At 35.8% G+C, this 72089-nt stretch overlaps 3 protein-coding genes and 1 pseudogene across 12 annotated transcripts; 3 read left to right on the top strand and 1 right to left on the bottom strand.

Moving 5' to 3' along the window:
- The first annotated feature begins 5940 nt into the window (after positions 1 to 5940).
- Positions 5941 to 32200, top strand: LOC103491708 (uncharacterized). 3 transcript variants are annotated; one of them, XM_051085646.1, is made up of 17 exons: positions 5941 to 6071; positions 6223 to 6246; positions 6363 to 6522; positions 6988 to 7082; positions 7172 to 7285; positions 17482 to 17586; positions 17751 to 17822; positions 24932 to 25044; positions 25353 to 25484; positions 25736 to 25804; positions 26224 to 26311; positions 26400 to 26471; positions 26564 to 26664; positions 29644 to 29761; positions 30957 to 31016; positions 31132 to 31242; positions 31604 to 32200. In XM_051085646.1, exons 3-17 carry the CDS (start codon positions 6429 to 6431, stop codon positions 31709 to 31711), a joined length of 1452 nt encoding a protein of 483 aa, XP_050941603.1. In that variant the 5' UTR covers positions 5941 to 6071; positions 6223 to 6246; positions 6363 to 6428; the 3' UTR covers positions 31712 to 32200. The 3 variants fall into 3 exon arrangements, with proteins under 3 accessions (XP_050941603.1, XP_008449987.2, XP_050941604.1); XM_008451765.3 differs by having other exon boundaries at positions 6009 to 6246; XM_051085647.1 differs by lacking the exons at positions 5941 to 6071; positions 17482 to 17586; positions 17751 to 17822 and having other exon boundaries at positions 6078 to 6246.
- A 4509-nt stretch (positions 32201 to 36709) lies between these two features.
- On the top strand, positions 36710 to 39665 carry LOC127149727 (uncharacterized; annotated as a pseudogene).
- Positions 39666 to 39912: 247 nt separating this feature from the next.
- LOC103491707 (UPF0496 protein At3g19330) lies at positions 39913 to 41378 on the bottom strand. 2 transcript variants are annotated; one of them, XM_008451764.3, is made up of 2 exons: positions 41210 to 41378; positions 39913 to 41113 (listed from the first exon to the last, which is right to left on the bottom strand). In XM_008451764.3, the coding sequence occupies exon 2, from the start codon at positions 41101 to 41103 to the stop codon at positions 40096 to 40098; it is 1008 nt and encodes a 335-aa protein (XP_008449986.1). In that variant the 5' UTR covers positions 41104 to 41113; positions 41210 to 41378; the 3' UTR covers positions 39913 to 40095. The 2 variants fall into 2 exon arrangements, with proteins under 2 accessions (XP_008449986.1, XP_008449985.1); XM_008451763.3 differs by having other exon boundaries at positions 39913 to 41108; positions 41210 to 41376.
- A 2179-nt stretch (positions 41379 to 43557) lies between these two features.
- LOC103491861 (probable protein phosphatase 2C 1) lies at positions 43558 to 46745 on the top strand. 7 transcript variants are annotated; one of them, XR_007821446.1, is made up of 7 exons: positions 43558 to 44006; positions 44423 to 44527; positions 44633 to 44747; positions 44845 to 44942; positions 45659 to 45727; positions 45892 to 46152; positions 46332 to 46745. XR_007821446.1 is itself a non-coding variant. In XM_017045323.2 (6 exons), the coding sequence occupies exons 3-6, from the start codon at positions 44696 to 44698 to the stop codon at positions 45955 to 45957; spliced, it is 285 nt and encodes a 94-aa protein (XP_016900812.2). In that variant the 5' UTR covers positions 43561 to 44006; positions 44423 to 44527; positions 44633 to 44695; the 3' UTR covers positions 45958 to 45980. The 7 variants fall into 7 exon arrangements, 3 of the variants coding, with proteins under 3 accessions (XP_050941606.1, XP_050941605.1, XP_016900812.2); XR_007821448.1 differs by having other exon boundaries at positions 43559 to 44006; positions 45892 to 45965; XR_007821447.1 differs by having other exon boundaries at positions 43559 to 44006; positions 45892 to 45979; positions 46332 to 46744.
- Positions 46746 to 72089: the final 25344 nt, after the last annotated feature.

Consider the following 72089-nt stretch of genomic DNA (forward strand, 5'->3'; position numbering starts at 1 on the left):
GAAGAACGAACAGAAGGGTACAAACGAACGAAGACCAGTAGAAATAGATCTTAAAAGGAACGGTGGAGCGATCCTAAAAGTCACCACAACTGAAAGAACAGAGATGGCCGCGCGTATTAAGTGACAGTGGAAAGCGTTTCAAAAACGAAGGGAGAAAGCGATCTTATTTTTCGAAGGAAAAGAGAAGGTTCAGAAAAATTCTAGCGATCTTATTTGGAGAAGTGAAATGGTTGCATGCAGAAGATGTGATGTTTTTCAAAAGATAGTTTATTTTTTGGGGGGGAAATTAAAATATTCAAGAGTGTGTATAGTTTGTATTAATTATAGGGTATTTGTGGTTTTTGTTACCATTTTATTTAGAAATCTAATTTGTCAATTAGGAGGGGCATTTAATGCATAGTTGTCCCATTTATTATCTAAAATTAATTGTTTTGCTATTTTGTCAATTTAAAAATAAAATTGTTATTTATTTAAAATAAACCTTATATTTTGCTATTATTCCTGTCACCCCTAAAACCAAACTCATTAAGAGATAGTGCATTGTTGCATAATTCCACTAACTCATTAGTGGGCTAAGTGAAAGCTTATGGTGATGACACCAGGCCCACTATGAGTTAATGTGTAACGACCCAACTCTTTATACTAAGCTGAGGTCATTACTAAAAAAAAAACAATAACAAGAGACACTTTTTTGAAATGAGGGAAGCTACATTTTCATTAAAATCAGAATGCTGAAGCACTGATACATATATGTGGAAGCAAAACTGAGTCCCCATATGGCATGTCACGGATCCTTCTCTGTCACTCGCCAGCTTTCCTCTACCTTTACCTTTGCCTGAAATATTAAACATAGAAAGAGTGAGTATAAACAAATACTCAGTAAGAGACCTACTACTAGTCCCGCTAGGTGTCTGTTAACTTTCCATTAGAGTCCTGTAAAGAAGTACCTCTGAACTGGCACGTTCTCGAACACGTGCAATCTATGATCTCGTAAGAACAAATCTGATCTTCGGTGATCACGAATCAAATCTATGATCTGGATCGTTCTCGAACACGTGCAATCTATCAGTCAACAAATATTTAATTAATTTCAATTCCCACAAAAATCAAATAATTCTCTTTAAATGAATTCAAAATAACGCCTAATAAATTAAATCTAGTTAAACAAAATTGAGATAATTAACTCCAAAATTATCTTAATTTTTGGGGCGTTACATAATGGAATATGAGGTATTAGGCTTTAGTGAATTTAGGCATACAATAGTTGCATGTAATTTGTCTATTCAAAGAGTTGTTTTTCAAAGAGAAAACTGTATAAATAGCAAAATAATAGATAATAAAATGAAAAATAGCAAATCCCGGAAATAATTTGATTTATAACAAAATTGCCTACTAAAGATTATACCCCGTTATAGGACAATTCTTCTCATACAGATACAGTGTATCTGTATAAGTCGAAAAATCAGGCAGAATATCACAGATCACGAATACAATATATTTACAAACAACATTCATTTTTTGCAAATCTTAATTAAACATGATATTTTCTTGCTAGAGAAGGTTGCACCAACATCCCCTAAAAATATGTCTCTAGTTTCAACTAGATTTACGAACTATTAGGACTTAAATCAATTAATTAACACTTTTTTTATATTTTTATAATTCATAATACAGATTTAATAACGATTTGGATTCAAAATTTAGAAAATACCCCTAAAATAAGGGAAATTTTCATAAATATAACGAACTACAAAAATATTTACCACCTCTGTAACAAAACCCATGAAATTAGCCATTTTTTAAATATTCCAGGTTTGTCCTTCCATTTTTCTTCTCCTCTCTACAATTTTTTTTATCGTCTTTCTTCCGCTATTCTTTTTCTTTTTTCGCTGCGATTTATTTCCATTTTTCTTCTTTTCTTTTCCTTTTTTTACATCATTTAGATTTGGATAACCTGATTTCTTTATATCGTCTTTCTTAATTTTTTTCTTTTTTTTTTGTTGTGTGCATCGTCTTTCTTCTTTTCCTCTTTTTTTTATTTTTTATGTTGTTTAGATTTGGGTAACCAAATCTGATTTCTTTCTATCGTCTTTCTTCTTTTTCTCTCTTTTTTTTTTGTTCACTACGTGCATCGTCTTTCTTCTTTTCTTGCTCTTTTTTTACGTTGTTTAGATTAGGGTAATCAAATCTAAAAAATCGTGTATAAAGAATCTTGAAAAAAATCGTTTAACCAAATCTAACAATTGTGTACTAAATTTTGAAGAAGAAAAATCGTTTAGATTTGGTACCCCAAATCTAAATGATCGTGTAGCTAAATGTAAACGGCCAAATTTAAACGATTGTGTAACCAAATCTAAACGAACTTGTAACCCAATTAATTAAGCGATCGTGTAATCAAATTAAACGATAGAATTGAAAAAATAAATCATTTAGATTTGAAATGATCGTGTACTAAACAATAGCCAAATCTAAACGATTGTGTACCAAATATATTATGCGCGTTACCAAATATATCACGCTTGTTGTTGACAGAGCATTTTTGGTATTTTCCATGGTGGGCCTGTGGACTTTTTCCATTTTTAAAATTGTTCTATACAGTGTAAATATTTTGTCATTTTGTTATATTTTTTAAAAGACCTCCTAAAATAATGTCAAATACAAATTCAATACCTCGGATTCTTTATATTTCATAGTATTTATCAAAACTTTATTAAATAATACATAATACATAATACATATTTTTAATATAAAATTAAAATTTAGATTTTATATCATCTTCTAAAATCGTCAATTTGAATTCAAATTTTACATCATATCCCTAAAATAATAGCAAAGATAAATTCAATTGTTTTGCATTTTTTATTCTTCACACTATTTATAAAAAAAATAGACATAAATAATTGAGATTTATTAACAATTTGAGTTTAGATTTTATATATATCATCTCCTAAAATCGTTATTTTGAATTCAAATTTATATCTTATCCCTAAAATGATACTAAAGATAACAATTTAAATTTATGGCATCTTCATTCTCCTAACATTATGCTGATTTAATAATAATTTCATAAATAATACGTAATACATATTTGTGATTTATTAACCCTAAAGCATCTTCATTCTCCTAAAATTGTACTGATTTAACAATAATTTTCATAAATAATGCATAATACATATTTGAGATTTTTACCCCTAAAATGACGCTAAACTCAAATCGTTTTTTAAATAAAAAATCTATAATTGTTATCCCCTAAAATAATATATATAATACATATCCCTAAAATGACGCTAAACTCAAATCGTTATTTTGAATTCAAATGTTATACCTTATGCCTAAAATGATGCTAAAGATAAACAATTTCAATTTTTGGCTCATTAATTCCCCTAAAATCGTGTTGATTTAATAATAATTTAGTATAACAGTTTTCACTTTATTCTTCTCATACGTTTTAAATTTATTTTTATTTTGCTTCCCAAAATCAACTTGAATTTAAATTTTTTATCATTCCCCTAAAATTTTGCTAATTTAATAATATTTTAGGATAATAGTTTCTAGTTAATTATTTTCTGACGTTTTGAATTAATTTTCAGTCGCTTCCCAAAACCAACTATATTCCCTTCAGTTGCATTATACAGTAAACGTTTTCTATTTTTGAAGATTTTGAAGATTCGGGTGCAGATTTTGGTGGAAGTAACGAAACGCTGAAGCAATGGAACACTGAAAGGACGAAGGAACGCATAAGGGACGAAATCGCCTCAAGAGAACGTAAGGTACGAAGGCTTTCAGAGAATGAACGAAAGATTAGGGTTCAAAATGGTGTGAAATCCTTTCAAAATCTCCCAGTGTTTCCAAACGTGAAATAAGTGGGAATATGTAACAGTGGAATGCCTGCACAAATTGAAGGAGATGTGAAAAGCTTCTAGAGCTTAAGAGGAGATTTGATGTGTTATCTTTTGGTTTCGGGGGGAAAGTAGAATCTTCATAGATTTTAATTGTGGGTAGAGAGGTTTATTTAATTATAGAGTATTTGGGGTTTATTGAACAACTATATTTAGGAATCAAGTTTATCACTGAAGTAGGGTCTTTAAGCCATTGTTTCCCAATTTTTTTTATGTATTGCTATTTTGTCAATTTAAAAATAAATTTGTCACTTATCTAGAGTAAACCTCATATTTTTCCATTCTTCTTGGTCAACCCTTTTTCAAATATTAAAAAACTTTTGGCCCATTTTTATTACTTGAAAAAAATATTCACCGAAAGTATTATTTCCCAAAATCTCTACACATTCCTCCAAATTTCCTTCTCTCTCTTTGTCTCTTAAATCCTTAATCCTTCGGGTCCCACAACTCAATTCTAAGTCCAAAGATAGCTGATCAATACTGGTAGTGGTGGTCTGAGTTCGTGTCTGGGTAGAGAATCGAGCAATTACGGAGCTACGAAGGTGAGTTCCCTCAAAAACCCTAATTTAATTAAATAGGGCTTTGCATGTTAATTTAATACAATCAGAATAAAATTTGATCCGTACATTCAGCTGTGTATGCCTATATTTTCCATCACACATAGGCAAGGTATTTAATTCATAGGTCACAATTCGATAATTTGAGTTGTATGGAATGATCACATTCCACTATCTCAATTAATCATACCTCTATCTCTACATTTCCACACTTTAATTTCATGTCATTTAATTTTCTGTCCATTAAATCAAAACCCTCGTTTTTACTACTTTCTAGAGGCTGATTTAATATCCATATATTCATCTTAGGCTTCCTATGATTCAACTCCGCTCTTGCCACTCATACTAGTTGTTAGCTAAAGTTCTTGATCAACGAATGTAAATTTTATTTGACTAGTAGAGGTATGTAGGCGACAATAAAATCTTTTTGTTCATGAAAAATTAGCTCTAATGTGGTGTTTAGGCATTGACATTTTGACAAATCAAGTGAGTAATAATTTAGAGATCTAAAAGATTGGGAGTGTATACCTAAAATGTCTCAAGCCTTTTTAAATGTTTAGAAAAATTATTCTACAAAAGTCACTTGATTATTAATCTCTTAGATAATTAATTTGGTTGATATTAGTTTAACTTAACAATATGAATAGACAAATCCAAAACACATCAGATTTCATTTAATCAATTAGACATAATTTGTTCCTTTGAGTGAGATCATATGCACCGACGGATTTAGCAAAGGCCCAAGGGCCCCCTCAACTTTATTGTCTTTATATAATATACATAAAGAAAACTATTTAATTATTAATATTTATCATTAGTTTAGTGATTATCCTAACTGTCAACTCCCTTCCCACCTTAGTTCGAATTCTACCTATATAGTTTAGTCCTGTCAATATATTTTCTAAATCCGCCACTGTCATATGGATTGTCGTAATAAGGCATGTGGCAAACCTTATAGGTCAACCTTCATAATAATAAACTATCTTTACAATCCTATTTTACAAACTAACTCTAACAACTCATCATTTTTTTCTCTTGAAATTACCTATTAGATCATTCTCTTTAAGAATGGATTCTTAACTTGGGCATATGTCCCAATATTTCTCACTTTTCCGACCGTTGGTAGAAAATTTTGGCGTAAAATTTCACGTTATTTTGGCATAAAATTTTACTAGTCAAAGCGACAATAAAACTAAAAGGAGGGAGAGGACATATAAGTCATTTCATGATAAATATTAACACCTAATTAATTAAAAATCGGAAAATTGGGGAATTTTATTCGCCTCCCGACCTCGATTTTGTCGGTCGGCATGTCAGCCTGACCCACTAATCCACTCATAAAAAGAATTGCATTATTCCGATTTATGGCTAAGCAAAATCCACATATTTCTTACTCTGAAAGCAATACAAAGAAACAAAAAGGAAAAAAAGAAAAAAAATATATAGAAAACCGAAAATGAAAAGGGGCGTAGAGAGCGTACCACCTGGCGCGTGGCGGTAAATTTATAAATTAATAAAAAAATTAAGAAATTGTTCGACAGGTGTGAACAAAACAAAACAGCATTTCCCTCCGGAGCCAGCGGGGATCGTTCAGTTTCATGAGAATTCTTTTCTGGTTGAGACGAGAGACAATTCTTTTTTTAGATTCAAAACCTAAATTGCTTTATATATTGTCTTTATTGATAAGATAATTGCGTCTATTCATCCTAATAATGATTTGATTTTGTTTTGGAATCGACTTGGGACTGTTCTTGACACTGTTTCAGACGTTACAGTTTGCTGATTTGGAGGTTTCTTCTTTCCTTTTTCTGCTGCCTTGTTTTTGAAGGCATAAATTCAATATTCTCATCTCAAAAACTTCTGTTCTATACCAAAGAACCTTACTGTATTTTGGCCGTTCCCTCAGGTACTATTCTTGTCTCGCCTCTCTCTTTCTTGGGCCAGTGGCATATACTCTTTCAGCTTCTGAACAATGGGGAAGAACAAGGAAGTAATTCGGCTGGAGCGTGAATCTGTCATTCCGGTGTTGAAGCCGAAGCTGATAATGACCTTGGCCAATCTAATTGGTTCGACCACTTCTCGCTTTGTGATTTATGAGTTTTGGGTTCTTTCTTTTTACGAATTTCAGTGGTTCTATGAGTTTCTAGGATTTCAATATGCATAATGGTTATCCATGTAAATAATTATGTCAGATATTCTGCCGTGCTGTAGTGTGATTCACTGCCTGCGTTTCTCCGCTCTCCAAACTACCTCTTTTTGTCAGTTTTGTAACATCCATTTCGGATGGCCTGGTGCTAATGTTCTATTTGTACTGCTATTATTATATTCTACACTGCTTTTGATGATAACCTCTTTTCCTTGGTCCATGACTTTTCGTGTTGTATTATAAGAGTATCCGCTAGTAGAGGTATTAAGAAAAGGTCGCTATTCATGAGCTTTTTTCCTTACCTGCTTGCTAAACTGAGATGATAATCCTAGAGAATTATGTTCCCTTTGTAATTGGGGTTGCTGATTATTTCATTGTCTTCTAGAACATAGTTCTGATCGGGCAGAGTTCTTAAAACTTTGCAAGAGAATTGAGTACACAATTCGAGCTTGGTATCTTCTTCAATTTGAGGATTTGATGGTACTATTCTTCATGAATAAAAGGTCTTCATTTCACTGTTACTATTCCGCTTGTGAACTTGAATTGAGACAGATCTGTTTTGATTTCAGCAACTCTACTCTCTCTTTGATCCTGTTCATGGAGCCCAGAAGCTGGAGCAGCAGAATCTATCCTCCGATGAAATTGATGTGCTTGAACAAAATTTCCTTTCTTACCTATTTCAGGTTTGTACAGTTCTCTGCTTCTTTCACTATGTTCATGGTGTTAGTTATTTTCTAAAGTAACTTCCCAATCATCATGGATTGACTTATTGACCATAGAACATAAAAAGAAAAAAGATTCTGGGGGAATAAGTTTAAACCTTGTGATGGCCACCTACATAGGATATTGAATTCCTAGGAGTTCTATGACAACTGAAATTCGGAAGATCAAATTTTGGCCGGATTGAAACAAATAATATGAGGAAAGGGAAATGCATGTTTTGCAAATATTGTGAAGGCGAATAAAAATAAGAGAGAGAGAGAGAGAGAGAGAGAGAGAGAGAGAGAGAGAGAGAGTTTTTATTGAAAGTTATGTACCAAACCAACAAGTGGGGATTTCTTGGATAGTTAATTGGGACAATAACAAATATGGAATTTTGACTAATGGTTGAAGTTGGACAAAAATACATTGTTTTTGTTAAGAAGCACATTGACCAGTTACTTTGGTTCTTGCTTCACTCAATTGATATCTTTGGCATCAGCTTTCGGTATAAATTGCACCAACATTTAACTTAAAATAATGGGTTCCTTCAGAACACTACTTCTAAATGTTCATATTAACAGCTTTTTAACAATTGACTTATTTTTTCTTGATTCATCCAGGAGGATTTATGTAATTCTTATTCTGAACATTTACCCTTTGCTGTTTTCAAACTTGTACCTGTTATGTTCTTCATGACTTTGGCAAAGTACAGGGCCTCATAGTTTGCTCGTTTACCAATGAGATATCTTTTGCAAAAGTGATGGAGAAGTATTTCTCCTCACCATTAGATTGAAATTTAAAACCAAACAACAGTTTCAAACAAACACATCACCCAACCAATTTGAGAGGGTTAGTAATTTCTTCGTACAAAAGTAGTGTAACACTGACAAAATAAAATCTAAACCTTCCTTACAAATCAACGTACTCTTGGTACACCTGTTTGCTCCCTAGCTCTGATATACTTGCAACGTTTCCCACTAAAAAGCACGCTAACTACCATATTGTCTTTTCCCTTATTCTCCTCCTTGCCTACGTATCCATAGTAGGAGACCTAACAAAATTATGAGTAATTTGTTTTTCTAATTTAATTGTGCTTGATTGATTTGGTTTAAGATTCTGGGAAGCTTGAAAGTTCAGGCTTCAAGAGGTCTTAGACAAAGAGACTCTTTATCCCCTTTTCTCTTCTTGCTTCTCGTGAGCGCCCTAAGCAGACTTTTTACTGAAGAGTGTCGGTGGTAAGATCACTGAGTCCTTTGAGGTTGATAAGGAGAATGTGGCTCTTTCCCACCTTCAGTTTGATGATGACACGATTTTCTTTTGCTCTGGGGATGATGTTAAATTCTTAATCTTGAACCATATCTTAGCTTTCTTTGAAAATGCTTAAGATTAGCAAGGGGTTAGTACCAGATTATGGGTCTTAATTGTGAAAGAGATGCTTAGGAGATGTGCAGAAGTGGTGGCCTGTGATTTATGAAATTGGCTCTTCCCCTCTTATTACCTAGACTCCATCCTTGGAAGTCATTCCAGTCCACTTCCATTTGGAATTTGGTGGTGGAGAGAGTTGGGAAAAGTCTGGCCTCTTAGAAGAAGGGTTTTTTCTCCAAAGTTGGAAGGCTAACTTCGGTTTGCTCGGTTTTAGTTTTATCCTCACATATTATGTCCTTTTTAGAGCCTTATGTGCAGTTTGTAAGGATATTGAGAAGCTAATGGACAATTTCCTCTGGAAAGGAGGGGAAGAACTAAGAAGGAGAATGGTTGCACTTGGTTAGAATGGGAAGTTGTTGAGAGGTCAGTTCCTTTGGAGCATTATAAATTGAGACTTTAAGGGCTCAGTAATAAAGCTTTGTTCGCCAAATGGTTTTGGTGCTTGAGCCCAATGCTCTTTAGCCCAAGATCATTACTAGCAAGTTTGGTCTTCATCCTTTTGAGTGTTTGTTAGGTGTGGCTAGAAACACTTCTCAAAACATATGGAAGGATATTTCTGACGTGGTCTCTTTTGTCTCACTCAATCCATTGCGCGGTGAGGTAAGGGAAAGATCTATATGTTCATGCAAAAATAATTGTTACGGCTAGTTGGGGTGTGTAGTGTGGGATCTTTAAGGTGAGTGGAACAATGGGGTGTTTAGAGGTTGAAGTGGGATATGGTGATGTTTGGTCTCGTGAATTTTCATGTTCCTTTATGGGCTTTTACTTTGAAGATCTTTTATAATTATTTTGTAGACACCATGTTGTATATTTGTAGCCCTTTGTCTAGTTGAGCTGCCTTTGTTGTGCACTTGGTTTTTTGTATGTCCTTGTATTCTTAGATTTTTCCTTACATTTTTTCTCAATGAAAGGTGGTGTCTATAAAAAATTATATAAATGAATTTTGTTTCTTATCCAAAAAAAAGAAAAAATGCATTATTTATTTATTATTATTATTTTACAAATATTATGATAATAAAAAAATATTTTTGTAGATTTCAAGACTTCCTTGGAAAAAGGTGTGTTAAAGGACAACAAAACCTCCATCTATCTTTACAATGGTTTGATATTGTCTACTTTGGGCTAAACCATAACCTTGGTTTTGGTTTCACCTAAAAGACATTATACAAATTGAGATAATTGTCCTCACTTATGTACCAATTTCTCCCTTCCTTAGCCAATGTGGAACTTTTGTTGCACTCTTAAGAATCCTCTCTCCCGAACAAGTACCACACTTGAGCCTCTCCTCAAACGAAGATCCCTTTCTATTAATCCACTGAACTTGATAGGGTCACACCACTCTTTTCAGACCACGGTCTTGATAGAGCTCTACTTGCTTGTTACGCACAAGCACTTTATGCCCCATCTAGGAACTCATTTACAATGTAAGACTCGTTAATTTGGTTTGTCTCTTGAGTACTTCTCCATAGTACAACTAGGTTTAGAGCATGGTTGTGATACCAATTCTTAAGGATAACCAAACCCTCTCCTATCCTTGCCATGGTTTGAATTATGACATTGTTCACTTTGGGCATATTCTCATGGATTTTTAAGGTTTTACTCAAAAGGCCTCATACGGTCATACCAATGGAGGTCATTGTCCACAGTCCTCACATATATGCCATAGATTTCTCCTTTCCCTAGCCAATATGAGTCTTTATTGGCATTCCTAACACTCTGTGGCATCATTATGAATTAGGAGTGTTTGTAACCTTGAGGTTGCAATGTCTCAATTTTTATTTTATTTTATTTTTAATAATGGATGCCTTTCTTACAGCCTCTGCCTTTATTCCATATCTTCCCCCCTTCCCCTTCTCCTACCGGAATCATAGACAGAAGGAAGCCATCATTTTGTTGTCAGACAATGGATTAAGCTTCCCTTGTTTGGTTCCTGTAAGAATGGTTTGCTCTTGTTTAGCCTTGGTAATAGGATGGATTTTGCATGAGTCAGGTACATATACTCTATGGCTCAGGGTTTGAGATCTTAGGTTGTAGTGTGAAATTATTTTTCATGTGCTAACCACCACAGCACATAAGTTGGCATAGTGGCATTGAGACAAGTAAACAAAGTATAGGGGATAGGATACTAAAATCTTATTAGTTTTTTTTATGACGTAATGTTATTGTATCAAACGGTTGTTTTATATGATTTGTCAAGGTTGCATAAGCTATCCTAGATACTTTTTTTTTTTTTTTTTGAAATGGAATCAAGCCTGTTTATTAATGATAATAATGCGACTAATGCTCAAAGTCCATGAGAAATATACTAAGAGCTGAAAAGGACCGAAAAGACTAAAAGACTAAAGGAACAATCAGAACAAAAGAACCAATGAACCGAACAAAAACTTCTTAACCCCAAACAGAAAAGAGAACAAAGTACAACAAAAACTTAATAACTTTCAAAACAAAGCCCAAAGTCAGCTGAGAACTTTCACTCTAAAAGCTTCAAAATGGACGGAGCGGAAACACCAAGAGAAGGCAAGCAAACAAGCTTCTCCAAGTCTGAAGTGACAGAAATGCCCCGAGTCTGGGAAGCCTAGCTGAAAACTTACAACCCAAAAGACTGTAATGCAATAATAATTGTCTGATGAGACAGAATCAAATCTACTTTTAGGAATTGAACCAAATTATTCCACAATTTCCAACGTAAGACTTCAATTGATCTCGAATTTCTCAGTGCTGTGCTTGTGAGGGAATTATAGAGGCCTGCTTTTCAATAATTAGATCCTTCTCGGACTGAAACTGGGAATTTAGATCAGATTCTATGGGGTCCTTTAGCGGCTGGTCCTCCTCCTCAGCTTTGTAAAATAGTCGACTTCCTTGCTGCTTACACTACATATAGAGTGAAAATCTAATTCACAAATCTTTTCGAATGGAGGGACAGGAGATTTGCATGGAGAACCTCTGCAAAACTTTACCTTTCAGGAAGGTAAGGAAAAACAGAATACTTAATACGTGGATGGGTGGCCTAAGAGGGTCTGACTTGGTTGAGAAAGAAGGAGCTTGAATCTAGGAACAACTTACCTCAAAAGAATCAGGATTTCGGTCTAAAATTAAATTTGCCTGTATGGAAGATTTTTTTCTTGTTCATGTGTTGGTATAGGTACTATATGTTCTTCACATATACAAAATGGATGTTCTTTTTTTTTTTCCTTTTTCTGGTTCATGTGTTGGTATATGTATTTTAGACACATTGGTTGCTTGTTTATCAATTATTAAATAGGACCAGAACTTCTAGACTTCTACCCAAGATTATGTGTTAAACTTCAAAGAACTTATTATTAAAAGAGACGAAAAAGAGAGAACACACCAAGATACGTGGAAACCCTAGTATAGAGAGAGACCATGATAGATACTTTTTCTTATTATTTCCTTATGAATCAGAAAAATATGAAGGGGAAGAATAAATAGGTAACATGAGCCTTAATAGAAAAAGGAACAGAATCTAGGGTATAATAATTTACAGAAATACCCTTGGGGTTTTTAACAAACAACAAGCCCCTAAATTCTAACACCCCCTCAAGTTGGGACATAAATGTCAATAAGACCCAACTTGCTAACACAAGAATCAAATCCCTGTTTGAGAAGTCCCCTGGTGAGAATATCAACAATTTGTTGACTTGAGTGAATGTAAAGAAATGCAAATGCTGCTAGTATCCATTTTTTTCTTTAATAAAGTGTGTCAATTTCCACATGTTTAGTTCTATCATGTTGGACTGGGTTATTGGTGATGCTAATAACGTCTTTATTATCACTTAATAATTTCATAGGCACCTCATAGTCCTGATGAAGATGAGACAAAACCTTCTGTAATCTAATCTTCTCATATATTCCCAAACTCATTGTCTTGTATTCAACTTCTGAACTGCTTCTGGCAACAACTCCCCACACAAATGTACAGTAGCCAAAAGTGAATTTTCTATCAACAATAGACCTTGCCCAGTCAAAATCAGTATAAGCCTTAATATACCTTCTATTGGTCTTTTGAAACATCAAATCTTTACCATAAGTCATTTTCAAATATCTTAGAATTCAGTTCACTGCCTTCCTATGTTCCTTGTAGGAGCCTGCATAAACTGACTAACACTACCACCATATAAGAGATATCTGGTCTAGTGTGAGATAAGTAAATCAACATTTCCACCAGGCATCAATATTTTTCTTTACCAACTGGGACTTTATCCACAAAATTTCCCAGTTTAGCATTGAGCTCGATGGGAGTATCAGCGGGTCTGTATCCCGCCATACCTGTTTTCGTCAACAAGTCAAGAGTGTACTTTCTTTGGGATACAAAGATACCTTTTCTTGATCTTGCTACCTCCATTCCAAGGAAGTACTTTAGACTTCCTGAATCTTTAATCTCAAATTCATCCCCCATCCTTTTTTCCAGTTGGACAATCTCAACCTTGACATCTTCAAATAACACGATATCATCAACATAGATGATCTACACAACAATTTTCTCGGACTTAGATACTTCCGTAAATAGAGTGTGATTCGAATGTCCCTATCTGAACCCTTGAGACTTAACTAAGGTGGTAAACCTGGTTCTGTCAAACCATGCTCTCGGCGACTGTCTCAATTAATACAAGGATTTTTAAAGCTTATGCTCCTTGATGGTCAGACTGGGCTTCAAAGCCTGGAGGAGGTCTCATATATACTTCTTCTTTTAAGTCTTTGTTTAAGAATGTGTTCTTAATGTCTAGTTGATACAGAGGCCAATCTCTATTTACTGCAACAGATAAAAGAACCCTAACGGTTTGTACTTTGTAACAGGAGAAAGTGTCTTAGAGTGGTCGTCTCCTTAAGTCTGAGTGAATCCTTTTGCAACTAACCTACCTTGTGTCTATCTAAAATTCCATCATATTTGTACTTTAGGGTAAACACTCATTTACATCCCATAGTTTTATGCCCTTGAGCGCAGAGCTCCTGAGTTTTTTGCTTCTCAAGGACTCTCATCTCTTCCATGATTGTAGCCTAAAAAGCACAAACACTTCATATTAGAAGTAGACAACAAAGGAAAGCAGGCTACTTGTCACACCCCCTCTCTTCCTAGACCCCAAAAGATGGTGGGAGGGCTGGCAAGCGTTGCCATATGTTGACAACATCACCAAAAACTAACTATCACAGCAACCTCTTAACTAACAATGCTTGTTAACTCAAAGAACACAAGCAAAGTGCTCTAGACACTTAAATCTAGTTATCACAAACACACAATCGAGACATAAACCTTACTATCTAAGCCCACGACTTCTAACTTATGCAATACGCATGCACATGCTAACTGTAAAGAAAATAACCTTAGTTCACTAATAGTAGTTGTAGAGCATGCTCGACATGATGATTACTATATGGAAAGTTAAAACATTTTTGAAAGAATGAGTTGAGAAACTTAGTGAGTGACCATTTTATGAAAACGTGCTTTTCTAAATAGTTATGCTCAATGCTTTTAGCTTTGAAACTATGCAAGCAATTAAATACATTTCATAAAGCTTTAATTCAGAACAACAACCCATCCATATCTGTAACTTGGGTGAAAACTCACCACATTGTCATTTGACATAAACTCTCAATATAGCAGGCACAATTTAATTTGTAACCTTTGTCCCTTAGGTACAATAATTGTACCTGGGAACCATAGGTCTTATTGCCTTGTCAGACCTTATAGCCCTCGCATCAAAATGGAACATAAAAGCACGTAACTCGAGTAGGTAGAAAGTATCAATCGGGTATTGATATATGTAAAACATTCTTGAAATATTTACTTTAAAAGCACGCTTTTATAAATACTTGCTTTAGATCAAAATATTGTAAATAGCTTGGAAACATGCTTGCTTAAACATTTAGAACTCAGCTTTACAAATCTGGCTTAGAAAACACGCTACTGTAACTCTTTATTAAACTCATGCTTTGCAAATCATTTACTAAATCAGTCAAGAATATCTTTTAAATATCTCAAAGCATATTTAGAAACTTTTAGCTAGAAACTCATGTTTAGAAATAGTTATTTAAATGCATTTAGTCCCTCACAACTTGTAGCCCAACTCCTTGGCTTAAGAATTTCCCTTTTCCTCTTCTTGGTCTGAAACAAAGGAATTAATATTCCAAATTAATCTTCTCATACTTCAAAATATCAACAAACCACTTAAAATTCACCAAAAATCCAAAAACTCATTTTTAGCATACACCCGCAGCACCTGCCATGACACTGTCATGGGCATGCTACGTGCGCACATAGGCAGGCCATGGCATGGCCCTGGGCAGTGCTGGCTAACTGTATGCCCTAGGCGCTAGCTGCATGCTTTGCCTTGCCGCAACGGCAGTACACAAATGCCTTGCTGTGCGCAATTAAGCTCTCAAAAGGCCGTGACTCAAGCCAGCTCGCCTAGCCTTGCTGCCCAGCTTCAACGCTCAACCTTGACACTCATGGTCTAAGCTTCAAATTACCTTTAAAAGTCTAGACTCAAATTTAAAAATTCACAACTTAAAATCCATAGCTAAAATCAAGAAATTTTCCACTACAAACTTGTTTCTTATCCTCTTAATTACATTACCTCAAAATTCCAGCTCCAAATTCGAATTAATGAGCTCTCTAGCCTCTGGCGAATCAACATTGCTTTAGTTTACCCGATAAATGACTTTAAAGGCTTTCCTTCAATGGATGAATGTCTTCCTCACGTCCCCTTTTTTCAGCAGCCTAACCCATTAAACTAAACTCATTTTGGGAGCTTTTGCAACTGGAATCACAAAACACGCACGAATGAAATGGTAGAACTTCCTCCTCAAAGTTACCTTATATATTGGTCCTTGCATGGTTTCCTTAAGACATTTCGTGCTTGCCATTTTTTACTTCTTTGCATGCCTAGACATTTGGAATACACTCCAACGAACACTACCAGAACGCCTAGAGCTTCATTTGGTCAGATGGCATCCCACATCAACTCGCAAAGCTTTCGACTAAACCTTGCAGCCTAGCCTCTCGTCACACACACACCATGCCGCCTAGCCATAAGCGACTAGCTTGTCTTAACTTGTCCTTTAGAGGTTCTTTGGCCATATCTTGGTCGTATCACACAAACCCTTGGCCGCCTAGCATGCTTTCCTCGCCTAGGGTGTTTTTGCTGCCCAACTCTTTACTGTTAGAGGTTTTCTTGGTTGGCTGTCCAATCATGCTTAATGCCTAACACTCATGTCACTCTTTGGACGCCTAGGACATGGCCTTCAGAGGTTCTTTGCCGCCTAGTGTCACAATCGTAACTTCTCAACACGATTGTGCGGCACTTGTTTAGCTCGATCAACAAGTCAGCCGTTCAAAATTCGGAATCCGCGGACAAACTCGCGGTATGATGTAGCCTCCCTCCTCGTTCTTGAGAAAATGTTTTTATAAAACGGGAAAGAGAAATTAAATAGTTGAAAACATCATAAAGAAAGCATTGAAGACTGTCAATTGCAAAGAAAATAGCTTAACTTGCAAAGAGTGCGACAAGGCTTGGGCGGGGGTCGGACTAGTCATGTACCCCCTATAGTACATATTGAGATTTTTGGCCTTGGCACGCTTGCATATGAAAAAGCCGAAATGTCACACTGTGACTCGGCGACACCTAAACGAAAGAATTAACCTAAACTACTTTCAAGACATAAAGATAAAGTGATTTGGGGGTATTCGGGCATACGGCCATCGGTAAATAATACCTTGGACGATTATGCCCTTGACACCTAGCACACTCAAAACGCCTAGCCTTCCATGTCCAACACTTTGGCCAAAATTTTGAACTTCCCTCCCTTCCTTCCTTTTTCCTTTGGCCGCCCACTATAAATTCTCCCTTCCAACACTTAAAAAAATTTCCTCTCAAACTTCTCTTTCAGAAACCACAAACACAACTTAACCAATATACTAAACCAAAAAATTTCCTCTCAAGCTTCTCTTTCTAAAACCACGAACACAACTTAACCAATATACTAAACAACTCTCTCGGGTATTCTAGGGTTTACACTACTTCCTTAAGGTGACAGTTTTTTCATTCGGCAACCCCACCGGTCAGCATGATCTAAAGCTAGCGGAGAAGCTGGTTCATGGCGGTGGAACTTCAGCATCAACGACAGCTTGAATAGTGGCACTGACCCCGACTGTCGTCTCGCCGGTAGTGGGGTCCTCCATTATTTGCTCCTCTATTCGGGTTCCATTAAGGGTGGTTTCTAGGGTTTCGTTGTCACCTTACTTTGATACCAAAGACGAAAAAGAGAACACACCAAGATACGTGGAAACCCTAGCACAGGGAGAAAAATCATCAGAAAAATACAAAGGGAAAGAATTAATAGGCAGCAGGAGCCTTAGCAGAAAAGGCAAAAAAAAAAAACTAGGGTATAATAATTTACATAAATACCCTTTGAGCTTTTAACAAACAACAAGCCCTTAAATTCTAACGCCCATAGTGTATTTACTAATCATCCAAGTAATTGATCCCTGTTCTCAATCTGTGTTTCTGAACTCGGTAATGTTTCTCTTCTAAATAACTAAATAGGGTTAAGCACAAGGGCTATGGTTTAAAAAGGAGATCAGCAGGTTGAGTGGAGTAATTAGAGATACTATAACAAGTATGCATGTGTGTATGTCGTGGAATATTCTTATAATTATACTTGCAAGTGCATACACGTTGAAAAATGAGATAGTAGTACCTATTGATCATTTTGGGAAGCCTTCAATTTTATACAGGTTATGGAAAAGAGCAATTTCAAAATAGCAAGTGATGAGGAGATCGAAATTGCACTTTCGGGGCAGTATCTCCTAAATCTTCCTATTACAGTTGATGAATCCAAGGTTTGTATTCAGTTATGCATGCTTTAATATCTCAAATGGGAATTGTACGTGTAAAAAATGCAAAAATTTAAAAAGAATATCTTGGTGGATTCATTTAATTCATACGAGAGCAATATTCTTCATATCATCTTCTCTGGTCTCATGTTTATCTTTCTAATTTGTAGCTTGACAAGGTTCTTTTAAAGAAATATTTTGCTACACATCCTCAAGCCAACCTACCAGACTTTGTTGACAAGGTATGTACTCTATTTGTACGTAACTTTGGAAACCTTAATGTTTCTTCAACTAATTAAAAGATCGTTTTTTGACTCTTAGATTGATTTTTAAAGCTCAAGACGCGATAAAGTGCAATACTCTTTTGGAGCTTAAGCGTAAGATGCAAAGAAAAAGCATGGCTTTTTTTTTTTAAGGCGCACTGTATATGAAAGTACTACATTGAAAAGAGAAAGCACAGTTGAAGTGAAAATATGAAAAACCAGACCTCTAAACACAAGAAATTTTGCATTTAGACTTGGTAAATTTGAAATTTTAAAAAATAATAAAAAGGCCCCAAGGCAAGTTGCTTTGAGCCTTTAAGACTTTGCCAAACCTGCACTTATAGTTTTCCACTTATTAAGTTTACTAGTCTTTCAACACGTGCATAACACGTGACTCTTTTAGTTTGTTAAATGAATGTATAAAATTTGAAGTCAATAAAAAAAGATCACACGACGACAAAATTTAACAAAACTAATTTTAAAAAAAACACAAAAGACACATCATTTGAAAAATGGTATAAAAGATACATTATTGTTATCATTAAAATTATTTAATAATGAGTTTATTGAAGAAAAATGTTTGCATAAAAAAATGTATTCTGAAATGAAAGTGGAAAATTGGGAGACGATTAAAAGTCATTTTTATTAATGTTTTAATGTTTAATGTATTCTATAATATAATACATTAAAAAATAATTTTGCAATCGATGTTAAATTCTTGAATTATGACAAAACTTTGCTTTTTAACAAAATATACTACTTTAATTTTAAAAAATATATATATTTCTTTTCAAAGTTTATATTGAAAGCAATTAACAACACGAGGCTTACGTGGAAACTCGAGAACCAGAAGGAAAATCATGATACTTTAGTTTTTATTATTTCTCTTATGAATACAATAGGTACAAAGGGAGAGAATAAATAGAATACAATAGGAGTAAGAAAGGAAAAGATTTAGGAAAGACTTAGGAAATAAAATCTTCTATATTATTCTTTCCAAAAATACTCTAAGGGCAAAGTCCTACTAATTCTAACATTCCCCCTCAAGTTGGGACGTAAATATCAATGAGTCCCAACTTGCTAACACAAAGGTCGAAGTGTGGTCTGAGAAGCCCCTTGGTGAGAACATCAGCAACCTGTTGGCTCGAAGGAATGTACGGAATGCATATGCTTCCACTATCAAGTCTTTCTTTCATGAAATGCCGATTATTCTCAATATATTTAGTTCTATCATGTTGAACTAGGTTGTTAGCAATACTAATAGCAGCTTTATTATCACCAAAAAGCTTCAATGGTGTCTCACATTTCTGATGAAGATCTGACAAGACTTTTTGGAGCCAAATTTCCTCATATATTCCCAAACTCATAGCTCAGCCTCTGCACTATTCCTGGCCGGAACATTTTGCTTCTTACTCCTTCAAGTTACAAGATTGTCCCACACAAAGGTACAATAACCGGAGGTAGACTTTCTGTCAACAACAGATACTGCCCAATCCGAGTCAGTATATGTCTCAATGGTCTTTCTATTTGTTTTTCTAAACATCAACTCTTTATCAGGTGTATTTTTCAAGTATTTCATAATTCTGTTAACAACTTTGATATGTTTTTCATAGGGAGCCTGCATAAACTGGCTGACAACACTCACAGCAAAGGAAATATCATGACGAGTATGGGATAAGTAAATTAATTTACCTATAAGGTACTGATATTGTTCTTTTATCAACTAGAACTTGATCATCAGAGTTTCCTAGTTTACAGTTGAATTCAATAGGAGTATCAGTAGGACGACATCCCAACATACCTGTCTCGGTTAGCAAATCAAGAGTGTATTTTCTCTGAGACATGGAGATACCTTCTTTAGATCTGGCCACCTCCATTCCAAGGAATTATTTCAGATTTCCCAAATCCTTGATTTCAAATTCATCACCTATTCTCTGCTTTAGTTGACTGATTTCTGTTTGATCATCTCCAGTCAAAACAATGTCATCCACATAAACTATTAGAATAGCAATCTTCCCTGTCTTGGAAACCTTTGTAAATAAAGTATGGTCAGAGTGTCCTTGACTGTACCTTTGGGACTTGACTTAGGTAGTGAATTTTTCATACCATGCTCTCGAAGACTGTTTCAGACCATATAAGGATTTCCGGAGTTTACACACCTGCTGACCAAATTGGGCTTCAAATCCTGGCGAGGGCTCATGTAAACTTCCTCCACAAGGGCTCCATTCAAAAAAGCATTCTTAACATCCAGTTAGTATAGAGGTCAATCTTTGTTTACAGCAACAGATAACAGGACTCTAACAGTATTCAACTTAGCAACTAGATAAAAGGTTTCTAAATAGTCAATACCATAGGTCTGAGTAAATCCCTTTGCAACTAACCTTGCCTTGTGTCTATCAAGCGTACCATCTGCTTTGTATTTGAGAGAGAACACTCATTTGCATCCTACAGTTTTATGTCCCTTGGGTAGAGCACAGATCTCCCAAGTTCTATTCTTTTCAAGAGCCTTCATCTCTTCCATAACAGCATTTTTCCATTCAGGACACTCTAGAGCAGTATAGATATTTTTCGGTATTATGGTAGAGTCAAGGCTTGCTGTAAACGCTCTAAACTGTGGAGAGAGATTATCATAGGAAACATAGTTGCAAATGGGATGTTTAGTGCAGAATCTGGTACCTTTCTCAAAGCAATTGGAATGTCAAGAGAGGGATCATACTCATCAAGTTTCCTTGTATGACCCTGTTTAGCTTCATGGTTACTGGTTTCTATTCTAACCTCAGTCTCATCACCTCGGTTCTTTTCTTCCATATTTTCAAGAACAGCAACATCAGACCTATCATTCTCACTCATTGTATTATTAGTACAAGGTTCTGTAGGATTTTTCATACCTTGGTCTCGAGGAGGTTCGAAGTCTTGGATTGGAGCTGGCGGTTGACTAGTAGGGGACCCAACTTCCTTTCTGAGATTCCTTTTGTAATATGCCTTCCAAGGAACTTGGTTTGTGGGTAAGATTATGGAATGAGGATCAACGTCAGATACGGTACTAGGAGTAGGTTTAATAAATTCAAAGGTGCTGTTAGACTCTTCACTCACACTCTCCCCCTGAAGATGGCTAACAGGAAAGTAGGGTTGGTTCTCACAGAAGGTAACATCCATAGCGACAAAGTATTTCCTAGACGACGAGTGAAAACATTTATAACCGCGCTGGTGAAGGGGATACCCAACAAACACACAAGCCTAAGCCTGAGAGGTAAATTTGGTCTGATTAGAGCCAAAATTATGGATATAAGCGGTACACTCAAACACACGAAGAGGAACCTCAGAAACAAGACGAGTAGAGGGGTAAGACTCCTTAAGACAATCTAAGGGAGTATGAAGGTGGAGGATACGAGAAGACATTCTATTGATTAAGTGAGCGGCTGTAAGAATAGCATCTCCCACCAGTTATGATGGAAAGGAAGTGGAAAGCATAAGAGAACGGGCTACTTCCACAAGGTGATGGTTTTTTCGTTCGGCCACTCCATTTTGTTGAGGAGTATAGGCACACGAGGTTTGGTGAACAATCCCTTTGGTGAAATTCACTAAGGTTATGGTTTTGGAATTCCCAACCATTATCACTCCGAAAAATTGCAATTTTTGTATGATATTGTGTTTTAATAGTATGATAGAAGTTTTGGAAAATGGATGAAACCTTGGATTTATCTATGATAAGGTAGACCCAGGTAAGACGGGTATGGTCATCGATGAAAGTTACAAACCACCGCTTTTCCGATGAGGTGGTAACCTTGGAAGAACCCCAAACGTCACTATGGATGAGGGTAAACGGTTGTGTAGGTTTATATGGCTGTGAGAGAAAAGAGACCCAATGTTGTTTAGCCCGGATACACACATCACAAGATAGAGAAGAGACATCAAGTTTAGGAAAAAGGTGGGGAAATAAATATTGCATATATGTAAAGTTTGGGTGACCCAGTCGAAAATGCCACAACATACAATCTTGTTTAGAAGTGCTAAAGTAGGACGACAGTAGATTAACCCTAGAGAAACTACTATAGGAGGTATCTTCATTAAGGATGTAAAGTCCTCTGCTATGCTGGGCAATGTCAATCGTCCTCCCAAGCTCATTCCTGAAAATAAACCGATTCAGGTAAGAATATAGCTTTACAATGCAACTCACGAGTGATCTTGCTTATAGATAACAAATTGTAAGACAGTTTAAGGACATGCAAAACATTTTGTAAAGCAAAACCGTCAAAGGGAGCTATTTGTCCTTTGCCTGCGATCGGAGCTAGAGAGCCGTCGGCTATTCAGATTTTTTCATTACCGGCACATGGGGCATACGAGATAAAGTGTTCCGAAGAACCTGTCCAGTGATCTGTAGCCCCTAAGTCTAAGATCCAGGGATTCTTCCCATCAACGCTAATAAGTCCAAGGGACTGACTTGACTGAGCAATGGCACCCAGAGTCGGAGTCTTGGTCTGGCTTGCAGTAGGACCAGTTGATTGAGAAGTGCTGGTAGGGATAGTCTCACTAGGCATGTCCTGAATTCTGTTTCTCGTTGGAGGACCGTTTCTTACCTCCTGGGGGACGATCGTGGTGTGCCATTGCTTCTTTAATGCTCAGACACATGGATTGACTTCCCATTATTCTTGTCACTATCATGATTTGAGGACCGAGCGCTAAGGGCAGCGGAGTCAATGGTAGGGGTAGTCAGTACACCCATGACATTAGTGCAATCCTCTTCCAGGGAACTTCAAAACACACTTCCATTAGGAAGGGAAGAGGTCTTTGTCCGAGTATACGACCACAAACAGTATCTAATTTGGGATTAAATCCTGCAAGGAAGTCATAAACACGGTCAGCCTCTTCAAGTTTAACATATTGTCTCTCTGCACAAATCCATCTCTTACCAGAGGAGAGAGAGCTTGTTAAAATAGGTAGCCACGTCCAGGGTCCCTGTTTGCAATTATGGATCTGTTTTCGCAGTGTATACAACCGAGAGACATTCTGTCGTTTCGAATAAAGGGTCTGAGTTGTATCCCACAAAAATCTTTTGCTGTGGCTGCATATAGTAGAGGCTTGTTGATATGTGGTTCCATACTATTAATCAGCATGGACCGAATAAGTGAGTCCTCCCCTTTCAAGAGTCGTTCCAAGGTGTCTCCTGGTGGAGGACGTACAGTCTCTCCAGTTAAGAAGCCGAACTGGCGGCGACCTTCGAGGAACATCTTTATTGATTGGGACCAAGAGAAATAATTTTGCCCATTTAATTTTTCACCTGAAAAATTCCTTGTAGACGAACCCAAGGAACCAGTTATATAATCTGACGGTAAATTAGGGAACGAAGTTACTGGGTTCTTGGAATACATCGGCAACTCGGTTGGTTTGGAATGTGTCGAAGACTCGCCCGCTTCAATGTCCGATCTGTTCTGGGGTTGGTCAATCCTGTTACCAGAAAACAACGATTGTTGTAAAGAGTCAACATAAAGCGGATGCTTATTGTACAGATTTGACAGATTTACAGTTGAGGGTTGCTGTCCGGAGTTCATAGGCGGTGCGAGAGGATGCGGATGGCCGGAAGGGTATGACGGTTGGACATCCGACGGTGCGTGGGCCCACGCGCCGGACAGGAGCAGCACGTACGGCTGCGAAACCACTCTCGTTGGATAGATCGGCGGTTTCTGTAGGTTTTGGAGCAATTTCTCCATGGCGGCGGCGATCCTGTGGCGGCGGCAATGACGGGTTTAGTTTCGATCTGGGTTTCTCCTAGGTTATTTTCTAGGGTTTCGTTATTACTTTCCTCTGATACCATATTGAAAGCAATTAACAACAACCCGAGGCTTATGTGGAAATCCGAGAACCGGGAGAAAAACTACGATACTTTAGTTTTTATTATTTCTCTTAGGAATACAATAGGTACAAAGAGAGAGAATAAATAGAATACAATAGGAGTAAGAAAGGAAAAGATTTAGAAAAGATTTAAATCTTTCTATATTATTCTTTCCAAAAATATTCTTAAGGGAAAAGCCATACTGATTCTAACATACGGCTTCTAACAGTTTACATTATTTCTTATCATAGGTAGAAGAAATATTCGTTAAAGAAAACAAGGAAACATCTATTGGAGAGAAGAGATCAGTTTTCTGCTGTGTGCCTTATGAGCATGAATGGAGAAAATAATAAGATATTTATACCCAAAAATTTCAAAGGGGAAATTGAAAGGTTGGGAGATAGAGAAGAGATGATAAGAGAAAAGGGGAGAGGTGAATAGTTGGGAGATAAAAGGTTAAGAGAAAGATGAAAAAAATGGATGAGGAAGAGAGAAGTTTTAATTAATAAGAGAATTAATTAGAGAGAAATGTGAGTCTTTTCTAGAGGTACATCTAGAGAGAGGAGCAGTGGAAGGAGAGTAATAAATGTATAAATTAAACAACATAAAAGTAAACTATAAATCATCACATCACTCAATCTTTTTATTAATAAAACAACTAAAATGAAAATGAATTAATTTAATGATAAAGAATTAATTTAGTTAGCCATTAACTACATTCATTTTGTATTTAAATGATAAAATTGCCGCTAAAATAGTAATGAAGAACTTTATAATGAAAGGACATAATTGGAACAAAAAGTTTCTGCTCATCCATGCTTTTATACATAATATAGATATAGATTTAATATAGATATCGATAAGATATAGATGATTTATGATTCAGGTGCCAAAGTCTGGCTCTATTTCCCGCTTTCAATCCCTTTATTTTCTTAGGTCAAAGTTTTGATGCAGAGATTCATAGACAGAAATAAAGCTAGGATTGTAGTTTTAAACTACTTTGCTGTTCTTTGGTCATGTTCACAAGGCTGGCCACAAAGGTTCTTGTCGTATGTTACACAAGTCTGTCATTGGTACTAAAAATGAATGTTTGTAGGAAAACTAGAGATATTTGGTGGTCGGAAATATTTTTTTCAGTTCTGTGCATGGGAAATTGATGAGTGGTATAATCCTTTTCAACTTCATAACCTTAAACTCACTCTAAATGGACACATGCCTATCCTTGTCTCTCTCATCTGTACCGTGTTTCTTTTGTCAGTATGTTATTTTCAGGCGAGGAACTGGAATTGACCGAACGAGTGATTTCTTTTTCATGGAGAAAGTAGACATGCTTATTGGAAGATTTTGGTCATATCTCTTAAGGTTAACGAGGTAAGTTAGTGCTTGAAATCGGTGAACATTTTATTTCATTTACTATCAGTTGTAGGCCTGTGAACTATTTTACTTTTGCTAGTCAAACATCAAATCAAAGAGTTATGTTGCGTAAACTTGTTATAGACCAAAGATTTTTTGCCATCATTGGCAGTTTCTAGTTGGACATCATGAAAAGGAGATTTCTAAGCACATCACATTTACTTTTACGATAAAACTGCCTCCAAGCAACATTTAGAGTATGAAACTGCATCTGTTTGAGCACCATCAAAACTATGGTTTTCTCCTTTTGATTTGTGTGGTTGCAGGTTAGAAAAGATTCTCTGCAGACGGCCAAGTTCACGATCTATGGAGGATAGGAAGAAGAATGATGAGATTCCCACTGATGCTGAACAAGACCTAGATGTTGAAAGAGTTCGTCTGGAGAATATGGAACTGAGGTTGTGCATATTTTCTTACAATTGATTACCGAATGCAGTTGGATCATGCTTACACAAATTTTATGTTGATGGAATGAATAAAAAAAGAAAAATTAAAGCAAAAGACTAATCATATGTTATTCTGGGGTTTAGTTGGGAACAGGACTAATAAGAAAAATGCAGTTCACTCATTGAATTTCCTAGTTCTTTTCTATACTACTTTAAACAGAAATCGACTTAGAAAAGCAAGATTAACCCCCCTGTTTTCGCAGTGCTAGCAATTTGCTGGGCAAGGTTACCATTCAAGAACCTACCTTTGATAGGATTATTGTAGTTTACAGGTACTGCTCTATTGCTTCGAACTATGCATGCCCCATTATATTTTGAAGCTTCATTTTAGATTATGTAGGATCTGATTACAAAACTTGATTCTTCTTTTGGCTAATTGAATTTGAAGTGTTGGTTTGAGGTCAGACTGAGGGGGATATTTAATTACACTGTGGAGTTTGTAGTCCTTAATGACAGGAAGGTTATATATCGATGATTTTGTCTTACTATTGTAGCTGTGTTGTTCGTTATCGGTGCATATTAGTGGGAATTTCATTTTCATTTTATTACTAATAATCAACCAGCTTTTCAGATTTTCTTGTCAAAGAGTATCTATTGCCATCTGAGCTGATTGTTCATCAGAAATTTTCCTTTTTTCCAATTATTTTAAAGTACAGTTCGTTGATATCTAAAAGGAATGGTAATTCTTCAGGCGAGCAAGTACAAAGTCAAAACCTGAACGAGGAATATATGTCAAGCATTTTAAAAACATTCCAATGGCTGATATGGAAATAGTACTTGTATGTTAATTCTCTATTTTAATCATCATTCTTTTTTGTTTGTTGAAAAGTTTGTGTGAGAAGATCAGTGACGAATTTTTGGTGACAGCCTGAAAAGAAGAATCCAGGACTGACTCCAATGGACTGGGTTAAGTTTATTGTATCTGCTATAGTTGGGCTGGTTAGTATTAAGTATGTTTATTTAGTGCACTATTGTTGTCACTAAATTCTTAATATTTTGTTTACTTGTTTTTACTGTTTGAGTATTTATAGGTTGCCGTTGTGGGTTCAATTGAGATGCCCAAGGCTGACTTTTGGGTCATTTTCGCTGTCCTCTCAACAGTTATTGGTTACTGTGCAAAGACATATTTCACGTTAGTACCATACTCTCTTTGATGCATTTTTCAATTTAATCATTAACTTCTGTTGACCACTTCTGTAAACTATTCAATAATCTCCAAATTTGAAAGATTGGAACGAAAATGTGAAACCCATGACCATGGGCCCAAATCTGAAGTCCACACGTTTACTACAGAAGTAGCTGGGATAGCTGGAGTAGAAGTATGACGGCTGCCTTCAGAGATAAATGTATATTTCCAACTGTCCGATTTAGCATTTCTTCCTAAAGGCAAGCCCAAATAGGTTGATGGTCACAACTCTGTTTACAACCAAAGGTGCCCAGAATCCAAGCAGCTCACTCTTAGATAGATTAACTTTAAGCCTAGATGTATGCTAGGAAATATGAACAGTATTAAAAAGACAATTCAATGCAACATGGTCCACGATGGAGAATACTAAAGTATCATATCAGCAAATTGAAGATGATTCAAAAGATAAATTAGAGACTCCTAGCTGATTGGTTCAAGAGATGACTCAGACAATCAACAACCAGAAAATATGTATCCAAAATCTTTAAGCAACAGAACCAGCTGTTTATCAGAAATGGTGGATGGGAGCACAAGTTTCAAATGATTAGACAAGACACCGGCTACATTTTATAAGCACATAGAATGAGACTAGGAGGCTGATAATCAAAGACAAATTTAGAGTCGACCTTCGGGAAGAGGCAGATGAGAGTTTCATTTAATGATGCATTGATAGAACCATAAGAGTAGAAGTCAATAATCATGTTCTTAATGTCTTGCTTGAGAGAAGGCTAGAAAAATTTTAAAAATTCTTTAGGGAAACCGTTGGGTTATGGGACTTACTAACTCCCAAAGAGGAAACTACAGAAAAAGCCTCTTCCTCAGTGAAAGGGCGTTCTAATTCATATGCGTCCTCAACTCTAATAGGGCACCAACCAATGTTAGTGGGAATAATGCTCTGATAGCCATCCTTAAAGGATAAATTGGAATAAAAATGAAGAATTTCAACTTCGATATCAGATGCTGTCACCAGACTCTCCTCTTCTTTGGAAAGAAGTTTGGTGAATGAACTCTTATACTTACGGGCAACAAAAATACAGTGGAAAAAGTGGTATTTTTATCTCCATTTCATTACAACGTTGCATCCAGTATACATCTTGTGCAATCAACTTTTCAAATATGTTCTCAGAGTAATCATCGATAGGAAATCTGATCTGTATTAAGCTATCCATTATCCTCCAAAGTGTTCAAAGCGGCAAAATGTGAAATCAGGGAAGGGAGGTTCCTGGTCTCAAGGTGACAGTTTTACGCCCAATCACAAAGAAAAAATGTCTGTTCTTTCAGTTTCGTCATCAATCCATGGTCAGGCCAACTAGAAGTGGGATGTTAGTCCACCAATTCTCCACCAAAGCATGAAAGAACGGAATTTGTAACCATGAATTTTCAAAGTGAAAGGGGCATGGACCCCAATCAATACTACTAGAGGATAAAGCCAGAGGAAAATGATGAGACATAACTCGATCTAGATGGTGGAAGGTCACAACAATGAATTTGGAAAGCCAAGCGTTTGCAACAAGGAATTTGTTTGGTAAGGAAAGATAAGAGGTTGGTCCTGAGCAAGACAAGTATAACAGCCATCGTCCAACAGGATATCATACAACTGATAATTGGAGATCCACTGATTAAACACTCGCCTACTAGCAGAGATTGAGTGATCATGTGATTTCTCCCATGACTAGCAGATCAACTAAAACCACCGCCAATAATCAATAGTCACCACCAAGTCAAGCCAGCCACCTCATCAAGCTCCTGCCAACATTCTTGATGGTAACATCGATAGACTGCTGTAAGCCAAAAAGAAAACCCATTAGCCAAAAAGACTTGAATGGAAATCATATTTGTGTTGCCCAGGTTTACCCTTTGTTGTTTCAGTTATAGGCTGTATTTTTCCTATAGTCCTTTTTCCTCCTAGTATAATACTCTTGTACTTTGAGCATCAATCTCTTTTATTATTATTAACAAAAAGGCTCATTTCCATTCAAAAAAAAAAAAAAAAGGAAAAAAAGACTCGAATGGACATAGTAAACAGCCTTGAATGATGTCTTGAATCCTGTAACCAGGTGCGCTCCAAAGTATAAGAATCCCCTCAAAGAGTCAATGGTGTCGAGAGCTGTCCACAACCAAATAAAAGAAGAGCTACAAATAGATTTAACCAAAAAGCCATCCACTTACAGCTTTGTTTCCTGAAGGAGGACAATACTTGGGCACTGTTGTTGAATCACCTTCTTAACCAAAGCTTGCTTCTTCCAGGAACGTAAACCACAGACATTCCATGTGAGAAACTTCATGGGTGAAAAGTGGTACCCTTCTGTATAGCCAACGTGGCTGTTTTGTCATAGTGGATTGATGACTGTAGTCCCTGTAGTTCAAATTGCAACTTTTCTTTTTTCACAGAAGCGGAGTTGTGTTTTTTGGGATTTTAATTTTAGTAGGAGAGGTGGAATGGCCATAATAAAAGGCCATGTTCACGGAGGATATTGGCAATACCTTGAAGGTTAAGAGGGAGGTGAATAGTAATTGAGGGGGGTGGGTTGGGTATAGGCTGCAAACTATCATAATGGTTTATGTTTGGGATGTAGACTAATTTAGTTTGAGCTGGAAATAGTGAACCTACTGTAGCAAAGAGGGAAAGAGAGAATGAGTAGGAAATAATAAACATGTTAACAAAGAGAGATTTGAAATAGTAATCTGTAGTTAATTGTAGGTTTTAATGGTTGGAAACACAAACTACCACAAGTGAAGCCCAAACATGGACTGGGCTATAGTAACCCACTCCAACCACTGGGAGGTAAACAACCTGTCTGTTTTATACTTAAATAATGTGCAACTGGGAGGCTATTCCTAATAGTTTATCTTGCTCTGATTATCAGTTTTGTTGATTTCTCTAATGCATGTATACTCTGGCCATTTTTGTTTTTAAATCTATAGGTTTCAGCAAAACATGGCTACATATCAGAACTTAATTACACAATCCATGTATGACAAACAGCTGGATAGTGGAAGGGGAACACTTCTTCATTTGTGCGACGATGTGATCCAACAGGAAGTAAGTATATTATGAATTTCTTGTCTGTCAAATGTGAATATTGTATCGAGACATAAATTTCCGAGTTTGAGAAAAAGGATTAAAATGCATGCTATGCTCGTAATTGGACTATATCTTTACTTGTCTCTTTCTGAATCTCTGAAAGGAGTCTGAAACTCTAGAATGATAGTGTGGTTCCGTCTTCATTTTCCAGCTGGGACCTTCTGGAAAGCCAATGGGTTCTGTTCATTCTCACAAAATTACCCTCTAGTTTGGGCATTTGTTGGCTAAGAGAAGTCCAATCATTTAATGAATTATTGTTATTGAATCATTGTAGGGTATGTTTCTATAGGGCAGTGCTTTGCTCATTTTTCAAGAAGCTTGGTCTTCTGAGGGATTTTTCCTGTACTGTATGTATCGTTTAGTCCTTCTGCCAGTCTGATTGATAGATAGAAAAATGGAGCAATCCATGGAGAAATGGTGAAAAGTCGAGCAACAAAAGCCAATCTTTTAGTCAACCACTGTTTTGTTTAAGTACAAGCCATGGTAGTTTGTAATTGAATAATTGAAGGGTATGTTTTCTTAGAGGCTAGTGTTTGGTCATGTTGCAAGTAGCTCACGTGAAAAATGTGATAATACATGGGAAAATAGTGAGTACATACTATGACTCGCTGTTTTAGCTTCTGTTTGCATGTGCATCTGTTTTTGGTGACTAGAGGCCTATTGATTTGTTATTACTTTGGTTGTTTTTGCTTTAACCATTTAATAAACTTTGAGCAACAAATAGAGAAAACGATGAATTGCGTATACAACAACTGCTTTTCTGAAATCAATATTTAGATGCCTATTGATTTAGTTTTTTTTGGGTTTGGTTTAACCCACAAATTGTTGGATCCTACGTTTGAGGTAATATAATAAAGTTGAAGATGAAAACCCTCCCTACTGCTGGTAAACGATGGTAATCATCTTCACCTTTTCTTGATTAAGAGCATCATTATGTTAAGAAACATGACAGGATTTCTAAGGCGCTTTAGAAATGCTGACGAAATTAAATATTAGCTCATTGCTCTATTTCTCTAGCTGTTTTTTGGAGATTCATTTTTATATGATATCTGTATGAACTAGGCTGGAGTTTTTCTGAGGTACGCAAGTGGCATACCCTTATGCATATACTGTTAGTCAATACTTATAATGAGTTTTTTCCCTTTGTGTTTAGGTTAAAGAAGTGATCATTTCCTTCTTTATACTGATGGAGCAAGGCAAAGCTACTTTAGAAGTAATTTCTTCAGCCGCTGCTTTGTTTTCTTGCTTTCTTTGATTATGTTTGGAAACATTGATGTGGATTATCTGAAATTTACGGAGAAAAGTAATTTTATGATGATGGCAAATAGGATCTTGATCTACGGTGTGAGGAGTTGATCAAAGAAGAGTTTGGAGAACACTGCAACTTTGAAGTGGACGATGCTGTTCAAAAGTTGGAGAAATTGGGAATCGTTTCTCGGGTTAGTTATAAGCATTTTTCTTACTGATGAAAATTGATCCAAAAAAATTTATAAAAGCAATTTAGAAAAAGTAGTGAAAGCAATTTGAGGAAAAGTAAGAAGAATGTCGTATATTACTCTGTTTCTAAGTGAGGAAGGGATCAACAACAACACTTTGTACGTAAATTGCGTTAATTATATGAATGCATCAGGATTCTTCTGAGTAGATGCTCATTGACTAAATGGAATATTTGATGATTGCCTAGCATGGTTTTAATGGATATTTACACATATAGTATTTGAGGGTAAGTTGATAGTGTGGTGCATATGGAAGGTGTCCATGATCTTCATCTGATTCTTTCTCTGTTGACTTTAAATTTAGGATACAATTGGACGTTATTACTGTGTTGGATTAAAACGCGCCAATGAGATTATAGGACCAACTACAGAGGAGCTTGTCTTGAAAGCAAGGCAGGGTCTCAATCCTTGAGAAATGGAAAGGCCAAACCTATTCCTGCCCTTTCTCGGAGTGTATCTTAGCGCTAGAGCATGAAACATGAAATTCAACTGTAGATAGTGTTGGCAGTGCAAATGAAGAAAAATTGCTGCTCAAGAAAGTTTTCCACTTCAACAGTTTAGTGATGCAAGCTTAGTAGTTTGCTTCATGCATTTACCCCTTCTTCGTAGAAATGCTGCTCTTTGGTGTGTTTCTGAACTTGATTCGAATCTGGAGTGTAGTTATATTTTACTTGCAAGATTTATTGCATCAGTTTTGTTATTTTGGAAATCTCACCGAGGATATGGCTGTTTTTCTTATGCTTATTGTATGGTTGAAATATGTTTTAATATTTTCATTTCAGGTATCTCATGTAGAAAGGGCAATCCTATTATGCCAAATGAACATTTTGTGCCATGTGTCACAAAGAGGGGTTTATAAAGTTCAACTGGGGAGGTCTTGCCATTTTTTACCCTTTTTTCAGCTTTCTGACTTGTGGTCGTGGGTATAAACTTGTTAGGACATTCAAAGACTCTACATATCTTGTAACATTGGTTTTTGTCACTCAAAAAGTCTTATTATTAGAGATAATTTTCTTAACCTGTTGTTGTGTCCTTGGAGAGGTAACACAGAAACAAGAACTCAGGATATTTTTGATTAATGATCTGCTTTAAAAATATTAACAGCCTATGTTTTATACTAAGGTTTTTACAAGACAAGGTGACCTTTTCAAAAAAATTCAGCAGCTAATTAACCAACTAATTATAGCTTAAACCCCCTAGGGAAAACTTGTCATCAAGTTTTAGGCAGAAATGTCTGGTTGGTCAGGTGGAAAATATTCAAAGATATCGGTTACGTGAAGACGAGATTAATATGTATGTTGTCTAGTAAATCGATCTTGTAAGCATTGTCTCTCCGAACTCTTATTATTTTATAGAGTCATCTTCTTTGGTTGTAATTTATTGTATTTTTCAGTTAGAAGTTTCACTTTTCGAAGATATGTTATATTAGATCTTCTCCTTTGAATTTTTTTGAATCTTCTATGTTTATTTGCTTGTTTCTTGTATTCTTCATTCGTTTTCTCAATTTGGTTGCTCAATTCTTCATTCGTTTTTCCAATTCTTTAAACCTTAGCTATTTTTTCCACCATGTTTCTCTTCCAAATGAAGGTCAATGTTAAAAGGAATAATAGCAAGATCAACAGTTAGTTTACGTAATTTAGTGTAAACAATTTCAAACGGTGACTTGTTCGATTCTTCATATGATTGTAGGAGAACTTGACTTGAGTTAATATGAGGTCTCATTGCTTCAGTTTGTATCCACCAACACATCTTATGAGGTTGGCTAAAGTTCTTCTGGTGATGACTTCGATTTGTTTGTCCGTTTGTGGATGACTCGTGGTACTAAATTTGAGTGTTGTGTTGAGTTTTTTCTAAAGAGTTCCAATAGTAGCTTACAAACTTTACGTCTCGTTTGAATACTATGAATGTACAATTTCTTTAAAGAATGGTTAGCTACATGAACGATATTCGAAGTTTTCCTACGAAATAAAAAGTGAGACATCTTGCTAAAATGGTCAACTGGAACAAGAACAGAATCATAACCACTTTGAGTTTTTGGCTTAGGATGAATTCTATGGACAAATGTTCCCAAATACCTTCTGGAATAGGTAATGGGGTTTAAAGGCTCGTATTTGTTGATGTTTCTTGGCAGTTTGAAATGTAAAATAGTGTTTGACGAACTTTATGACATATTTACGTAGTTGAGGCCAATACTATCTTTCACTAAGTAGTTGATAGGCCTTGTCAATGCCAAAATGTTTTGTAAGTTATTGCTATGAAGTTTTTTAATCAAAGCCTCACAAAAGAGATGCTCTAGAAATACAAAGAAGATTATTCTTAGAAAGAAATGCGTTAGTCAAATGGATATCATTATAATTGACATAATCAACACAAAAGACCATACTTTACCAAAATCAGGGTGATCTTGAAAAGAGTAGGTAAGGAGTTAAAAGCTACTAGTTGAGTTTTTAGAATAGTACGTAAGTAGGTTAGCTTTTCTACTAAGAGCATGCTCCACCAAATTGGTACTACTGACTTTATGTATTATTATGAAATGGAAATGTTGGATAAAAGAAAGTCATCTAGCATGGATTCTACTAATAGTTTTTCTGGGTTTGCAAATATTTGAGGGATAAGTGATCAGATATTAAATGAATTCTTGACCTAGAATATAATGTTACAAAATCTTTAAAGCTCTTACTAATAAATAGAGTTCTTGTTTGTGGGTGCTCCACTTTTGTCTTGCTTCCGGTTTCTCACTATAATACTTAATTGGGTGAGTGTGTTGATATCAAACCGCTCCTAACCTATATCCATGAGCATCAGCCGCCACTTCAAACAGTTGAGAGAAATTCGATAGAGTAAAAACGAGTGTGTTAGACGGCCTATCTTTTAAAAGCATAAAACTTTGAGTTTGGGGGTTAGACAATGAAAATTTTTCTTTCTTTGAACATTCCATTAGTGAGGATGTTATAATACTAAATTTCTTATGAATTTTGTGTAGAAAGAAGCAGGTCCAAAAAAACTTTGTAAGTCTTTTACTATTTTATATTGGATCCAGTCTTTTATTGCCTAAATTTTGTTGGGTCTACGAATATTCCAAATTCATTAATTATAAAACCCAAAAAATATATTTCTTTAACTAAGAAAGAACACTTCTTAAATTTTTTTTTTCTGGGAGCGTTTTAAAATGTTTATGCAAGTGAGAAAGATGTTTGTCATAAGTAGTGCCATAAACTAAAATGTCGTCAAAATAGACTAATAAGAATTTATTAAAGCAAGAACGTACAAAGAGGCCCTCAGTAGTCTTGAATGTCGTTTTTCATTCATCTCCTAGTCGGATTCATATTTGGTGGTACCCGCTTTTTAAGTCGATCTTGGAGAAAAATTTTGCCCCTTCAAATTGATCAAATAGGTCAGACATCCTTAGATTGGGGAAGCAGTATTTGACTTTAATTTTTTCGATGGTACGATTGTCTACGCACATCCTCCTTTGTCTTTCTTAGGAGTTAAGAGAATGGGCACGACGCAAGGACTTTAGTTTGGTCTAATATGTCCTTTTGTCTAAAAGTTCATTCCTTATTCTTCCAGAATTTCATATTCTCTTGGACTCATTATGTAGTGAGTAGATTTGGAAGCATTTAATTCAGAATGAGATCAATATTATATTGTGTTGGATATCTCTCAATGGTGGCAAATTAGTGGGAGTTTCTAACATTTGGTGAAATTATTCTAGCAACATTTTGATGTGCTTGTTTTTTGCAAGAACGAAGTTGATACTTGATCTTTTACTATCAGAGCCCAAACTTCCTTGTCTTCCTTGTCAATTATCCTTCCACTTTCTTTGATGAAAACTAGTTGCTTCTTTATTTCTTTTTTGTTCTTGTAACCCACTTTATTTGTTGGGCTCATAGAAGGTAAAAGCTTTACCTTTTGTCCCATCCAAGTGAATTCATAAGTGTTTTCTTTTTCTCGATGTAAATGCTTGTTAGTCATATTGTCAAGGTCGTGCTAATGAAATATGACAAGCATCCATATCAAGAACATCACAAAGGATTTGATCTTTATAGAAATTACTAAGAGAAAGAGGGATCTTGCAAGTTGAACTTATCTGCACTTCACTGCTTTTCTTGATCCAACTAACTTTGTAAAGATGCAGATGTGGATCGAGCTTGAGATTAAGTGCTTGCACAAGCTTTTGAGAAGACAATGTTTTCGCTACTCCCATTATCAATAATTATACATTGTAAACTTTGCCATTGATTGTGCAAAGTATTCAGAATAATGAGTGTCGTGGGTCAGTCTCAGTCTTTAGTGTGAGTAGAATTCATTGAATTACATAAGAAAGTTGCTCCCCCTTGTTCGATGGCAATTTGTTCACATCTTCTTCGAAATTTGGCGCCGTCTCGTCTTCTTGGCTTTCTTTTCTCTCAACATATGCTAGTGTCTTCCGTTGTGAGCATTGATTAGATAAGCGCCCCTTCTAGTTGCACCGATAGCAAAACCTAAGATTTGATCTTTAGTAAGTATTGGGTCCTCCATTCTTGTTCAGAGGTTCTTGGATCCTTGGACTTTGATTGGCTTTGGGAGGTTGAACGTCTTTAATCTTTGAAACTTGACCTTGTTTGTTGTTTTCGAAGTTCTTTCATTGATACGGAGTGAATGGTTTGTCCCACTGACTCATTTTGGTTCCACTGTTTCTTTGCTTTTTACCCTACATTAGTTCACCTTTGTAAGTCATTGAAATGGCAGCTGACAACATGACTATGGATCACGAGTCAAAATTTTCTTGTATGTCGTCCTTGAGGCCATGAACAAGTCGAGCTCGTTGGTAGTTCCCATCTCTTTCGTTCAAGTCCTAGCACTTAAATGATGGAGTTTCTCATGTTTTGTCAAAGACTTGAATACTCAATTCAAGCTTGGTACCTTCTCCAATTTAATGATCTTTAGGTGTTTCCATCAGTTTCAATTATTGTTCCTTATTTTACACAATTATTCGCTATTATACAAGTATTTTTGGTGCGATATGTAAGTTTGATTCATTTATATCCAACATTTATATTCATTACTCAATCTTGTACATGACGCTCGAAAATTGAAGTAGCAAATTCTCTCCCCTGGAGAAATCGATGTTTTGGAACAAAAATTTCTAGGGAAACCGTTTCAAGTACTGTGACCGTAGCATTTGCTAGCTTTTTACCATTCCATGGTTTCTCATTGACCAATCCTTCAAACTTAGTTTTGATCTTTATTTATCGATAAATCGTTGCTTCTAAGTTTTCTTCTATTCATTTCGTGTTCAATTTTACACTTTTTTTTGGTTGAAAATGCCTTATCAACACATTGTGGTGGGTACATTCAATAATTTTTGTGTTGCCACCACTAGCCATATTAGTAGGAATTGTTCTGTTTTGGCTTGATTTTTTATTCCATGGTTCGGTTTTTTTTTCCAATAACTGAATTTCGTCAGGCGATTGCACTATCTACATAGTAGCGTCTAAATCTTCCCATCTCCGTAGATGAGTCAAAGGTGCTATATTGCTTTTCCTTTTTGATAGTGCCAACTGCCAACGTAATATTTTAGAGGAACATAACTAATTAACTATCGATAGTTTTTCTTTTCATTTTGTTTTTTGGAATTAAAATTTCCTGTCCTTTTGTTTTGTTTTGTTTTGCTTATGAAGCTTGAAAAGAAGCTTTTGACGAAATACTTCATGGAGAATATTCCATATTTTGCTGATAAGGTACTCAACCTGGTTAATTGGCATTGATTTAAAACAAAAGGTGACCAGTAAATGCATCAAACAATGGTTAGAGAAAGGAGAGATCCATGTTATATAAAGTGAAGATAATAGTCTTAATATATTGGTATGAAACCTAATGGGTAGTTCTCCAAATGTAAAGTAAAAAAATTTATGTTCAAAGTGGACAACATCATACAATTATGGAGATATATTGTTAGCTTGAGAAAATGATGGGTTTAGCTCACACTCTTCCGCAACCAGTCACACACATTCTTATATTTTAAATTATATTTTCATTGTGGTCTAGATTAGGACAAGGATGCTTGGTGCGAATGTATATCCGTCTAAAATATATGTTTAATTATCTTCCTTTTGTGTCATTCACTTGATGTGCAAACTATTACCTTTCACTCTCTCAAAAGTCAAAAGAGTATCACTTGGGACATTATTTAACACATAGCGAACTGACGTGAATCCATCTATTATACTATTGTAGTACATAATTTTCCGTCGTGGTATTGGGATTGATCAAACACACGATCACTTTTACCGAACAAAAATAAATGCCATCATAATGCGAATATGGATGTTCTTTCTCAAAGTATCAGGGAGAGTACAGACATCCTTATCAGTCTCGTGAACTTCTTTGTTTTCTTTAAAGGCACTAGTTAGTTGCTTTATTTTTTCAGGTTACAGAGCCTTCTATTTCGAGTGTTAAGAAGCCGTTAAAGTCGATTATTTTCAAAACAAATTGAAACCAGTACAGAATCGGAGGTTGATGGCTTGTATGTTGAGCTGTTTCGCGTTGAGAACATGACACTTGGGTTTGAATTTTACCACTCTTAAATTTCTTCATGCATTACTAATGTTTGGGTTAATTTACCTAGAGAAGGCCCTTGCTTTCTGCCTCGCAACCCCAGAGATCGAGCATGGACATGCATTTTGTCTTGTTGATTCCTTGATTACTTGCTTTGATCATCTATTGTTTGTATTCTAGGATCTCTAAGCTGGTGGACAAGATTAACATCCAAGAACCCACATTTGATCGAATAATCGTTGTTTACAGGTTCTTTTTTTTCTTGTTCTTTTTATTTATTTATTTTTCACACATTAACGTGGTTGAAGTGCACCGGTGGAAATGATATTGACTTCTTACGAAGATATAATTGAATAGGCCAGCAAAAACAAAAAAGGAAATGGAACGGGGTATCTTGGTAAGTATTTCAAGAATATACCAATAGCTGATCTTGAGATTGTGCTTGTAGGTTTTGTAATCCATCTAACCTCATTGTTATTTCGTCCCGTTTTTTTGGTATTCAAGTTAGCCAACGTGCGATCTTCGTCGTATGGAACTTCTGAACTTGGTTATTTATGGAAAAACTTCCAACTTTTGACAGCCCGAAAAGAAAAATCTAGGTTTAACTCCAATGGACTCGGTGCGTTCCTCGAGTCTGCTGCAATCTGACTGGTTGATTGTTTCTATCCAAAATTCTGCATGGACTTATGAACACAAATACACCTCTCAACCCCCCCCCCCCCCCGAGTCTCCTTGGACAGGTTATTGTTATTGGCTCACCTAGCGTCCCTAAAAAAAGAAGATATCAAAGTCATTTTAGCTATCCTCTCTGCCGTCGCTGGTTACTGCGTGAAAACATATCTCTTGTAAAGTTACACGACCTCCTCTCTTCCCATTTCTACTTATAGATGTGACTAATGTTACTTATTCTCTAAACTCTAGCTTTATATTGGTTCAAAGAATTAGTAATGCATTTCCCATATACCATGAGCTAGTGCTAACTTATCACCGGTTTCCTATAGGTTTCAGGGCAATTTATCACCGGTTTCCTATAGGTTTCAGGGCAATTTAGTGTCATATAAGAGCATAAACACAAGCTGCGTTTATGACAAACAACTAGACAATGGAAGGGGCACTCTTCTTCACTTATGTGATGAAGTTTTTCAGCAAGAAGTAAGCAACACTCTCTTTCTATAGCCGCGAGATATCTATTTACTCATAGTCAAGTTTAATTAAAACGAAACGTATACTTTATTACTAGAACTTAGAAATAACTATTCAAGTAGCGGTATAAAAAACATAACACAAAATTTAAAACCTTCAAATTTTTTTTGATATTTTATTGCAGATACAACTATAGTACCAAATATAGATAGAGAATTGATTGTAGCATAGATTAGCTTCGTTTGCAGCTTCTAGTTAACTTTCAGGTAAAGGAGGTGATTATTTCCTTCTATATATTGATGAAACAGGAATAGGCGACTAAACAGGTGCTCACTCAACACCTTGTTCCTCTTTAGACTCGCGCTATGATGTGGTGGAACGAGTAGTTGCATTATATTTCATGACTCACAGAAGCGACCATGAATGAATAAAACGTTGCTAATTGATGTTTAACTTATTTTTGTGATTATGTAATTAGGAGCTTGAAATGCGGTGTGAGGATCTGGTTCAACTTTGACGTCGACAATGCAGTTCACAAGTTAGAGAAGTTGGGGATTGTTGTCTGGGTAGAACTTAACGAGTACAAGAGAATTTCTACTCGTGTTGTTCAATGTCTTCTTATGCCTTCTTTAACTTGGAAAAGAACCGAACACAGGATGCGAATGGGGCATACTCCTGTGTAGATTTGGGGAGTGCCAACAAGATCATAGGCATCACCACAGAGGAGATAGTTTCCAAAGCTAAAGAAGGCGATGCTACCACCACTTGATACCATAATTGTACAGAAACTGTATGTACTATTCTGCTTTTCCATTCTCACACAAGGAAATCAATATTCTAAGATTAGTTGATAACTTAAAATATCAATGCATAGCTTGTTTGTAAAAGTTGTGTTTTGAATCTATCAAACACAGCACGTGTATAACTCAATTACCAAATGCTTTCAACTTTCAAAAGGCAGTCTACTGTGAGAGTTTCAGAAGGTATGGATTTATTATCTATTGGTGCAAACAGTAAACTAAACGGGTTAGAGACAAGCTGAATGTTAGTTTAAGAACAACACTAACTTTAGAAACAAAAAATAAGGTGAAACCCAGATTCAGTTAAGTGTTACTATTGTGGATGAGAAGAGTCAGAACTAGTTTGATGAAGTAGAATCTCCTTGAGAAGTTGAGATCTTGAGTGGTTGACAGTAATGAGACAAGTAGTTATCTTCTGCTCAAGAAGATCAAGGTAGTGTCCCAAATTCGGGTGGTTCTTTCCCAAGTGTATGAGCACTTCCTGAACTGTGTGCTCATCATTCCCCATGTTCAAACCCAGCCGAATGAAACGCTTATCATCCTCCACGGTGTTGTGCAAACGGCCGACGAGGCTATCAAGCGTGTCAAGGTCAGTCTTTAGAACATAGGTGTTCCTAGATGCAACTTTAAGCTGAGCTGCATAGGCCAGTTCTCTCCTGGCGAACTTCGGAGGAATGTAGGCCGTAATCGCAGCACCACCCCTGCAGCAGAGGACGGTGTTAGGGTCGGGGTTGGGAGAACGAACAAGGCGAATTCTGGAGCTGGACTTGCGAAGACGGCGCTCAAGTTGGCGATTGAGATCGCAGAAGTGGTCTCGAATTGGGTGGAAGGTCAGTGAGTCAGGGCGGGGAAAAGGGTTAGCGTCATCCTTGAATTTATGGAATTCTTGGACAACGAGTTCGCAATGAGTCTGAGACAGGGAGTCGATGGGAAGATCTTGGAGGAGGGTGTTAATTGGGGAATAGAGTCGACGGGCTTGAGCAACGATGCCACGAAGGGTGAGGCAGAGTCTAGTGGTTCTCTCACTGTAATCGAAGTAAGAAGAAATGAGATTTAAAAGGGAAGTGGATTTGGATCGGTGAAGGGCATTGAGGACGCGATCTCGATTGGGGCTAAGCACTTGGGTGAGCATCCCGGAGAGGTCTTGAAGTTGATCTTGCTCGTGATCGGCGGCGTCGGGGACCACAAGGTCCATGGAGCTGGTGATTCTTACCATCTCCTTGAAGGAGTTAGTTTGAAGAATAGCGGTGGAGTAGATGCGAGAGAGATTAATGGTGGTTGTGGATGTAACAGGCGAGGAGGAGGAGGAGGAGGCATCCATGGGGGCTGTTCTTGATTGAGGCAAATTGACAAACAGTTAGAATTAGAAGGCAGAACAGAAAATTGGGGGTTGAAATTAAGTGCAGAAAGTAGAGATATTGGCAAACCTTGGTGCATCGTGGAGAATGTGGGAGATCCCGCAGGAAGGCACTCCAACATTTTTCTGCTCAGTACTATGAATTGCAATAGGAAGAGAAGAGGAGAAGGAGAATGAAATGGATTGTGGGAAATGGGGGTGAGTCGGGTGACGCCTTTACCCTCCTTATAAGGCTCTTTTTATCTACAATATGGTGTTGACCAATTCATTGGCATGCCATTGAATGTGGCCCAGTCGTCTTACAATTTGTTTGACCACAACACACTTAGCTTTCTAAGGTTCTTGCGGCGAAGCATAATTTCTCGGCAAGCAATTTGTTGTTTAATTCACTTTATTCTTTTTATTTATGGTTAGCCTACGTCATTTGGACTTGTGTGTTCATTTGATTTTGAAGTTTAAATTGGACATTTGCAGGTTTTCTTTTCTAATTTTAAAAATGGGTTTTTTTTTTTAAATATAACAAATAGATAAAATATAGTTATAACAATTATGAAAACAGAAAAGGAACACATGTTTGCAATGGAAAATACAAAAAATATATCAGTCAACTTGCTATTAATCAACCACACTTGAGCGGGAGAAATCTTATTCTACGATTGTGTACTACAGTTTAAATAAATGTTTTACTATTAGGTCATGATACACGATTGTATAGTTCTTTTTAACGATGGAAAAAAAAGGACTTTAAATTTAAACGATCGTGTTGTCCATGTTAAACGATCGGGTTGACCATGACAAATGATCATGTTGATCATGAAAGCCGAATGAAAACTGATTGTGTTGATTATGGTAAACGATCATATAATTCAATATAAATGATCGTTAAAAATTTCAAATCAAACAATCGTGTTGACCATATTAAACGATCGTATTAGCTATAGTAAGTGATCCTCATGCCAACACGAATCGTGTAGTTCGTTTGACTTTAAACTTAAACGATCGTGTTAACTATGGTATTTGATCATGTTGACAAAGGTAAATAATTGTGTTAACTATGGCAAGTGATCGTTTAGATCCTACCAATACGATCTTATAATTTGTTTTAAACGATGAAAAAGACTTCACATTTAAACAATCGTGTTGACCATGTAAATGATCATATTGACAATGGTAAACAATCGTTTAGATTAGGTCAAAATGATATTTAAATGATCTTAACAATCTCGAATATGAGGAAAATGAAATAGCTCCATAGAATCTTGATGAGGATGGTAAAGATGAAATAGAAGAATAAATCGTTTAAAAAAAGAATAAAGAAAAACTGTGAGAGGGGATGAAGAAATCTGTAAGAGAATATGAATAACTTGCAAGGACGAAGAAGAGAAAGAAGGGCTGAATCGTTTCAAATATTCAAGAGCAAATTTGAAAATTATGAAAATATTTTACGACTTGATGAGTTTTTATTTTTTGTTACCTAAGCAGTAAATATTTTTGGGTTTTTTTGTAAATTAACTTTTAAAAATTTTCTTTTTCCTTCGGTTCTAAAGAAGAAAAGATATTGTAAATGATAAAATTGTTAAAAATATTTGTAAGTATAGGAAGTTTTCAAATTATATTAATGATAGACATCGGTAGTCTATAAAAGTCAAAATATTTATAAAGTATATCAAAATATTACATTTTATGGATGATAGATACTAATAAATAAGGATAGAAGCCTATCCATGACATTTATATATGTGGATAAAAAATAGTCATTTCTTAAATGTTTTACATATATATTTTTTAAATGCAAAAGTTGAAGTTTAACTAAATTTTAAAAATAAAAATAAGTTGTAAAAGCTATTTTTTTAGATTTCGTAACTATTTCAATTTTTGTATAATCTGACGTGACAATTTGACTGGCTTTCATCAAGCACAATTTGACTTCACATTTGGCTTCTTCCAACTTGATCTTTTAGGAAGAAAAGAATAAAAGGGTTTGTTTCATCGAAAAAGCTTATCTCCCAAATACAAGTTGGCAAGTCACTTCAGATCCCATCCCAAAAGGCCTCATACTAATGGAGATAGTTGTCCTCACTTATGTATCCAAAATCATTCTCTTATCTAACAAATGTGAGACTTTGGTTGGATTCACAAGTTCTTTTCACAATATCATGCGGCATAAACAAACAAGCATAAATATTCCAATAGAATTAAGAGTACACACATTTCAAAGGTTTAGGCAATTTACACATACAAATTTCTTTGACCATCATTTATACATCTTATAGAAATCATTATTTTGTAAATTACAACCATATCGCATAGAAAAGCATTTCACATGATATGCATAATCAATTCACATTAAATTTCAACTTTTGTACTCTTGCTCAAAAGTTTACCACATTTTCACTACAACAAATAAGCCCTTTAATAACAGCATTCAAAATATTTCCCCAATCCCCTTTTTGGAGCCTGTTTTCTTTTTGCCTTTCGCTTTAACACCGAGACCTAACTTGTGCGACACTGCCGTTCGAACCACCACTCAAACGATGGATGATTGCGCTTGCATCAAACGATCGACGACGACTGCTACTACCTTCCCTCTCTGTACCCACCATCAAAAGACGATTCAACTGCCTCAAACGATCGACGACTGCGCTAGCCTCAAACGATCGACAACGAAGCCGACGACGACTGCTACTGCCTTCCCTCTCCGTCGTCTCTCTGTCCCCACCCTCAAACGACGATTCTACTGCCTTAAACGATCGATGACGAAGCCCACCCTCAAACGCGACTGCTACTGTTTCAAACGATCAATGACGAAGCCCACCCTTAAATGACGCCTGCTACTGTCTTCCCTCTCCGTCGTCTCTCTGTCTGTGGTAAGTTTTCATTCTACTTTGAAATGTTTTGTGTTAATGTATATTCTTTTTATTTTGATTTCATGTTAAAAGTTATTTTTATCCATTCTTATTTTTTTTTTGTTTCTTCTAGTAATGTTTGGGTGCTTTATTCATCTACTCAGGATGAAAGTGAACCATGAGGAGAATAGTTAGTTTTCGCTATTATATCCTAATCTTGAAATGTTAACTGTCCAGTGAGCAAATATTGTTATTGATTGAAAAGTGGGTTGGTAGACTTTTCATTAGAAGCTAATGAGTATTAGGATGATGTTTAACTTAGTTGCTTGTATGGTTTATAAATTTCTTGATAATTTAAAGAATGGAAAGAGTTTGATTACTGTTGTAGTTTCTTATTCTTGGACAATGCGGTGTTTTCTTTCTATCTTATTTTTCAGTAATGGACAAATCTATGATGTGCTAGTTAAAAAAGTTAATAACGACCCTCAAATTCTTCTGAGAAAGGCTCATGCTGCTATGTCTGCTACTGGTTCAGCTACTGTGTAAATCTTCCTATCCGCTTAAAATTATAAGAAGTTTGATTTGAAGCATAAGCCTGCTACTTTTAAGCTTTATGATTTACCTTAGCTTTCCTTTCACTGGGATAGTCAGAATTATTGCAATGATGGAGGGATGGCATTCTCAAAATTGCTAATGTTGGAGATTATGGCATGCTCATAATTGCTCATGTTGGAGATTGTGGATTAAAGATTATTCGTAAAAGTACTGCCACTAATGTTTAATTTTATTTGCATTCAGCTTCAACTCTTTGGTTCTGAATCTTAATTTCTTTATATAAACATAAACTTAATTTCCTTAGGTCAAATTATATTTTCCACGTCTCCACAAGAACATTTCTTTGACTGCCCATATCAACTTAGCTCTGAACGGGTTGGCCAGACATTCCTTGATGCTACGGTATGATGATTTTCTATATCTATATTGATTTTGTTGAAGTATAATCACAAAGGGGTTTACATTTAGATGTCCCTGTTTTCATTAGAAAAGTGGGTTGGTAGTTCTGTTAATGAAACAAGAATCTCAATGGCTTCTGCAGCTTTTCTATTCAAGGGGTTTGTGTTTTTTTTTCCTTCTGAAATCAGTTTGATCATTATTGAATAGGGGAACTTCTTCACCTCCTGCATTTTTTTTTTATTCTTCTCTTGGATTTGGAAATAGAGATTAGTACTTCTTTTATCCTCATTGAGATTCTTCATTCTCTTCCACTTTGAAAAGGACAAATTGAGAGGCTGATATTTTGAAAGCAATTGGTTTTCTGGGATATCCTCATTTCCTGCAGCTTGTTCTTAACCTGAATTAGATTCTTCTTCTAAAGCCTGAATGATAAACTTGTATTAGTCTGCTTCTCGTCACTGTTTTGTCTTATATACAAGTTATTTTTGGTCATTAATGGAGTGTTCTGTTTAGGTGTAGCCCAACAATAGATTTATAATTTGTTTTCTTCCTCTCGCTGTTTGTTTTTTTCTTTTGGACAGAGAAAAACAAAAAGACTAAAAATTGAGTTATATAGATTTTTCGTTATGGGTGGATTTGGATGTGTCCGTTTGATGATGATGATTAACTAGAAGTAAAAGTTTAGCTTTAACATTCTTTTGTTGGTCTTCCTTTTTCAGGTGGTGATGAAGAATGGAGGAACAACTGTTCGAAGAGGGAGGCATGCACTGTCAAGAAAAGCAGAACAGGTTGGTTCAGTTTTAGACATCTCTCATTGCCCTCTTTTGGACCACAGCAGCCTTAAAAACTCCAAAACAATGGACAAACTATTATGCTCTAATCATACCTTGTTTTCTGCTCCCAGATTATTTTTCACTAATCCTTTTCATCATCTCTCAAATTACATCCACAGACAGATCCAACAAACGACATCAGGATCGAACTTGGAGAGGCAAGATTGACCTTGATGCTACACTAGTTACTGATGTACGAAGTTACAGGTTTGGCTTTGTTGTTATTGTTGTTTATGGGGTTCGTTCTTTCTTTGCTTATCTTTTCCATGTGGACAAGATTTTGTTTCTACTTGGAATGTGGCTGGTAAATCTCCACCTAACTGTTTGAATCTTGAAGACTGACTTCATGCTTCCCCTCCAGTCGATATCTATGTTCTCGGGTATTTACTGATACTTTACATGCAATCTCTTTCTGGTTATGTCTGATTACAAAAGTTAGGAAATAGTAAAGGAGAAGTTTAATGTTATTTACTTTTGTAGGTTTATATATCAAACTTGAGGAGCCATGATGTAAAATGAAGGAAATAAATTGTAATATGGTTTCTTTATTGATTTGCAGGAATCAATCTCAATTAGTATGTGTTTGCACCAAACAAGTTTCTGCTTCATCTGTACTCATCTGATATTTGGTGTCTACATAATGATAAATTGCTATATGTTTTATAAATTTATGTAGGTGAATAGAATTGAGTCTTAACTAGAGGACTAAAGAACCAACGATGACAGTTAGTACACTTATGAACTTTGTTTGTATTTTGAGGGTTAATTTGTGTGGTTGGTACATTTAGACTGCAATAGTAATTAAGTAAATTACTGGCTACTTTATTTTGTAATTTTAGTACATTATGAATGAAAGTTGTTAGTATTCATTGTGCTATGAAGAATTTATGTTTTAGATTTAACTAAAGTTGAGTCCTTGAATTTAAATTTATCGAAAGATAATTAATTCAAAAATTATTTTTTGAGAAAAAAGTTGCATGTTTTAAAGCCATAAGTTAAAGTTGTAGAAAGATTTATATGACCATGGTATCAAAAGGTTATTATAATTATTATAATAATTGAAAACGAGTAAATAACATTATTATAGTTTTATTACAGTTGTAAGTACCATATTATAGCTACAAATACTATATTATAGTTTAATATTATAACTATAAATACTATATTATAGCGTTTAAACAAGACTATTATATGTCAAAGATAGCACATTATTTAAGTTATAACTATAAATACTATATTATAGCTTAATATTATAACTATAAATACTATATTATAGCGTTAAAACAATATTATTATATGTCAAAGATAGCACATTATTTAAGTTATATAAACTTATTATAGCTCTAATGAAAAACATTATCAAATGTTTTTATAACAACGTTTATAAGCTATATTTTTATACTCTACGATAGCACTCGTTATAACTTCGAAAAACGCTATAAAATGCCCCAGACTATCAATGACATGGATTGTTAAGCTTTCAAAAAAGGTTATGAAAAGTCTATTATAGTCTTTTTCGTTAGCTATCGTATATGTTATTTATTGTAGTGTCTTTTGCTAAGTTGCGGTTGTGCAAAGTAGTCTCAATGCAATAACGTGTCTTCCAATGTGATAACTTGTAAAAATACAAGTTAATATAGCCTTTTAGGTAATATAATGATGTCTTATCACATGAGAATAGAAGAATACATCAGAAAGAAGTAGGCGATTTGATTAATTTACGAATCTCATGATACAAAAGAACCTTATCTTTGTTTTATTGCGCTTTAGTGATCTAATTACAGGATTTTAGGCAAAAGAAGTGACGCTTGAAGATATAATGCTTACGCAAGGAGACACGCTCAACCTATGCGACGATAAGCAGTGCAAGCTAGGCAATATGATGCACTAGCAAACAAATTTGGTTGGCACGAATGTTAGAAAAAGGACAAAAGAATGTCTGCGTGGCACTGATGCAACTTCTCAAAGGCATTAATGATGTATGAAATGTTCTGTCAACATCAAGCCTCGCCCATAAATAGTCTTTCACTCTAGAACAAAATGTGCACATTTTGGCCTGATAGCAAGTTCTTACATCGTTCGTCTTCTACCTTCCCTTGTGTTTTAGGTGAGCTTAGAACAAGAGAGAGAGAGTTTATCCCCTTCATCTTCCCCTTCATGAGTAGGCAAAGCCAAAGAGTATGAGAAATTAGGCTCTGCAGAGTAGCACCTTCTATTTTATTCCAATTTACATTTTTCTTGTATTGTTTTGTAAGATGTACACTATGCCCGAGAGGCCTAAAGTTATTTTCATTAACGCAATGGATTTCTTTTGCCATTCTCCCATATTTCTTGTACTTTCCATGTTCAATATGTTTGGTTAGCTAGCAAGCAATGAAATGTGTTTTTAATGTTTAAAGAATCAGAATGAAATTCCTCATTGATGTTGAAAATTACAATGCGATAGAGTCCCTTGAAAGGGACTATTGCGAGGAAGAAACCTACTATGAGCTATTTAGCATTGAAGAATTCCTCGAAGAAGAGGACCCAAATTATATATTGGAAAAAGTAAACGTCGTGTCTGACAAAAAGAAGTTCGAGTCTTTGGATTTACAAGCCAAAGGCGAAAAGAAGACAAAGCCATCAATCGAAGAACCACCAGAATTAAAGCTCAAGCCTTTACCCAACCACCTGAAGTATGCATATTAGGGGGAGAATGACACTCTGTTCGTCATCATCTCCGCCCATTTGGATGCCGTAGAAGAGAAGGCGTTATTGAATATGTTAAAATGCCACAAGAAGGCGATAGGATGGACCTAATGGACATCCAAGGCATAAGCTCATCCTATTGAATGCATAAGATTAGGTTGGAAGAGGGTCAAGAGGGCAGAGATGAAAGAGGTCGTTAAGAAGGAAATTATTAAGCAGCTTGACGCGAGAGTAATCTATCCAATTGCAGATAGGTGAATGGGTTAGCCCAGTCCAGTGCGTTCTTAAGAAAGACGGGATGACTATTATGAAGAACGAGAAGAATGTATTAATTCCAACAGGAATAATTACAGGGTGGAGGATTTGTATGGATTACTGCAAGTTGAGTGCGACAACAAAGAAAGACCACTTCCCCCTGCCTTTCATTGACCAAATGTTTGACAGGCTTACTGGAAAGGAATTTTATTGCTTTATGGATGGTTACTTTGGGTACAACCACAATTACACTAGAAGATCAGCACAAGATGACGTTTACATGACCTTATGGTACATTTTCATTTCCCCGAATGTCTTTCAACTTGTGCAATGAGCCAGGGACATTTCAGAGGTGCATGATGGCTATCTTCTCTGACTTCTTGGAGAGATCAGTGGAGATATTCATGGACGAATTTCAGTATTTAGAGATTCTTTTAAGGAATGTCTAAGTAGCTTAGAAGAAGTTCTAGAGAAGTGTGAAGAGACATGACTTGTTTTAAACTGGGGCAAATGTTACTTTATTGTTAGAGAGGGAATTGTGCTTGGGCACAAGATCTCTCACACAGAATTGGAAGTAGATCCTACGAAGATTGATGTGGTTTGTAAGTTGCCACCACTTTCGGATGTCAAACCATTGAGGAGATTTCTAGAATATTATTGATTCTACAGAAGATTTATCGAAGGATTTTCCAAGGTTGTCAAACCTCTTAGTAACCTATTATGTGTTAACCAACCCTATAACTTTAATGAGACATGCAGCCATGCGTTTCAGACTTTAAAAGACTCGTTAACCTCAGTGACTATCCTCATCACGCTAGATTGGTCACAACCATTTGAACTCATGTGTGACGCTAGTGATGTGGTAGTAGGGGCTATGCTAGGTCAAAAGAGAACAAAGTGATTCACCCTATCTACTACGAGAGCAAAACCCTTGACGAGGCTCAAGAAAATTATACTACTATTAAGAAGGAGTTGCTCGTGATAGTGTTTGTGATAGAAAATTTTAGGAGCTACATTGTAGGCTCCAAAGTTACGGTACATTCTGATCATTCTACGATTAGATACCTCATGGCAAAGAAGGACGCCAAACTGCAATTGATCAGATGGATGCTATTACTCTAAGAATTTGATTTGGAGATTATAAACTGCAAGGGTATCGAGAACCAAGTGGTTGATCACTTGTCGCGTCTTCATAATGAAAAATTCCACCGCTAGAAGAGAGAAATTGAAGATGGATTCCCTGATGAACAACTCTTCCGCGTTGAAGCAGAGGAACTCTAGTATGCAGACATAATCAATTATTTGGTATAAAAGACTTGGCCGCAAGACTTCAACAAACAGCGGAGAAAGAAGTCATTCCATGAATGCTGCTTTTATAAATGGTATGAGCCATTTCTCTACAAATTGGGGCCATATCAGATATTAAGTTAGTGTGTCCCTGAGTATGAAACAACTGAGATATTCGCCAAGTGTCATGAAGCACCCTATAGAGGACACTTTGGTAGACAAAAGACGACTGCAAAAGTCTTGCGGAGTGGGTATTTTTGGCTTACTCTCTTTGAAGATGCAAGAAACTTTGTGGTCAAATGTGATCGGTACCAGAGGATGGGGAATATGTCTTATCGCGATGAAATGCCCCAACAATCCATCTTAGAAATTGAACTCTTTGATATGTGGGGAATCGACTTTATAGGACCATTTCCTCAATCTGATAGCCACATCTACATTTTGTTGGTTGTGGACTATGGCTCAAAGTGGGTTGAAGCCATCTCTTTCTGTTGGGTTTTATGTCCTAAAACTCGTAGATAGTAAATCTAATCAATTGACCGTCATTAATAAAGTGTTTTATTATTATAATTTCAATAAGTGTTATTGATTATATTATTAGTTTTGTCTTAATAACCTAAATCCAATAAACAAACATCCTAAGCTGTTTGATGAGTCTTGAACAGTATGTAGAGACATACGAGGATTAATGTTCAAGATCAGTTTAAAGGGTCTATAGTATAGAGTTAAGGTTGGGTACCTTATCCTGTTAACACTATGGATACGACTCACTTTGTATTTGATACAAACACATTGATCAAATGCGTTCATGTATGTGACATGCGAGTGAGGGTATCCTATGCAATGAGTTTGCATAAGACTGGACCACGAAATAGTAATCACTAGATGTAACTCCGTTAACTAGTTGGATTTCTATTTCATTAGGATGACCTAGGTGACTTAGTCTTAATCCTGAGTGTATTATGAACTCCTGTTTGCGAGGGATTGTCCTTTGATTTGTACGGGTGAGAGTGACAAAATTGTCGACTCAATATGTTTATCATTTTGGGGACAAGACCGAGTGGGAAGCTGGGAACATAAGCACACAAGATGGAATTCACTCATTCCCTCTTTTAGGGTAAGTAGATAAATGTTCCCTTAAATGGTGTCTCCGGGACTTGAACAAAGGGCCCTACCCTCTCTATGGCACGAGAGGGGTTTCTGTTAGTGGTTGGACCATAAATAGGTTGTTCATTAGAGGAGCACTAGTATTTAAGGACTAGAAGTAACCCAAGGGTAAAATGGTAATTTGACCCAGCTGGTGTTACGAACACTTGTGAAGGACTAACTTACTGGTATTGGTCTATATCCGTGGACACAGAAATATATCTACAGTGAGAAGAGTTGAGCTGTGAGTCTTTAGTGGAGTGTACACACAGTTAACGAATATTGATTAATGTGGTTAATGAGTTTAGCTAATTAATCTCATATCGTTGTAGCTTCTGATCTGTAGGTCCATTAGGTCCCCTTCTTAGCTCATAAAGAGTAATGAGATTTGTTTATATTGGTTGTAATTTGAAATGTTCAAATTTACTTTGGGAATTAATATAATGTATATTGATACATTATAATGTAAAGTTTACATTTTAATTAGACTTTATTATATAAATTTAATTTTGGATATGATTCAAAATTAAATTACGAGAGAATAAAATATTTGAATGAGTTCAAATATTAGTTTAATGTGTATGTGATACATATTAAAACTATAGGTTATGAGAGAAATTTATATTTGAATATAATTCAAATTTTGGATTAAATTAAATATAAGATATTTAATTTAGACATTAATTAATTGGAGAATTAATTAATAGTTTAGTTTAATTTCGTTTAGTTAAATTTTATTTAATTAAATTAATTAAATTAAAACTATATGTTATGTGAGAGATATTCATTTAAATATGATTTAAACATGAAATATTAATTAAATATGATTTAATTATTAATTAATTTAATAAATATTAATTTAATATTTATTTATTAAATTAATAAGGAACGTGGGTGGTTTTCCCACGTTCCCATTTATTCTCTCTAACTTCCCTCTTCTTCAGTCAAGAGGAGGGAATTTTTTGCGTAACGAACATCAGAGGGATGAGTTCTGCGAAGTTTGAATTGCTCTCCCATGTTCTCTCTGAATAAATTTTCTCTCTAAAAACATTCCTTTCTTCCAATTTTGGTTCCCACAAACCATCTCAATCAGAGAATAGGGAAGTTTTCAAGTGGTGGTGCTCAAATTGGTGATTGGTAGATTCGGAGTCGTCAACGAGCGTAAGTTTTCTTCTCTGTATTTTTCTTCAAAGCATGTTTAACCATAAAAATAGTTTTGTAATTTTTGCCAATGTATTTGTAATTTTAAGGTTCCAATTAAAATTGGGTTTCTGTAATTTTTCGCTGTAAAGGGTTTTTATCCCTTCAATTGGTATCAGAGCCATCTCAATTTTAATTGAGAATTTTAAAAATTTGCATTGGTTAGGTGGGATCTCTACATTATGAGTGTTGGTTTTGCAATTGAATGTTTATGTAATTTTGGCCATAGATTTACTATTTTGATAAGATCAAAATGTAAAGGCCCCTACATTTTTTGACATTTTAAATTGTAGATATGTAATTTAGAGTCCAATTTTTAGATTCAGGGTGTTTTTCTGAGTTTTTTAACACCAAATTTGCCCAAAACGAACAACCGGAAGGCCATCAACGAAATTTTTTTCGATTCTGCATGAAAAGCGAAGCGAAAAAAAATTCGCGACCGGAGGTTGAAGAAGGGATGACGTAAGCATGACGTCATCGACTCTGTACGGACGGCTCGCGGCTCGGCTTGGTTGTACGAACGGCTTGCGGCTCGGATCGCATGTACGGACGATTCGGTTCGGCTCGGCTCGACTTGTACGGACGCTCGGCTCGACTCGACTATACGAACAGCTCGGCGCGGTCGGTTCGGTTCGGCTCTGATTTTTTCATATGGTGCCGGTTCATGCGGTTTTGGGCCAGTTCAAGCATTTTTAGCCGGTTTGGGGCGGTTTTTGACTGGTTCAAGGTGTTTGGGCCTGGTTTGAAGCTTTTTGAAGGTTTTGAGACCAGTTTTGGAGCTTTGAAAGCACTTTTAGGATAAATTTAAGGCTTTATTATTGTAATTTTTGCTTTATTTTATCCTAGGGGTCAATTTTACAGGTTCAATTGTTATTTAAATGCTTTATGGATGTCATTTAGATAAATCCCACCTTAGGTTAAGCATGTTCATGCATTTTCATATATTATAATGTATAGATTATGAATTTCATGAGTAATTTAATATATGTTGATATTTTAAATATATGAAATTGAATAAGCATGATGCATAACATTACTTAGTTAAATATAATTTGTTATATTTAAATTAATGTCTTGTGTATGCTTGATCGATTTTCATATTTTATTTAATATGATTGTTATATTAATAAAGATGAAAATTAATTTGCATTGTGCATATTACATCCATAGTTTAATATAATTGTTATATTAATATAATGTATACATGTAATATGGTTTTATTTAATTATAATTTGATTTTAATTATTTAAACCATAGTATGCATGATTATAGGGCTAATTAACTAATTTTATAATAGTTATAAAATTTGATTATTAGAAACCGTCAACCTATAATAAAGAGTTGCATGCAAACATAGGATCTTAGGATTAATTTGGTTTAATTTTAAATTGTTTAAAACTAAATAAACCTAAGATCACATTAATTCTAATAGGATTAGAATTAAGTCTTATTTTTAGTTTAATGAAACTAAATAGGACAAATAGGATTTAAGGTTATAAGGGAACTCCATCGGTAAAGTTCTGTCTAAGGCTGGGGGTATTTAAATTGACAGTTTACGGAACACCTCCTACCTGGGAACTGACCCAGAACTAGCGTTGAATTAACTTTATTCCTATTAGCATAAGATGTCACTAGGTAAATTAAATGGTTTAATACACCTAGAAACTTTACCGTAAAGTTTTATTATAAGTGTTATAATAAGAATAGACTTAGTTAGATTCATTTAACCGAAATTTAGCTAAGTGCAACTAAACCCTAAATTAATAGAACATTTTAGTGGGAGAAAAATGGTATATATGATATATCAATTTTTTGCTCTCACGTCCCTAAGAGTTCACACGTGAGATCCATACTCGACTTCGTGTCACCCTGGGCGCGGCCTCCCTTTGGAAAGTGTTTGTATGGGTCAATAATATGGGGAATAGGGGAAATGTTCATAGTAAGTGGGAAAAGGACGCGTGTCAACTTATTCTACGGTCTCCTCCATTAGATTGCACCGTGAGATTTCTATGATTCGCCTGCGTGTCGTTCTAGAGTGACCATCCCTTCGGAGGGCTTGATCATATAAGTCGGAACATCGAAAACTTAAAAAATGGATAGGATTTCTTAGGTTTATCTTCAACAGTTGTCTTTCCTAATGGTAGCCTGTTGAAGCGTACCTCTGAGATCTGAAAATGGTAGGGTCAAACTTACAGGATGAATTAAGTTAGTTAATGAATCCTTGACCGAACAACGATAGCTAAGAACTATATGAATAAGAGTTATTCTGGTATTAGTAATTAGTTGAGATTGTCTCAATTCAGAAGAGGAGTAATTGATCACCCTTCGGTGATTGTTGCTCTAAACTTCTGAAGTATCGTTGCAAAAACTAAATCATTAGTTTTATTAGGGTTCTTTGATTGTTTGTTTTTGCTGAATTGATTGGATTTTTTTATGTAATGGGTTAAGACAAAGATAACTAATATCGGTCAATTTTTTGCTATTTCAGCATGTCTTCCTCAATTATTGCATTGCTTAAAAAAGATCAATTAACTGGTGAAAATTATGCGACATGGAAATCGAAACTGAATATGATTCTAGTTATCGCTGATCTACGCTTCGTCTTAATGGAGGAATGTCCTCTTTTTCCCACTAAATATGCATCCCAAAGTGTTAGGGATGCATATGACTGCTGGACAAAGGCCAATAACAAGGCTCGCCTCCACATCTTGGCTAGTATGTTTGACATATTGAGCAAGAAACATGAGATCATGGTCACTGCACGTTAGATCATGGACTCTCTTAGAGAGATATTTGGGCAACCGTCCATCCAGATCAAACAAGAGGCAAATGTTGCCCATTTTAGGAGGTTTGCACCTTCATCTTCTGGATCTGAGAAAATTCAGGAGAGGAAAGAAGGGAAGGGGAAAGATCTTACTATTGCTGTTGAGGGGAAAGGGAAGGCTATGGTAGTCATCAAGGGGAAATGTTTCCACTGTAATGTTGATGAGCATTGGAAAACAAATTGCCCTAAGTACCTTGTTAAGAAGAAAAAAAAGGAAGGTAAATATGATTTACTTGTCTTGGAAACATGTTTACTGGAAAATGACCAAAATGCCTGGATACTTGATTCAGAGGCCACTAACCATGTTTGTTCTTCTTTACAAGAAACTAGTTTCTTCAAGCAGCTTGAGGAGAGTGAGATGATACTCAAGGTTGGAACGGGAGATGTCATTTCAGCTCGTGCAGTGGGAGATGCTAAGTTGTTTTTCGGAAATAAATTCATGTTTTTGGAAAACTTGTACGTAGTTCCTAAAATTAAAAGGAACTTAGTGTCCGTTTCTTGTCTTATTGAACATATGTACTCGATTAAATTTTCTATGAATGAAGCGTTCATTTCTAAGAATGGTGTACATATTTGTTCGGCTAAGCTTGAAAACAACTTGTATGTATTAAGACCTAATGAAGCAAAAGAATTTTTAAATCATGAGATGTTTAGAACTGCTAATACTCAAAATAAAAGGCAAAGAATTTCTCCAAATAACAATACCTATCTTTGACATTTAAGATTAGGTCACATAAATCTCGATCAGATCGGGAGATTGGTAAAGAATAACTTCTAAACAAGTTAGAAGATCATTTATTACCTCCATGTGAATCTTGCCTTGAAGGAAAAATGACAAAGAGACCTTTTACTGGAAAAGGTCATAGAGCCAAAGAGCCTTTAAAACTTATACATTCAGACCTCTGTCGTTCGATGAATGTAAAAACTAGAGGGGGTTTTGAATACTTCATCTCTTTTATAGATGATTATTCTAGGTATGATTATTTATACTTAATGGAGCATAAGTTTGAAGTTCTTGAAAAGTTCAAGGAGTATAAGATTGAAGTTGAAAATCTATTAAGTAAAAAGATTAAAATACTTCGATCTGATCGAGGTGGAGAGTACATGGATTTGAGATTCCAAGACTATATGATAGAACATGAAATCCAATTCCAACTCTCAGCACCTGATACACCTCAACAAAATGGTGTATCAGAAAGGAGAAATAGAACCTTGTTAGACATGGTTCGTTCAATGATGAGTTACGCTCAATTGCCTAGCTCATTTTGGGGGTATGCAGTAGAAACTGCAGTTCATATCTTGAACCATGTTTCCTCGAAGAGTGTTTCTGAAACACCTTTCGAGTTATGGAGAGGACGTAAACCTAATTTAAGTCATTTCAGAATTTGAGGTTGTCTAGCACACATGTTAGTGACAAATCCCAAGAAGTTGGAACCTCGTTCAAGGTTATGCCAATTTGTTGGTTATCCTAAAGAGACGAGAGGTGGTCTATTCTTCGATCCACAAGAAAATAGAGTGTTTGTATCGACAAATGCTACTTTCTTGGAAGAAGACCACATGAGAGATCATAAACCACGAAGAAAATTAGTATTAAATGAAGCTACTGATGAATCAACAAGGGTTGTTGATGAAGTTGGTCCCTCATTAAGAGCTGATGAAACCACCATATCAGGTCAATCTCATCCTTCTCAATCGTTGAGAATGCCTCGATGCAGTGGGAGGATTGTATCACAACCTAACCATTATTTGGGTTTAACTGAAACTTAGGTTGTCATATCAGATGTGGTGTTGAGGATCCATTGTCCTATAAACAGGCAATGAATGATGTAGATAAGGACTAATGAGTCAAAGCCATGGACCTTGAAATGGGGTCTATGTACTTCAATTCAGTGTGGGAGCTTATAGATCTACCTTAAGGGGTAAAACCTATAGGGTGTAAATGGATCTATAAGAGAAAGAGAGATTCAGCTGAGAAGGTACAGACCTTCAAAGCTAGACTTGTAGAAAAAGGGTATACCCAAAGGGAAGGGGTTGACTATGAGGAAACTTTTTCTCCTGTTGCTATGTTAAAGTCTATAAGGATTCTCTTGTCCATCGCCACATTTTATGATTATGAAATATGGCAAATGAATGTCAAGACTGCTTTTCTGAATGACAATCTTGAAGAGAGTATCTTTATGTCTCAGCCCGAGGGGTTCATAACCCAAGGTCAAGAGCAAAAAGTTTGTAAGCTGAATCGATCCATTTATGGGTTGAAACAAGCATCTAGGAACATTAGATTTGATACTGCGATCAAATCCTACGGTTTTGACCAAAACGTTGATGAACCTTGTGTATATGAGTAAATCAACAAAGGAAAAGTAGCTTTCTTAGTACTTTATGTGGACAATATCCTCCTCATTGGGAATGATTTGGGATACCTTACTGACGTTAAAGCTTGGCTAGCAGCCCAATTCTAAATGAAAGATTTAGGACAGGCACAATATGTTCTTGGGATCCAAATCATAGAGGATCGTAAGAACAAAACGCTAGCACTGTCTCAAGCAACCTATATCGACAAAATGTTAGTTCGATATTCGATGCATAACTCTAAGAAGGATTTATTACCTTTCAGGCATGAGGTTCACTTTTCTAAGGAACAGTGTCCTAAGACACCTCAAGAAGTTGAGGATATGAGACGTATTCCCTATGCCTCAGCTGTGGGCAGCTTAATGTATGCTATGCTCTGCACTAGGCCAGACATTTGTTATATAGTGGGAATAGTCAGTAGGTATCAGTCCAACCTAGGGTTAGACCACTGGACGACGGTTAAAATTATTCTCAAGTATCTTAAGAGAACGAGAGACTACATGCTTGTGTGTGGAGCTAAGGATTTGATCCTTACAGGATACACTGACTCTGATTTCCAAATCGATAAGGATTCTAGAAAATCTACGTTGGGATTAGTACCCTAAATATGGGAGCTGTAGTATGGCGTAGCATCAAGCAAGGATGCATTGCAGACTCTACAATGGAGGCTGAATACGTCGCTGCTTGTGAAGCAGCAAAAGAAGCAGTTTGGCTTAGGAAGTTCCTACATGATTTGGAAGTTGTTCCAAACATGAACTTGCCCATCACTCTATATTGTGATAACAGTGGGACAGTAGCCAATTCTAAAGAACCTCCCAACCACAAATGAGGGAAACACATAGAGAGGAAGCATCACCTGATGCGGGAGATTGTGCAACGAGGGGATGTGATCGTCACCAAGATCGCTTCAGAGCATAACATTGCTGATCCATTTACGAAGACTCTCACGGCTAAAGTGTTCGAGGATCATCTAGAAAGTCTTGGTCTACGAGATATGTACATTAGATAACCTAGGGCAAGTGGGAGATGTGTAATGGGTATGATGATGCCCTAGTTTATTGTATTTGTATATATACGTTTTATGTAATATACTTGTACATTTTATCATTTTCAATGTTTGAGGATTACTTTATTATGTACATCCCATAAGGACTAGAGTTTTAGTCCACGTGGGAGTTTGTTGGGTTTTATGTCCTAAAACTCGTAGATAGTAAATATAATCAATTGACCGTCATTAATAAAGTGTTTTATTATTATAATTTCAACAAGTGTTATTGATTATATTATTAGTTTTGTCTTAATAACCTAAATCCAATAAATTAACATCCTAAGTTGTTTGATGAGTCTTGAACAATATGTAGAGACATACGGGGATTAATGTTCAAGATTAGCTTAAAGGGTCTATATTATATGGTTAAGGTTGGGTCCCTTATCCCGTTAACACTCTGGATACGGCTCACTTTGTATTTGATACAAACACATTGATCCAATGCGTTCATGTATGCGACATGCGATTGAGGGTATCCTATGCAATGAGTTTGCATAAGACTGGACCACAAAATAGTAATCACTAGATGTAACTCCGTTAGCTAGTTGGATTTCTATTTCATTAGGATGACCTAGGTGACTTAGTCTTAATCCTGAGTGTATTATGAACTCCTGTTTGCGAGGGATTGTACTTTGATTTGTACGGGTGAAAGTGACCAAATTGTCGACTCAATATGCTTATCATTTTGGGGACAAGACTGAGTGGAGAGCTGGAAACATAATCACACAAGATGGAATTCACTCCTTCCCAACTTTAGGGTAAGTAGATAAGTGTTCCCTTAAATGGTGTCTCCGGGACTTAAACAAAGGGTCCTACCCTCTCTATGGCACGAGAGGGGTTTCTGTTGAGTGGTTGGACCATAAATAGGTTGTTCATTAGAGGAGCATTGGTATTTAAGGACTAGAAGTAACCTAGGGGTAAAATGGTAATTTGACACAGCTGGTGTTACGAACACTTGTGAAGGACTAACTTACTGGTTAATGTGGTTAATGTGTTTAGCTAATTAATCTCATATCGTTGTAGCTTCTGATCTTTAGGTCCATTAGGTCCCCTTTCTAGCTCATAAAGAGTAATGAGATTTATTTATATTGGTTGTAATTTGAAATGTTTAAATTTACTTTGGAAATTAATATAATGTATATTGATACATTATAATATAAAGTTTATATTTTAATTAGACTTTATTATAGAAATTTAATTTTGGATATGATTCAAAATTAAATTACGAGAGAATAAAATATTTGAATGAGTTCAAATATTAGTTTAATGTGAATTAGATTCATATTAAACCTATAGGTTAAAATTTAATGTGTATGTGATATATATTAAAGCAATAGGTTATGAGAGAAATTTATATTTTAATATAATTCAAATTTTGGATTAAATTAAATATAATATATTTAATTTAGAAATTAATTAATTGGAGAATTAATTAATAGATTAACTAAATTAAAAATATAGGGTATGTGAGAGATATTCATTTAAATATGATTTAAATGAAATATTAATTAAATATGATTTAATTAATTAATTAATTAATTTAATATATATTAATTTAATATTTATTTATTAAATTAATAAGGAACGTGGGTGGTTTTCCCATGTTCCCATTTATTCTCTCTAACTTCCCTCTTCTTCAGTCAAGAAGAGGGAATTTTTTGCGTAACGAACATCAGAGGGATGAGTTCTGTGAAGTTTGAAGTGCTCTTCCATTTTCTCTTTGAACAAATTTTCTCTCTAAAAAAAATTCCCTTCTTCTAATTTTGGTTCCCACAAACCGTCTCAATCAGAGAATAGGAAGGTTTCCAAGTGGTGGTGTCCATTTAATTGGTAGATTCAGAGTCGTCAACGAGCGTAAGTTTTCTTCTCTGTATTTTTCTTCAAAGCATGTTTAACCATAAAAATAGTTTTGTAATTTTTGCCAATGTATTGGTAATTTTAAGGTTCCAATTAAAATTGGGTTTCTGTAACTTTCTGCTGTAAAGTGTTTTCATCCCTTCACTTTCCTGAAGAGTGATGCAGTTATAGTCAGTAAGTTCTTGAAGATAAACATCTTCACGGGATTTAGGACCTCGAGAGCCCTTATCAGTGACGAAGGATCTCATTTCATTAATCGCATCATAACCAAACTACTCGCAAAGTACAACATAACCCATAAAGTAGCCACCACCTACCAACCTTAAACAAATGGTCTGGCGGAAGTGTCCAACAGATAGATCAAGAAGATATTGGAAAAAGTGATAAACTCATTTCATAAAGATTGGGCGAAACACCTGGATTCCGCGTTATGGGCATATCGCACGGCGTACAAGACGCCTATTGGGATGTCTCCTTATGCATTGGTCTTTTGGAAGGCTTACCATGACCACTAGATTTGGAACACAAGGCATTATGCGCGTTCAAAGAGTTAAACTTCGATCATCATGCTGCAAAAGAGTCCAGGTTATTACAGTTGAATGAGCTTCAAGAATGACGTTCTCAAGCTTATGAGAGCGCTAAGATCTATAAAGAAAAAATGACGGCATGACATGATAGCCTCATACGTAGGCACAAATTAAGAGTTGGACAAAAGATATTTTTATTCAATTCCCGTCTACGATTGTTTTTGGATAAGCTTCTATTGCGATAGTCAGGACCATTTTTCTTCAAATAAATCTTCCCACATGGTGCTGTGGAGATTACCTTACTGGACGAGACAAATGCGGTTAAGGTAAATGGGCAAAGACTCAAGGTGTACCTTGAAGATTAAGAACACGTTAAATTTTTTATGGATTTTATTAAAACGCTTTCATAAACATTAACTTGAAACACATAAATGCATTTTTTTATCTTATTGCAAGATCAATTATTTATGCAAAACACTTTATTTTTGTGCATCTTTATTGCTTTATTTTCTTTTATTTTCACTTTGTTATTTTCTTTATTTGTTTTCTTGCGATTTACTACTTTTCTTTATCACTTTCTTTTATCGCGCTTTGTAGTTAGTTTAGTTTAGAATGTTTTGTGCCTGTGGAGATATGCGGGGAAAGAATTACGCCAGACAAGAGTGTAGTAAAAGTTACACAATACGAAAATAGGTAGCAAGGTACTTATGTTCTCTATTAATTTTGAATCGCCTAAGGAAATGTTTATCGCCCATCCAATAGTCATTTAAGCTTTCAAAGGGATGCATCGACCTTGTGTCAGATGCATTTATTGACATTACCTGTGTAATGATTGTCGTTTCACTTATAAATAGTGAATAGAGACCCTCTTGAAACTTTTACGAAACCCTCGAAAGCTCTTGTGTGAAGAAACTCTTTCTCTCAATCCTTACGATCCTCATCGAAAAACTCATTGGCTTGCCGTAATGCTCAACGACAAATTCATCTCTAACACATTTTGATGGCTAACAAGCAAAAGAAAAATTGATAACTTGTAGATATACAACTTATTATAGCCTTTTAGATATAATAATAAGACCAAAACACATAAGAAATGTGTCAAAACATGTAGCTTATGTTATAAATTCATAAATTTTGAAAATACACTTTACATAAGCATTTAAGTTTGTTTCACCCTGTGTTTAGTGTCTTAACGTAGGATTATGAAAAAAAGAAGAAGCTATCAAATCGTTAAGGAATTCGCGCGAAGACTAGGCGAGACCATATCAGTAGGCGAAAAGAGGTTCACCAGAAGATAGAAGTGGTAATTGGAGTTGATGTGACTTAACACAAATGCAGCTTTTGGCGCTGACATGTTTAGAAGACTAGATTTTCCACCCAAATCTGTCTATATAAAGGACTTCATCTCCATCAAGAAAGAGGAGGTATGAATGGTCCCATGGGGCCAAATAGGCCAAGAACTAGAGAGTGGTGGATCTGTAAAACATTTCTTCTTCTTTTCTGGTCAGTGTATGAGTGAAAGCTTGAGGTTGAGTCAAGAAGATCCCATCCCCATCTTCCCCTAGCTAGTAATGTCATCTTTTCTTTCCATTCTTTGTATTTCTTTGTCATGTATTTGTTCATATTGTACAATGGGCTAACGCCTATATTCTCCTAATACATTACATATTTATACTAGTTTCAATCCTTCATCTCTTACTTTTCATTTGTCCTTATGTTATTTGTAGTTTAAGATTTATGATAAGTTCTTGATAAGAAGGTTAGCTTATATTTCTTATTGTGTTAGTTGAGCTATTTTCATCATTTGGCCATTGTATATCACCAATTACTCAAGAGAACAAGTAACAAGGATATGACTAACATGCACAAGGAGAGATTTGGAGACAAACTTCACTTTGGCACGATAACATCCATTATTTATGTCTCGAAAGAAGAACAATTGTAGGTATATGATGTCGAAAGGTTCTCACCCTTAAAAGAGAAGCTCTATAAGGCTTGTAAGTGAAGTGTTCTAGATATAACTTGCTTAATGCAACTTGATCATTTGCATCCTGAGAGGTGAGCAAGTGTGGCGTTTATGTTGGAATTTGTGTCATAAAACTCATACTTTGTTATTTGATTCAATAAAATTTACTATTGAATGCTATAATCTTAAAACCAATATATTTAGGTCCCGAGGCTATTTTAATGAGTTTGTCAAAAACACTTGAACTTTATGTATAGACATAAACATGGATTAAGTTCAAGTTAAGCCCAAATGGTCTATAGTGTATGAATAACGTTGGGCACCTTATTCTAGATAAACACTATGGATGCGGCCCGCTTCGTAGTTAGTACAGACGAGGTAATCCTGAATCGTTCAGGTAGAGACATGGAAGTGGGAGCATCCTATATAAATGGTTTGCATAAGACTGGAACCACGAAGTAATTACTTTTAGTTATAACACCGTAAACTATAAACTGACTATTTCATTTATGATGACCTAGGTAACTTGATCTTAATTCTGAGCTAATTATGAACTTCTGTTCATTCGGTAGTATCCTTAGATCTGCATAGGTGAGGGCAACTCAACATCGCTGGCCCAATAAGCCTCCCATCTCAGGGGTAAGACCGAGTGGATAGCTAGGGACATAGGGTGCAAGATGGAATTCACTCCTACCCACTTCTGGGATAGTAGATAGGTTGTTCTCTTAAGGACTGAATCCAAGTCTTGAACAAGGGGCCCCACCTTCTCATTGGCCCGAGAAGGATTCTGGTTTATAGGCTGGACCTTAAACCAATTGTTCGATAGTAGATCAGTGGGTCTTAAGGAGCAAGATGTAATGTTGGGGTAAAATGATATTTTGATCTAGCCAAGATTATGAACAACCTGTGAAGAATCGACTTACTCATTATGGTTATATCAGGTGGACAGAAATATATCTATAGTGAGGGGAGTGCAACTAAGAGTCTTTAGTGGAATGACTCTTTAGTTAACGACTGTTGATTAATTTTGGTCTAAAAGAGTTTAGCTAGTTAATCTCGAATCGTTGAAGCACATGATCTATAGGTTCATTAGGTTCCCCTACTAGCTCATATGGATTCAACTAAGAACAAGTATGTTGAAGTAATTCGAATTGTTTGAAAAAAGATAAGAGAGAGAAACTGACAAATATATAAGATATAAGTCGGTAGAAATAAACTTTAAGTTTTATGTTTAAATATGATTTAAATAAATATGAATATAGATTCATATTCAAAAGCTTAAAAAGTTTAGAGAGCGGTTAAAAAGTCAACATGTTGATTTTGAACTTTGACCGAATTTATATTCAAATATGATTTGAATTTTAGAGAAATGAATACGGATTCATACTCGGGAGGTTAGAATTAGTCAAGATAGGAAAATTAGTAAAAAGTCAAAAAGTTGACTTTTAACTAAGAAAAGTCAAAGTTTGACTTTGACTTAAGTTGGTCAAATGACCAAAATGCCCCTTTAACTAATTACTTTATTAATTAATGGTTAATGGGCGATGTGGTAACTGATTATGAATTAAGCGCCACTAATTTCATTAAAGAGTTAATGAATTGATTAGGTGTTGATAAAATATGAAATAATTTACATGCAAATTTGCATGTAAATTTCATATAAAAAAAGGGTAATTAGAATAGATTGCAATTTTTAGAATAATTATTAACCATGTAGCAATATTTTTAAAAAATTGTAAATATAGCAAAATCTATCGGTGATAGACTTCTATCGTTGATAGACTTCTATGGTTTATCAGTGATAGACCAACATTTCTACATGGTCTATCAGTGATAGACTCCTATCATTGATAGATTTTGACAAATTTTGCTATATTTGCAATTTTTTAAAAATGTTGCTATATACTTGATTATTTTGAATATAATTGCTACATTTGCAACTATCCTTAAAAAAAAACTTCTCATTACCGAATGAGATGGGGATGAGGTTTTCTCTGGAAAAACACCTAAACGATTGACTCCCATCTCTCTCTAAAATTCTCTTTGCATAACCGAGTCCCACAACTCGATTCTTGGTCCTGAGCATAGTAGGTCAGCTTGGTGGTTGTCCTTGTTCGTGATTTTCAGGAAGAGAAGAAGTTTTAGACCAAAGAAGAAGTTGAGAACTACAAAGGTAAGTACATCGTTTACATTCCTCTCTATTCGTTTAGGTTCACCGCATGGTAGATGCATGTTAACTTCTAAATCGTTTAGATGCATATAGAGAAAAGCATGATCCTTAAATTCCGTTGATGCATGTCTCTAGTGCTTTGTTTTTTCCATCAGTTTAAAGACACCAAGAGGTGCTTGCCGCCTTAATCATAAGCTAGTTATCTGAGGTATATCGCATCAAGGTTCTTTTGTTGCTTAATCGCCTGGTAATGAATATACTTTCCTTTACCCCTTCTTTTATGCAAGTTAGTTCACAGTTTCATCTCGCATTGATCTTAATTTTCCTTTATAGACTCTTTAGTGTAGATAAGTAGATATAATTTAAACTTACATTCTTCCACATTGTACAATTTATTCTTTTATACTGCCATAACGCCATGTGAACTCTGGAACTAAGTTTTGATATCAATTCCCTGTGCATTCGACTTTGGATCACCTAGATAAACCTATTGTTTCACTTACACTTGGACAAGCAATAGAAAAATTTGTACTCAACAAGGACTTAGGAGTTACACGATGAAGAGATACATAGAGAACATCTAGTATGCAATGACCATGATCAATGTATCTTCATGTAGATTTAAATACCAATGTAAGCAACAACACTATTCTTCTAAGCTCTAAAGTTAACTTAACGAACTACAAGCAATATTTGGTGCTGTTGAGTTGGCTATGAGCAAAAACCCTGAGATTTCCCTTACCTCCAAGCTTACTCTAAAGAAGGATGGTTCATCTACTCAATCTCATGGTAAACGTTCAAAACCATCTAAACACCATGAGTCTTCTTTATAGAAATCCAGATTTGAGGGTTCTGAGAAGAGATCTCCATCAAGTCCAGAACGCAAGAATCCTCATCCCAATCACACTCTGTTAGACCTGATTCGGAGTAAGCTTAGAGACCCAAGAAAGGCGCCGCAGACTCCACTCTTGAAGTAGATGAGTGGATGAGGTGAGAGGAGAATATTTATCATGGATTTTCTGACCTAGAATTGGGAATGGGAACGATATGATTTGATGATAACCAGTCTAGGTACAAGCATCTGAAACATGGGGCAGGTAAGGTTCTTGTGGGGAGTGGATAACCAAGTGAGAAGGAAGGCATACAAGTCGGATCAAATCATGAAGTATGTAGAGGAACTTCAGGTGACAGAGAGGAAAAAGATTGAGGAGGCTGAAAAGAAGAAGGTTGAGGAGGAAAGAAGAAAAGAAGAAGATAGAATGAAAAGAAAGAAAGAAGAGAAAAGAGCCCCGTGAGAGGAGCAAGTTAGGCGAGAAGAACAAAGGTTGAAAGAGGATTAAGAGAGACGAAAGAGAGAGCATGCACACAAGGCACACATGACGGAGGATAAAAGAAAAAAGAAGAAGAGGAAAGGAGGAGAAAAGAAAAAGGACACGAGGAAGACGACCATCTTCGCCAAACGGTTAAGGTGAAAAAGAAAAACGTTGAGTCTTTGACGGAGACCAAAATCAAACTGATAGAAATCCAAACCACCAAGAAAAAGAAATAAGAAACGCTTGTGGACTTAAGTGAGTAGATAGAGAGTGTGGTTGCAAGGAATAAAGCAACTGAGCATCAAGAGGTTGACCAGTTGGATGTTGTGGTAGAGGAGTTCAGTTAAGAAATTAAGAGGATGAGCCCATTGGAGTCAAGGATGAGGCCTGAAAAACCAGAGCTTGTTAGCGCCAAAAAACCAAAGAAAAGTAAGAATAAGGCGGGGACATCTAGACCTTAGGATGTCCAAAAGAGGAGTAAGAAGAACTTCGAAGACTTGGAGAAATTGATAAAGATTGAGAAGGGTCTAATCCTATTCAATGATCATCTACTTGACTTTCTCTATGGACCCATCAAGGTACTGAAATGGGAAAAATTCTTCATGGAAGTGATGAAGGTAAGGCTAGACATCATGGACATATTTTATGCGGTGAAATACCATCTAGACGAATTATACACGATTGTGGAAGGAAAGAAAGGTGCCTTTCACTGCAGAGGAGATTAATGCATTATATGATTTGCTAAATGATCCAGATGTGTATCCTGGCCAAAGGCTCATCACAGACCCTAGAGAAGGAGATGCGAAAAAGATAACCAAGCCAATCGCATGGCCAGGGGCGGATTGGACGAGAACGCCAATTGGGAGACTTCAACCATCAATCTCATAGGTAGAGGTTGATCCAGCCAAAGATGACCAACCTATCAAGGACCCTACGCAAAAGAAGTAAAGAAAGCTCACAAACAAAAGGGTTCTTGACGATGACTCACCCGTCGAATCCAACCGCTCAGATGACATGGTACTTTCTTCCTCTCTACCTCTTGAAGATAACCCACCTCTTCCTCGCAAGAAATTGATGATCCCCCTCCACCACTTATGGAGGAGAATTTTGACCTCCCTCCACTACTTGCAACAAAATTTTTGATCCTCCACCACCCAAATCTCCCTTACCGCCTAAATCTCCCATTTTTCCCAGTCAACACAGTCCTCGCTTGACTATGTAAGACTTGTAGATAAGACTCGTAGTTCAGACCCGTAGATAAAATTCGTAGATAAGACCTGTAGTTAAGAGAAGAAGTAAAAATTTGACCAAGTGTCTTAAAACAGGCATTTTGGGTGGTCTACGTGAGAAGAGGTTGGTTAGTCTGCGAGAAAGGTTATGCGAGAAGACTTTTGAAAGGTTAGACGATTAGAGTTTTCGTGAAATGAAACTTGGCGAGAAGAAACAAGAAAACTTCTAAAACATTTCCTAAATTTACATAATGGGCCATGTGCAAGGTTTAAGTTAAGCATGAATAAGTTAAATCTTAAGATCACACATATACAACTAAGAAGCAGGAGGTGGTGGTTTACCAAGAGCTCAAGGGTGACCAAGCTTGTTTAAGGAGTAGTATAAATAGACGATGAGATCAGAATGTTAAGGATTTTTATTATGAAAATTTGAGGAGAAAAGTTCAAGTGTTGAGGTGTTGCTAATTTGTCTACGCGAGAAGAAGAAAAAGAGAAGCCTTTAAAGTTTATTTTCAAAGTGAGAAGGAGAGGCTCAATGCAATATGAGTTATAAATAATTCCACTAAAAAACTCCGAAGGAGGGATGAAACAAGGGCTTGAACCTGACTAGTAGGTTTTCTAATGAGATTTAATTGTTTCATTCATGAGTTTGGGGTACGCGTCTTGTTCCATAGTATTTAAATGATTTCATGCTTTCCTTATTAAAATGTTTACTGATTTGAAGTGATTATTTCAATTTGAATGTTTATAAAGAGATTTCTAAGTGAAGTCTATTCTATGTTTAAGTAAGTTTATTATGTTTAAAATCATTAGTCTATTTTCTATCAATGAGCTAACTGTTATGTACACATAAGGAGTAAAGGCAGCCACGTAAAAAAGGACTACTGTGTGGAGTGAAGCTGGCCAATGTAGAAAACGACTGCATTGTGTTTAGCATCTTGAGCAACAAGATTGAATCAGAATATTCTCAGATACTGGTTATGAAAAGGACATATCAGGAGTTTAAACGGAAGATAACGAGTCTTTGCGTAAAGAATGGTTATGGATTCTTAGTAAAAGGAATGCTTATGAGTAACGTGTGTTTATGTATTTGATATATTATGTGAGATGAAGCATTTATGCAAAATGACAAGTTTATATATGAAAGATGTTTAATATAAAATTTGGCGAAATAAGGTTTACAAAAGGTATTTCGTGAAATGGATTTCTTAAAACCGTACTGAGTCTTTTAGACTTACGTTTTAAAGTTTACTTTTCATGAACCAGGTGTCAAGGCTAAGTAAGGAAAGGGGAAGGGCTTGATAGGCGAGAAGGCTATCAAGGTGTTTTACATCTTTAAGTTTTAAGAGTTGTGTTTTTGTAATGTTGTAAAGTTATTGTAAAACACTTAACTAGAGTTTAATAAAGTTTTAGTTTGGTTTACTTCTCTGTGTTAAGTTATTTTCTTTTATCACCTAAGGCATAATTTTGAAGTCAAGTTTAAGAGGCTAGGCATTTAAACAAAGCTTAAGAACCTCAAGACCGAGTGTCTTTGGCATTTAATGCATCAAAGATACTTAAGTCACGCCACGTCTCGTAGGCGAGTTGGGTCTTGTGCGGGGTGGGGTGTGACAAAATGTTTCTTAAAAAATCAACCTCACACATCCCTCGCCTACCATAGATCCCTCGCATACTCATTCCCCATCTCCATCCTACTCTTATGACAACCATCCCCCTTCTCCCAAATTCGAAAAGCCACAAGCTCTCCTCTGTGACGATCATCTGTTTTGCCTAGCCATGCATCCATAAAACCACCAATCATCAACTTGGACCCTGAGCATGTAGATTTGAATGTCTCTGTTGTAAACTTATTAGAAGGGGAAGTAGAGACAGAGAAGGCGACAGAGGATGTGGTGCTAGTTGACCCTAATCTTCCATTGACCGTTTATAACCCACTCTTTTCCAAGACATCCCTATCCAGGAAGATGCAGGCGAGACGTGTTTGGCAGAAGAAGCACAATCAGATGAAGAAGCCCTTACGAAAAATGAAGGTGAGTTTCTCGATGTACTCCACTTTGTAATCGCAGAAGCCATGAACGTGACTTTTAAGGAAGTCCTTTTGGAGAACATGGTGATGAAGGAACAAATCGCCAGCCTTAACACTCAAGTGCAAGGCTTAGAAGCCACAGTCTCTAACCTCAACTCCATGGTCTTGCTGATGGAAAAAAAATATCAGAGAAACATGCAGTGGAAGACTAGGATCATGCTTTACTCTATATGCATCTAAACGATTTAGAAATTAACATGTTGTAATTAAATGACAGGCCTAAACGAAGAATATAGAAGGTAAACGATGAGCTTACCTTTGTAGTTCTTAACTTTTTCTCCGTTTCAAAATTTCTTCTCTGCATGAAGATCACAAGCAAAGGACAACCACTATGTTGACCTACTAATCTTAGGACTAAGAACCGAGTTGTGGGACTCGTTTTATGAAGGATATTTTAGAGAGATGTAAGGAGGAAGGCGTATCGTTTAGAGGTTTTTCATGAGATTTCTTATCTTCATCTTCTCATTATGTAAATGGAAGTTTATATAGAAAATTACATGCAAAATACATGCAATTTTTTTTTTTATGAAATCTCAACACCTAATTAATTCATTAACCCTTAATGGAATTAGTGGCTTATAAGTTCATTACAAGCTGCCACATTTCCCACTAACATTTAGTAATAAATATATTAGTCAAAGAACAATTTGGTCATTTGACCAATTAAGTCAAAAGTCAACTTTTTGACTTTTTGCTATTTTATCCGTTTTAACTAATTCCAACCTCCCGAGTATGAATCCGCATTAATTTTTATAAACTTCAAATCATATTTGAATATAAACCCAGTCAAAGTTTTGAAAAACAAAAATCAACTTTGAAGGTTTCAAAACTTTCCAAGCTTCAAAATATGAATCCATATTCATTATTTAAATCATATTTAAACATAAAGCTTAGAGTTTATATTTACCGACTTATATCATATACACTTGTCGGTTTCTCTCTTTTTACCTAATTTGAACAATTCGAGTTATTCCAACATATTGTTCTTAGTTGAATCCATATGAGTTAGTAGGGGAACCTAATAGACCTATAGATCATGGGCTCCAACGATTCGAGATTAACTGGCTAAACTCTTTTAGACCAAGCTTAATTAACATTCCTTAACTAAAGAGTCATTCCTCTAAAGACTCTTATTTGCACTCCTCTCACTATAGATATATTTCTGTCCACCTGATATTGATGGGAAAAACAACAAAGAGACATGCAACAGTGGAAGATAAGGAACAAGCTTTACTCTATATGCATTTAAACAATTTAGAAATTAACATGTAACTACTAAACGATTGACCTAAACGAAGAATATAGAAGGTAAACGATGAGCTTACCTTTGTAGTTCTCAACTTCTTCTTTGCTCCAAAGCTTCTTCTCTGCCTGAAGATCACGAGCAAAGGGCAACCACTATGTTGACCTATTAATCTCAGGACCAAGAATTGAGTTGTGGGACTCGTTTTTATGAAGGATATCTTAAAGAGGTGGAAGGAGAAAGGTGAATCATTTAGAGGTTTTTTTATGAGATTTTCATCATCTACTTCTCATTCTGTAAATGGAAGTTTATAAAGAAAATTACATGCAAAATGCATGCAATTTACTTTATGAAATCTCAACACCAAATTAATCCATTAACTTTTAATGGAATTAGTGGCTTATAAGTGTTGGAATTTGTGTCCTAAAACTCATACTTTGTTATTTGATTCAATAAAATTTATTATTGAATGCTTTAATCTTAAAACAAATAAATAAAGATCCCGAGGCTATTTTACTAAGTTTGTCAAATACACTTGAATTTTATGTATAGACATAAAAATGGATTAAGTTGAAGTTAATAGCCTAAATAGTCTATAGTGTATGAATAAGGTTGGGCATCTTATTCTGGATAAACACTATGGATGCGACCCGCTCCGTAGTTAGTACAAACGATGTAATCCTGAATCGTTCATGTAGAGACATGGGAGTGAGGGCGTCCTATGTAAATGGTTTGCATAAGACTGGAACCACAAAGTAGTCACTTTTAGTTATAACACCGTAAACTATAAACTGACTATTTCAATTATGATGACCTAGATAACTTGATCTTAATCCTGAGCTAACTATGAACTTCTTCGGTAGTATCCTTAGATCTGCATAGGTGAGGGCAGCTCAACATCGCCGGCCCAATAAGCCTCCCATTTCAAGGGTAAGATCGAGTGGATAGTTAGGGACATAGGATGCAAGATAGAATTCACTCCTACCCACTTCTGGAATAGTAGATAGGTTGTTCCTTTAAGGACTGAATCCAAGTCTTGAACAAGGGACCCCACCTTCTCATTGGCCCGAGAAGGATTAAGGTTTATAGGTTGGACCTTAAACCAATTGTTCGATAGTGGATCCGTGGG

The sequence above is a fragment of the Cucumis melo genome, chromosome 6, assembly GCF_025177605.1.
Source record: "Cucumis melo cultivar AY chromosome 6, USDA_Cmelo_AY_1.0, whole genome shotgun sequence".
NCBI classification, from domain to species: Eukaryota; Viridiplantae; Streptophyta; class Magnoliopsida; order Cucurbitales; family Cucurbitaceae; genus Cucumis; species Cucumis melo.

Bases quoted from the DNA above. Each gene is read 5' to 3' on its own strand.
- LOC103491861 (XM_017045323.2), top strand. From the start codon at position 44,696: ATGCTCATAATTGCTCATGTTGGAGATTGTGGATTAAAGATTATTCGT. The intron at 44,748-44,844 runs GTACTGCCACTA...TAATTTCCTTAG, and splicing joins ATTAAAGATTATTCGTAAAA to GTCAAATTATATTTTCCACG. The intron at 45,728-45,891 runs GTTGGTTCAGTT...TTACATCCACAG, and splicing joins TGTCAAGAAAAGCAGAACAG to ACAGATCCAACAAACGACAT.
- LOC103491707 (XM_008451763.3), bottom strand. From the start codon at position 41,261: ATGTTGGAGTGCCTTCCTGCGGGATCTCCCACATTCTCCACGATGCAC. The intron at 41,109-41,209 runs GTTTGCCAATAT...AATCAAGAACAG, and splicing joins ATTCTCCACGATGCACCAAG to CCCCCATGGATGCCTCCTCC.
- LOC103491708 (XM_051085646.1), top strand. From the start codon at position 6,429: ATGGGGAAGAACAAGGAAGTAATTCGGCTGGAGCGTGAATCTGTCATT. The intron at 17,823-24,931 runs GTATGTACTCTA...TTCTTTTGTCAG, and splicing joins TACCAGACTTTGTTGACAAG to TATGTTATTTTCAGGCGAGG. The intron at 31,243-31,603 runs GTTAGTTATAAG...CTTTAAATTTAG, and splicing joins AATTGGGAATCGTTTCTCGG to GATACAATTGGACGTTATTA.